The sequence below is a fragment of the Amaranthus tricolor genome, chromosome 4 (genome assembly GCF_026212465.1).
Source record: "Amaranthus tricolor cultivar Red isolate AtriRed21 chromosome 4, ASM2621246v1, whole genome shotgun sequence".
Classification (NCBI taxonomy): Eukaryota; Viridiplantae; Streptophyta; class Magnoliopsida; order Caryophyllales; family Amaranthaceae; genus Amaranthus; species Amaranthus tricolor.
The window spans coordinates 24,843,866-24,901,255 of record NC_080050.1 but is presented as its reverse complement, the minus strand read 5'-3'; the positions used below and the strand labels follow the sequence as shown (position 1 = coordinate 24,901,255).

The following is a 57,390-nucleotide window of genomic DNA, read 5'->3' as shown; positions in this document are numbered from 1 at the left end:
GTGTTCTTGAGTCTAGCTAGGGTTGATGTGTTCATATAGCCAAAATTTTGGTTTTTGGGTGTTTCAATTTGTGTTGCTTTATATTGATTTATCATGGAGATTATGCAATTCTTCATCTTTTGTTGAAAAGATGTATTTGTTGTAATATGTGACTTTAATTTATTAATTAAAATTATAAAATAAAGTTAAATTATAAAATAAAGTTACATAAATTTAGTAAGTTATAAAATATATATGATAAGCTCAAACCTTTGCTTAAATATACACTAAATGCGAACTTTATCTTCGGAAATTACCATATATCGAACATAGTAATAAGAAGGTTTTGTATCCGACTTGATAAAAATTCTAGGCGAGATGTTCTTTCACATTTTCTCCCTACCATGGTGCCTAGAAATGTATGCCGAAAACATGTTTTAAGATACAAAAAATTTCACTAGAATCTTAGCACAAATAAACTAAAACTATGTGAGAAAACTTAGATGGAAGAAGAAAACAAAAATTTACAATTGAGGATTGCAAGTTCTCTATGTAAAGTGTAATAGAGGAGAAGAATTCAGAAATTTCAAGTATTTTCCATGTAGGAAATAACTTTCACATGCCTTCTATATTTATAGAAAAGCAAACATCATTTCATGAAGTAAAATGTCGCTTCATGAAACGCAACATCGACTCACAAACAAATATCATTAATAAATCGATCCATCCCAATATGATCTGATTATATAACCATATCAACCGTAAGTAGTTATTACATAACCAACAAAACAGACAATAACTAGCTTGCAAAAAACCGTGCGAAGCAAAACAGTGAGTGCCCAGTACCAAACTAGTCGAGCCAACTGGCTACAGTCGATCGCTCGACTCCTTTGCAAATTTTGGGATATTTAACATTAATTGATTAATTTTATTAACTAATTTATTTAATTTAATTATTTCCGATAACCATTATACGCTGTAAATGACAACATTATTTAGGTTTTTAATTGATGAAATCGTAGTATAAATTTGATTTTTATGTTTATTGGTTCGAAAATTATGTAGTTGTGTTAAATGATCGTTTTTGTGTTTTTGTGCATAAGTGTGAATTTTGATGTTTGATGCATGCTGTTGCAACGTTTGGATACATGGAATTAATATTTGATAAAAAAAAATACATATGTGAATAAAAAATAAAATGAATATTCTTTGTGATTTTATTTTTTATAAAAAATATAATAAGTGGTATAGAATTATAAAAGATTTAAATATTTCTTTGTTATTTAATAGTTGTTTGTACTATGAAATGTTGGATTATGAAATAATTTTTTGGATTTGGTTAATGACGTTTTTGACTAAAAAATCTTTCCTGGGGGACATTTTGTGCATTGTAAGTTAGGGGTTGAAATACGTTAAGTCATTTCTAGTCTTTATACAATCAAACGTCGTTTAAATGCTTTAAAAATACTTAAGTCATTGAAAGCTATGCAATTTGGTAACCAACGTAATCGGTACCTTTCAAATGCGTTTTTGTTTTAAGTGATCATAATTCATGTGTGGTATGATGTGCGATGAAAATGTTGAACTTGTATGATGTGAAATAGGTTGTGTTGGTATTGTTGTGCATATTTTTATACGTGGGTTTGGATGTTAATGTAACATTTGAGAATTTATATTGAGGATAAAAATTTATTTGGGTTAAAGTTAGAAGAAGATAGAGAATAGACGACTAAGCTTTAGTGACTCTATGATTCAATTCTAATAATAATAATAATAATAATAACAATAATAATAATAATAATAATAAATTAGATTTCAATACTACTATCACTATTCATCATCTTTCACATTTTGTTCCTAAACCCTAACTCAATCACGCTCACACCCTTCCCCTTGTTTCTGAAAAAACTTCAATCAAGAATGGCACCACCTTCTTCCTCAAGATTCTTTTCTTCTTCCGTGTGTCAATTCAATCTCGCCATTTCTGTTGGTCGAGTACAACAACACCATTTTTACCACCTTCGTTCTTCTTTGTGTTCTTTGAATCCAAGGAGGTATAACGCAGCCTTATCAATTGATTTATGAAAAGCTTCGAAGCAATCCTCGGTTCAACGTACAACAATCCCTTTTGATTGGTTTTTGAAGCAGCAGGTATATCTTTCTCTCCTCCTTTCCTGATTTTCAAATTAAACAACTCTCTTCCACTGAATTTTCGCACAATCAACTCTTCCCATCGCTTCTCTATGTTCGAAAAATACATATACCCTAAATACTATTGTTGCTTGCTTGTTTGTTGAATACAATAATACATTTTCTTTTCCTTGTCATTTCATTATTTTACCATGTCTTTCACCAAGAATTATTGCAAATATGAGACTATTTGATTGAATCAAGATTTTTTGTATATACTTGTTAATTAAATTAGATGAGTCTTATGAGGATTGGAATTGGATTAAAGAAATGTTGTGATTAGGGATTTTATTGAAGAATATTTGTAAAGATTAAATGTTGGATAATTAAATATTTTTGGATGAAGTATTAGATTCTTTTGAGACTTATTGATTGTAGGAAGAACAATGACCTTTGTGTTTAATCACATACATTCTAATAGATTAAGGGTCTTGGTGTAACCTTAAATCCTTGTGAATCTTGATATGTAAGTATGGGATGGATGGACATTGAATTTACGAAATTTGGTGGAATATGGTTGTTAATAAGAACGTATTGGATAATTGATATTCTTGAATTGATTGTGAGATTTTAAAGGTTAGAATGCTAGCATAACTCTTGGTTAAGCTGCAGTCTTGGTTAAGCGGTGATGATTAGAGTTACAGAGATGTTAGATTTAGCTGAGTAAGTGAGAAGTGTAGTATTGTATTAGGATTTTGATAAATGTATATTAGACTTGGTTATGCTGGTTAAATTGGACTTATAGAGTGATTTTTATGATTACTTTGTGTTTTAGATAGATGTTTGGTTTGAGAATTAGCTGAGTCAGTTACGTTAAAGAACTGGTGACTCCTTTGCTCAAGTTTTGGAAGTGTAATTTAAGTTTCTAGGGAAATAAATTCTGTGATGACCCTATTTACTCAGTCAACAGTAAGTTGGGTTGTTACAGTTAATGTATTACGATGTCAATTTGTGAGAGGACATTAAAAGGGTCTTAAGGTTGTGAAGTGTTGATATTGTGTTGTGCTTTTAAGATGCATTCATGCTTAGACATTGATTATGCATACACTTTCACTAGTGGAAAAAACCTCGTTTGCTGCGGTTTTTTTGCCATTATTTGCTGCGGTTTTGGCCCCCAGCAATAGTGATAGCAGCAAATGTCCTACTTTAAATGCTGCGGTTCAAAACCGCAGCAAATAAGGGCATTATTTGCTGCGGTCATAGGCTAAAACCGCAGCAAATAATGGGTGCTATTTGCTGCGGTCAGGGGGAAAAACCGCAGCAATTAGTGTGGCATTATTTGCTGCGGTCAGGCCTAAAACCGCAGCAATAAGTCTCTTTTTTTTTTTCTTTTTCCGTTTAATCCTTATAATAATGCAATAATATTACAATGTAATAACAGTGATTAATCCAATGATAATCACAGATAATCAACATTAATCTCTTTGTAATAATAAACTCTCGCTCGTATATATATATAATATAATATGTACGTACATATATATATATATACATTAAATAAACTATAAAAAATAATCAATATATACTAATTACAATTTATCAAGGACAAATATTAGCAAGATACACGGCAATCTTGTCTTTTAATTCGCGCATCTCTTCACTTCTCAAAGCGCGTGTTTCCCTCGGAATGTCGTTTAAAACCTATATTAAAATAAAAGCTATTAATATAGAAACATTTAGATTTTACCAATAATATATTTAATTAAGAACGTAACAAATACTTACGGCATCTATATTTTCGACTCCAAATTCCTTCACGGAATTTATAATATCGTCCATAAACTTCAGCGCGTAGTAGCCGCAGTCAACGGAAGAAGGAGGTTGTTGAAAGCACTAAGAGAAAATAGAAGTTAGTGTCAAAAACGGTTAAAAACGCATAAAATCGCAACTTAACACATAAATTCTAGAATATGACTATGATTTTCAATTCTAACAACTTCTACACAATAATATATACCAAATAGTATTGTGTGCCAAGTTTCGTGCAAAACAAACAAAGTTTGAGCTACTTTACGCGCGGAATTGACAAAAACGCTTAAAAACGGATAAAATCACAACTTAACTTCTAATTTCTAGCATATGACTATTATTATCAATTCTAACCATTTCAACACAATAATATATGCCAAATAGTGTTGTGTGCAAAGTTTCGTGCATAAGAAACCATGTTTGACCTACTTTACGCGTGAAATTCACAAAAACGCTTAAAAACGCATAAAATCGCAACTTAACTTCTAATTTCTAGCATATGACTATTATTATCAAGTATAACCATTTCAACACAATAATATATGCCAAATAGTGTTGTGTGCCAAGTTTCGTGCATAACAAACCATGTTTGACCTACTTTACGCGCGAAATGGACAAAAAACGCTTAAAAACGCATAAAATCGCAACTTAACTTCTAATTTCTAGCATATGACTATTATTATCAAGTCTAACCATTTCAACACAATAATATATGCCAAATAGTGTTGTGTGCCAAGTTTCGTGCATAACAAACCATGTTTGACCTACTTTACGCGCGAAATTGACAGCATCAAACTAGTGACCAGACCACCTTGCACGACACGTGGAGACCAAACCTATGCATCCAGGACCTAGGCTAAAGTGGAAATGGAATCTTGGTACTTGGATCTAGCTATCAAGGTCCTAAAACCATTCTAACAATCCCCGTGGACTCCTAGAAGCTGAGCCGAAGGAGGGTTGGTCGACAGTTTGCTAGATCAGAATTATGTTTAAGTGTTTGTGGTTGTTTCGTGTTCTTTTCATGATCATTTGTAGTTTTTGACAGTGTCATTAATCAAAGCTTACGCACAACATTAATCCTTGCATAACCAAGGCCTTAATCAGCCCCGGTTTCGCATCAAAACCATGTTTGAGTACTTTACGCGCGAAATTGACAAAAACGCTTAAAAACGCATAAAATCGCAACTTAACTTCTAATTTCTAGCATATGACTATTATTATCAATTCTAACCATTTCAACACAATAATATATGCCAAATAGTGTTGTGTGCCAATTTTCGTGCATAACAAACCATGTTTGACCTACTTTACGCGCGAAATGGACAAAAACGCTTAAAAACGCATAAAATTGCAACTTAACTTCTAATTTCTAGCATATGACTATTATTATCAATTCTAACCATTTCAACACAATAATATATGCCAAATAGTGTTGTGTGCCAAGTTTCGTGCATAACAAACCATGTTTGACCTACTTTACGCGCGAAATTGACAAATAAAAACTTCCTTTTGCTTGCAGAATCTGAAGCTTTACCACGCTTTTCCTAATTAATCAATAGAAATCGAATGTCATGTATTAGTTTAATGACTGAATCAAAAGAAGTAAATTCAAATTGGTAAACTATAATATAATATGAAATACTTACAACTTCTATGGGAGTTGTTCTTTTGGCAACAAAGGCCTCCCAATCCCTCTTCGATATGTGACCCCATATTTCGTAGGGCATCTTCGAAGGTGCTTGCTCTCCACCTTCGTTTCCGTTTTGACCTTTTTGGTCGTACGGGCACGGGTCTTCGTAATCCAGCCAGTTACTAGCTTGGATTTGAAATCTCTGAATCTTTCAGCAACAGCTGAAAGAAACACATTCTTCTTGTCCTCATCGCTCTCGATGTGGAAAAGATTCTACAAAAAAATTTATATTTGTTACTGTCAATTAAATTAATTTTAAAATGAAACTAAATGAGTAAAAATAGTAAAGTTGCTTACCACAGTATCATTCCATAGAGAGTCTTTCAAACCCTCTGGAACCTCGTTCCATGCGTGCAATATGGAAATCTTGCGGATACATAGGCCCACTTGTTTTCCATATTGCCTACGCCATTTTCCGCAGGGTTGACCCAATGCATTGTATTCCAAATGCATTGGTTCCGTGACTTTGAGGTTTTTCGTAGGACCTCGCCCTTTTCTTTTCTTACCGGTAGTGGGAGCATCCATTGGTGGGGCGTCTTCAGTCTCAAAATCATTGTCTAGAGGTGGAGCGTCTTCAGCCATACGCTCGAATCTCACAATTTGGTCCTCTTCACTGTCGTAACTACGATGCTCATTATCCGAGGTCTCAATCTCGGGGACAATTTCGTCTCTGAATAGATGCATTATATATCAGTACCTGAAAGAGTATGAATATAAATATATTAGAACATAAGCTAAGTAATATTAAGAATATGACTATGATTTACAATTCTAATACGTACGTTCAACACAATAATATATAACAAATAAGTGTTCTGTGCAAAGTTTCATGCAAAACAAACCAAGTGCCAAAAAAACTTTTAAAAGCTTTAAATTCATACCTTGTGAATCACTTAATTCAAATGTATTCCTTCCGTGTGATCTACACGCATATAACCAACATCTACATCATCTACATCATCTTGATCCACTGATATTGGATTGATAAAGGGAGGGGAGTCTTCAAAAGCTTCATATTCTTCCTCATCCTCAACATCACCTATACCAATAATGCTTCATTTTCCCGGTACAACAATAGACCATTTTTTATCAGACGGGTCTACAATGTAGAATACTTGCTTGGCTTGTGTGGCTAGTATGAATGGCTCCTCACTATCACGCAAACGAGCTAAGTCTACAAGAGTGAATCCACAAGGGTCGTCATTTTTTATGCATCGTCGATTATTATCTACCCACTTACATTTGAAAAGACCAATATTGAAAGTAGAGTAGTCAAGCTCCCATATTTCATGTACCCGCCCGTAGTATACCAATTTAGCATCAACCGGCGCTTGATCCTTCGCACTCGCGTAAAATGTAGATGACGCCAAAATAGAAACCCCACTATTCTGTAGATACGATGACTTCTTGTCTTGACCCTCAGTCCAAAATGTGAAGCCATTGACATCGTAACCCTCATATTTGTTGACATCATCACGAGGACCAAAAGCTAACCACTTAACAATTTCGGATACACCCTTGAGTTCTTCGAATATTACTCGATTATGAAACCAATTAATAAACGTCTTGTTATGCAACTGCATCAATGCCCTATCCCCTTTAGAAGGATGTTTTGCGCGCAATATATCAAAATGCTCACTCAAAAAAGGATGAACTTCCGGAATATGATGCAACACATACAAGTGTGCTTGTAGAAGGCTTTCTCGAGGAGGTGTGACCGATTTGGAGCCAATTGTTCCTTTTCCCTCAAGCCTTCCTTCATGTCTAGAGGTGGGAAGTCCAATAGGCTTTGCCATGGCCAAATACTCGGCTATAAAGTTACTAATCTCATCGCTCACAGTGCCTTGAATCATACTCCCCTCGGGCTGTGCTGGATTCCTCACCTTGTTTTGTAAAACACCCATGTGTCTTTCAAAAGGATAACACCACCTTAAAAAAACTGGACCCAAAAGTTTGATCTCACGAACGAGATGGACAATAAGATGAACCATTATGTCAAAGAAAGAAGGTGGAAAATACATCTCAAACTTGCATAAAGTTACAATCACGTCGAGTTGAAGTGCATCAAGTTTAAAGGGATCAAGAACTTTACTACAAATTGGTAAGAACACTTGCATCATTACATGGCAATCGTGAGATTTCATGCTTCCCAACTTCAGCTCACCATTTAGGCTAACAAATCTCTTCATGTTGGATGAGTACCCAGACGAAACCTTAATGCCATACAAACACTCACAAAATGTCCGCTTCTCTGCTTTGGACAATGTGTAGCAAGCTGGAGGCAAATAAACTTTGTCATTAAGCATCTTCTTCTTATTGTCACCAACTTCATCATCAGCTCTATTTCTTTTCTTACTCACCTTAACATGTGCCCACAACTCCGGACGAAGACCCTTACATTCAAACCAATCTCGCACGGCCCTAACATCTTTTGTCTTACCCGGAATGTTCATGAGAGTCCCGAGTATGGCATCGCATACATTTTTCTCTATATGCATAACGTCAAGACAATGCCTAACCTGTAGATCTCTCCAATATGGAAGCTTCCAAAAGATTGATTCTTTTTTCCATAATCGGCCTTCACCTCCTTGCACTTGCCCCGTTTTACCAAATACAGTCTCAACTCCCTTAACCTGTTCATAAACCTCATAACCGGTCAACGGTCGACGAGCTACACGGTCCTCAACCTCCCCATTGAACAACTTCTTCTTCTTACGATATTGGTGGTCTCGTGGGAGGAACTTTCGATGGTGCATGAATACGTGTTTGCACTTAGGAATCCACGTGGATTCCATGTCATCGATACATATCGGGCATGCTTTCTTCCCTTTGTTCTTATACCCCGATAAGTTGCCATATGCCGGAAAATCATTAACGGTGCATAAAAGCATTGCACGCAAGGTGAACTCCTCATTAGCATATGCATCAAACACTGAAACGCCTTCATCCCACATCTTTCTCAAATCCTCAACGAGAGGTGCAAGATACACATCTATGTCATTGCCAGGTTGTTTAGGACCCGAGATAAGAAGCGAAAGCATTATGTACTTACGCTTCATACACAACCAAGGTGGCAAATTATAGATCACTAAAAGTACCGGCCAAGTACTATGTTGAGAACTAAGATTGCCGAACGGGTTCATTCCATCCGTACACAGTCCGAGCCTTAAATTACGAACCTCATCCCCAAAAGTCTTATGCAACCTATCAATACTCTTCCACTCCGGAGAATCAGATGGATGTGTGAGCAAGTAACCTTTCTTCACCCTATCTGCATGCCACCTCAAATTTAACGCATCTTTCTTTATAGAAAACAAGCGCTTGAATCTAGGTATTATTGGAAGATACCACAATACCTTAGCCGGGGGCCCTTTAGCATCCCGAGCCCCTTTACGCTTGTAGCGCGATAACCCACACCTAGGACACTCTTCTAAGTTCTTGTTTTCATTCCGATACAACACACAATCATTCGGACACGCATGAATCTTCTGGTACTCTAAGCCGAAAGGACACATGAGCTTTTTGGCATAATATGTCGACTTTGGAAGTTCATTTCCCTCAGGAAGCAACTCACCTAACGCTTCTAATAACATTGTGAAACTAGCGTCACTCCAATTGAACTTTGACTTAATGTTGAAAATTGTCAACACTGCTGTTAGTTTGGTGAACTTTGTACATCCAGGGTACAAAGGCTTTTGAGAAGCCTCTGTCAACAAGTCAAAAACACGAGGACGTTTTCCTAACTCATCCTCGACTCCCTCCATCATCTCATCAACACGATCCACATCCTCATCGACATTCTCTTCATCTGTCTCATACCCATCAACATGATCTACTACATCCTCATTGACATCGGCCACATTATTGACGTCCTCAACAACACTTTTCTCTTTGTAAACTCCCTCCTCACCATGCCAAACCCAAACATGATATTGAGGCCTAAACCCACGTCGAAGTATGTGCTCCCTAAGGATATCAACACTATCTACCTTTGATACATTGCCACAACTGACACATGGGCAATAAAAACCAACTCCCCCCGTCCTAACTTGATGTTCAACCGCAATACTACAAAATTCTAATACGCCATCAATAAATTCCGACGATTCAATGCTTCCATACATCCAAGAACGATCGTTTGTCATCCTAATTAGTGTGATTAATTGATTCAAAACAAAATTAATACACAAATTTTAAACATATATACTTATTTATAATAAAAATATTTACTAAATATGCTAATAATTAATTAACAAACCACAAACCACAATATAAATAATAAACAACAAACCACATTCCTAAAAACATATTTACTCTAACTTTTCCAAGTGAAAATCAAGATGGTGAGAAGCTCACTAACTTAACCTTAAACAAATCACAATACATTTCATAGTCTACTTATCATTAACAAAGTTCAAGTTGCACTAATATATCGTTCATTCCCTCGACCCTTTTAATTCTACGATGATCACAAGTGGGTAGTTCTCTAACACAACTATAACCAATTCACAATACATGCCATATATATATATATATATATATATATATATATATATATATATATATATATATATATATATATATATATATATATATATATATATATATATATATACACACACACATATATATATATATATATATATATATATATATTTATATATATATATATATATATATATATATATATATATAGATATATATATATAGATATATATATACAGATCATTTAGCCCATATCATACATATCATACGGACCATGCCTATCTCTAAACGATATTTTCATTTCTTTGTTTTGATCATGATCTACATTAGAACAAAGCAACAAGAACAGAAGGGTTTTGACATTAAATGCGACCAGCAACAAGAACAAAGCAATGTGACCAGCAACAAGAACAAAGCAATGCGACCAGCAACAAGAACAGTAAGCAACAATGAGATATTTCAATGCTTATTGAAATTAAAAAGAGAAATACTACCTTAATTCGTGAGTTTTGAAGATGAACAAGCAAATGCCTTTGGTTTCAAACGCTTTTGAAGAATGCACACACACGCAGATGAACAAGCAAATGCACGAATGAAACAGCAAGCAAACGTTTGTGAAGATTATGTGTTCGAAGATTATGAAGAACAAGTTTGAAGAAACACTCAATCACTCAGTTTTTTCGAGTGTTTTTCAATAATGGTGGGTTTGAAATGATTTTATGTTTTTTAGAAGAAGATGAAGATGAAGAATGAAATGTTGAATGGCGAAAATGGTGCGTTTATTGCTTGAGTCGAGGATTTTCAATGGGTTTGTGAGAAGAGAATGGCGAAATGAAAAGATCAGAATGGCGGGCTTTATTTGCTATACTTGTATTTTGAGAAGTTGAAGAAGCGTGCAGTGTACAATGCGGTTTATTGCTGCGGTCACAAGCCAACCGCAGCAAATAAGGCTTTCTTTTTTAATTTTTGCTGAATTTGAACGGTTGCTTTACGTTATTTGCTGCGGGCCCTAGCCAACCGCAGCAATTAAGGCTTTTTTTTTTTTAATTTTGATGAAATTTAACGGCTATTTAAGGTTATTTGATGCGGGCCCTAGCCAACCGCAGCAATAAATGCTTTTTTTTTTAATTTTGCTATTTGTTAACGGTAGAATGGGGTATTTGCTGCGGTCAATCAACAAAAACCGCAGCAGTTAGTATTTTTTTTTTTTCAAATCTTTTTCCCATTTATTGCTGCGAATATACTAAAACCGCAGCAAATGTTGAGCAGCAAATACGTTTTTTTCCACTAGTGTTTTGAGAGTTACTTATGTATGATGAAATTATTCATGAGAATTGATTATGTTATTTAGGAGGTGGATGAAAAATAATTAAGTATCACATACGGATAAGAACACCCCGAACAATATGTTCATTAATATGTGTTGTTTGAGATACTTACAAGGCTTACAAAAGGATTTGAGATACTTTCTAGGGCTATTTTGTTCCTATGGTTAGAGTACAAATAAAGACCACCACGGAGTTATGCATACTTTATTTATGGCGATCTGAACAAGACAAACAATATTATAGGTCGGATGTTGCCTTGAGATTAGCTCTTCCAAGTGCATTCCTCCAACTGGATTATGCTATGGCGATCTATACGGTCGTAGGGGTCATGTTACGCCACTAACCTTGAGATATTTTGGGGAAAATGATGATTTTATACTCAAGGAATGAATTATTAAGGGTAGAAAAGCTAAACCCTACAACTTTTATATGCTAGGTTGATTATGTTGTTAATTATTATACATTGGATGGTACTCTATAAGTAAAATTACCTAGAATAATCCAACATGTCTTCAATATCTTTATAAAAATCTCAATTTTTAATTAACTATGAATAATTCAGACTTTATAGGATGTTTTCTATGAGTGAACTAGTGTTATCAGTAACCTCAATAGTAGGTTATTTTGCAAAAGAAAAAAAGATAAATTTAAATTAAAAACAAATAAATATTTTTTTTAAAACCCTTAACAGCCTCCCTTTCTAACCACTACCACCACCACTAACAGACAACAACAACCCATTCCCCCATCGTGGCCCCAAACTCAATAGTAACTTCAAGTAGGTTAAGTTTGGTTTTTTAATTTTTTTTTATCTATTTTTAATAAATGATTGGTGCTTATTAAAAAATATTTCTCTAAGTAGTGTTCAAGTAGATGAGACATGGTATTAAGCTACTTTAATTTTGGGTGGACCCTTCAAATCTCAATGTGAACTAAATTAATTGTAGAAAGATATATTTTTGAGGGATTGAAGAATGTTTGAAAATACCTTTAATTGGCGAGAAAAAAGCAAAGATCGCTTCTCTTGATACACCTATTGCTAGCCACAAATACTTGATGCATTTGAGACTTGGAGCAAAGTAAACTAAGGTAGAAAACTTATAGATATAATTTTATTCTTGGACGTTGATTTATTGTTAAAAAAATCACTAAAAATATAGTTTTTGCTCTGACTCATCCACTCAAAATAATCCTTAGTATGGGTTAACTCAAAATTTTTCTTACAATTGGTGTACCCTTCTCATAATGATTAATGACCTAAAGTTTTTATATATCTTCTCAAAATGCTCTCGATTGTTATAGTAGAAAAATAATTTGGAATACTTTAAGAATATCACTTCAATAAAATAGATTGTTTTGAGTAATCACTACTATAAATTATTTAATGCAGATAAATTATAGTTGATACTTTTTACAAATTTTTCTTGTTTATATTGGGACAATAACTTTTTTTAGTCGTCCTAAATAACCCATGCAGTCCTAAATAATTTTTTTTTCCAAATTCCCCCAACCTATTTAATTTACTGATACTTTTTATTATATCTAAAGAAAAAAAAGGTGATGTTTAATTCTTTGTTATATTACATATATATTTTTGTATAATAATTTATTCTATCTAGCACATGTGATACGATGTGTAGACCAATTATTTTGTCAGTTTCATTTTTAGGTTTGAAGCCTCCAAATCAAATAAAGATTAATGAATTAAATTTCTTTCCAATATAAAAAAAATAAATTTTAGTGGGCATTAGAATATTATTGTTTTTCTTTTTTTATTTCTGCTTAAACCTACTATTATTTTGGTTCACATTAAGGTTTGAAGGATCCAAACCAAAATTAACACAACTTATTGACATATCTATCTACATAAACAGTTAAACACTACTTTGGAAAAAAATTTTAAGTGAGCACCAAAGTAGGAATATTTTTCATTTTTAGCTCCACTTAGGCAAAACATTCATTTTTAATAAATGATAGTCAGCTACTTTACATGTTTGGATGTTAGAGACAAACACCCTCTAAGGTTTAGATTTTTCATGGTTGATCAAAAGTTGAGATTATTGCTCGAAAATCAAAAAAAAGTTAAATTGTTCTAAATAATAATTTTTTTGAAACTAATAATCCAACCTTTCACTCTAATCTCAACTTTAAACTATTTTTTATTAATCCAACATTTGCCATAAATTTTCCACAACATATACCATATTATAAATAATAGGCTATAATAAATTATGTTGCCAACAAACTAAGACAAATGCTAAGTTTCTCATAACGAAATTATTCACCGCGGACGACGAGCAGGGCCGACCACTATAACTAAATAACACAATGGCGACGACACTTATGATCGCCATTTAATCGCTAAATTGGCAAAATGTGGCCCTGGCGACGGCCCAAGGGTGGACGCCATTTTGGTGGATGCTAAATGAAAATTGGACGCCTAAACGTCGCCAAAATTACGAAAATGGGGCGACGGCGGCCCATGTGTCGTCGCCATGTGCGTTTTTTGGGTGCTACGGTCTGGCTAAGACCCTGTTTGGTCGCCCAGATTTAAAAAAAAAATCGACTTGTTGTTGCTGGGACTTGAACCTTTGGCTACCAAACCAATATTTGAATAATTGTTGTTGCTAGGGCTTAAACCCTTGACCTCTAGTATCAAGGTGTAACACTCCAACTACTAGGACACTCATAACTTAATGATAATTAATAAGCTGCTTTTATATTGATTACCTAATAACTTATATTTCAATGTTTTTATAACTTATAATTATTATTATTATTATTATTATTATTATTATTATTATTATTATTATTATTATTATTAGAGTAATATTAGTATATAATTAGTCATATTACTATATAGTTAGTAGTATTACTGTATTATTAGTTTTGTTAGGATATTATTAGCCGTAATTGTATAGTATTAATATATTATTAATCGTATTAGTATATTAATACCCGTATTAGTGCATTGTTAGTCGAATTAGTGTATTATTAGTATATCATTAGTTATGTAGTCGTATTAATGTAATATTTATATATTTTAATTGTATTAGTGTATTGTTAGTCGAATTAATGCATTATTAGTATATTATTAGTTGTATAGTCGTATTAGCGTAGCATTTATATATTATTAATCGTATTAGTATATTATTAGTTGTGTAGTTGTATTTAGGGCTGAACACGGTCCGGTCTGGTCCGGTTTGACAGAATAATCAGACTTTGGTCTGGTCTGATTATTCTGTCAAACCGGACCAGACCAAAAATTCCGGTCTGAAAATTTTTCAGACCAGACCGGACCTTGGTCCGGTCTGGTCTGGTCTACGGTTTTTTTTTAATTTTTTTTTTATTTTATTGAGTGAGATTCTTCATTCTTTGAATAAAAAGGATTTATTTCTTCTTCTCTTCTCTCTTTACTATCCTGTTCTTGTTTGTGTTTCGATTAGCAAGGCAAAATTCATCACTGCTCGTGGATAAAAAAATGCAAAGCAAATCATCATACAGATATGCATTGACTCACTAAAGAAAGCAGATTATCAAGCAAGATAATCTATCAGAGCCAGCTAAATTCTATTGTAGTAATTGATAGTAAAGTGAACAAAAAACTTCCCAATTTATTAAGTAAAAGAACAAGGATGAGGTAAATGATAAAATGATAGAGATAAATTTCTTACAAAGCTCGATTCACAAAAATCAAAATTTCTGAATAAAAATGAAGGAAATTGCAAATTGGACAACTTTGAACATTAAAATCCTAAAATCTGAGATGATGATCTAAATTGACATGCTTAATCCAAAAAATTATCATAGTCTACCAAGTGCTTAATCATTAAAAAGCGTGAACCCTTATATACGAAATACTTACCAGAATGAATTCGATTTTCCGGTTTGAAATGTTGAAAATTACGGGTGTGATTTAATAAACAGGCTTTCTCCTCTTCAAGTTATTGCCGAAAACAATATGATTTTTCCAAAATGTAGTCCTAATCGAATTACAGTTTATTGCTGGAGCGAAGAGAAATCCTACTTGACGAAGACGATGAAGATGCGAGAGAAAGAGGAGAGAGATAGAAAAGATGAGCAATAGAACAAAAATGGCTATGCCCGTAGAATATAATTTACGACTCACGATTTTGGAAAAGGAGATGGAGGCAGCCAGCAGCAGGAGTTCACTCACGAGTAGTTGCCCACTTGCCCTAATCCCCTAAAATATGATTTTAATACGGTTTTCCGGTCCGGTTTGGTTTGAAAATTTTAAAACCGGGACCGGACCGTAAACCGTTTAAAAAAAAAAAAACGGACCAGACCATTTAGACCGTAGACCAGACCAAATATTTAAATTACGGTTTGGTCCGGTTTGGTTTACGGTTTAGACCAAACCATGTTCAGTCCTAGTTGTATTAGTGTAGTATTAATATATCGTATTAGTATATTATTAGTTGTATAATCGTATTAGCGTAGCATTAATATATTATTAATCGTATTAGTATATTATTAGTTGTGTAGTCGTATTAGTGTAGTATTAATATATCGTATTAATATATTATTATTTGTATAGTCGTATTAGTGTAGTATTAATATTTTATTAATCGTATTAGTGTAGTATTAATATATTATTAATCGTATTAGTATATTATTATTTGTACAAGTGTAGTACTAGTATATTATTAATTGTATTAGTATATAATTAGTTGCATTAGTGTAATATTAGTAAATTATTAGTTGTGTAGTCATATTAAAGTAATATTTATATATTATTAATCATATTAGTATATAGTTATTTGAATTAATGCATTATTAATATATTATTAGTTTTGTAGTAGTATTAGTGTAGTATTAATATATTATTAATCGTATTAGTGTATTAGTAGTCGAATTAGCATCTTATTAATATATTATTAGTTGTGTAGTCGTATTAAAGTAATACTAATACATTATTAGTCAAATTAGTACATAATTAGTCGTATTAGTGTATTATAGCTATTTAAGCTAAGATTAAAAGAGGTTTTAAAATAGGGCTATAATATTAGTACATTATTAATTGTATTAGTATATAATTAGTCGTATTAGTGTATTACTAGTCGTATTAGTGTATTATTAGTCGTATTAGTGTATTATTAATATATTATTAATTATATTAGTATATTATTAATTGTAGACACTTATGTAGTTTTTTTTAATGCAGCAAAATTTCACAAATGAAGAGGAGAGGGGCAACGGCTTAGCTATGGCACATGGTCGTCACCCACTTAAAAAATAAAAAAAAATATTCAATAGGGGCTACAAGCTGGCTACGGCCCTGTGCCGTAGCTCACTCAAATTTTTTTTTTTAATTTGGGCGAGCTGGCTACTGAAAGTGGTCGTCGCCCCACACTGTTTTCTAAAAAGAGATGTTGAAAAAGGCTGGCGATGAGCTGTCTACGAGACTGTGTCGTCGCCATTTTTCCGAAATCTATGGCGATGACTTTTTCGTCGCCATTGGCGATGAACAGGTGGCCGTCGCTTTTTTAACATTTATTTGTAGTGGACCCTAGGCGAGGGCAAGAAGGGCCTGTGCCCAGGGCCCACAAAAAAATTAGATAGATTTTACCTTCATATGCATCAAACTTGAGACCTTGTGTAATCAATTTGTACATTTAACCACCAAGCCAAAGTGTTATTAATGATAATCATTACCTTGTTTACTAATTATTGAATTATAAATGTACAATTATCAAACAAAAGAGAATAATATCGAGCTATATTATTGGTGTGTAACATTTTTTTGATACACCAAAACTTGGCTGAGACCGTCTCAAATTGAGACCAAGAGTAGGTCGGCCCAATTTGCGCGTGTAATAACATCACATGTTTTCCCTTATTTTTTTCATTTTCTGGGCATTTATCAATTTTGACCTTAGAGGTATCAATTTTGACCTTAAAGGTATTAATTTCAACGTAAAGTAATACTTAAACATATCAATTAAAGTAAAAAAATTTCAAATTGAACTTATAAGTGATCAATTTTGACGTTAAATTGATCAATTTCTACCTAAATATGGTTCTGTTTCACAATTTTAGAACGCAGTTATATAAAATAGTGTTATTCTATCATTCTATGGATGAATTTCAAACAACAAATGAATGGTCAATAAAACTATCAATAATAGTGTTAAAACTATTAACCTATTAAATTTGAACTAAATGCTATACAATATATCTATACAATTTGAATACTTATTTTTAAAACAATAATTGAAAATTAGAAGTTCAAAATTGAGTTACATTATAAAACATCATTGTCAAATTATATGTCATAATTTAACTTCGTTCATCAATATATCTATTCATTTGTTGTTTAAAATTCATCCATAGAATGATAAAATAATACCCATTTTATTAACTTCGTTCTCAAATTGTGAATAGAACCATATTTAGGTAGAAATTGATCAGTTTAACATCAAAATTAATCACAAATAGGTCAAAATTGAAATTTTTTATGTTAATTGATATGTTTAAAGTTTACTTTAAGTTGAAATTGATACCTTTAAGGTCAAAATTGATACCTTTAAGATTAAAATTGTAAAATGCCCAGAAAATAAAAAAAAACGAGAGAAAGCATGTGAGGTTGATACACGCGCGGATTGGACCGGTCCAAATTGACGGTCTCATTATGAGGCTGTCTCGTCCAAGACCAACTGTTTTTGATATTAAAATTTTGTATTCAGTAGTTTATTTTTGGGAAAATTACCGTGAATAATACAACCTTTTGTTAATTTCCCTACAATAATACCAACTATTGATTAACCATGAATAATACCAACTTAAAGATGTATTTTTCTAGAATGTTAAAAATCAAACTATAGGTAATTATAAAATAAAAAAATTGGTATATTATTTAATAAATTAAAGTTGGTATTATTCTAGGAAAATACCTTTCTAAGTTGATATTATTCATGGTTAATCAATAGTTGGTATTATTGTAGGAAAATTAACAAAATGTTATATTATTCACGATAATTTTTCCTTTATGTTTTATAAATTATTTTTCGCTCCGAACTCTTGAAATTTCAGGGGTGTCCTTGACGACAAGAAAAATTTTAATTATTAATGTCAATTTTTTCTATTTGTTAATTAAAAGAACATATTTTTTCAAACTTTCTACTAAGGTCGACACTTCGAAAAAAACGCCAACCATTACCCCATTACAGTCGCGAGATAGAAAACACACGCCCAATTAGGGATGAAAGTTCGGTGTTTGGTTTGGATTATACACAAATCCAAATCAAACCAAATTAAATTGGGTGTTGATTTTTTCAATCCAAATCCAAATTATATTTTTTATAATCCAAATTGAACCAAACCGAATTTTAAATAATCAATCCAAATTACACCGAATTGCACCGAATAAGCCAGTTTAGCCAAATTGATTCCAATTGAAAATTTCCAAAAATAGGTCATTACAATTTGATGAGTTTATTAAAATTTCACTACAACAACTTAAAAGAATTCATTAAACATTAAAAACAACTTAAAAATTCATTACAAATTCCACAAATAGTTCATTACAACATCAAATCAAACATAAACATTAATCTCTAAAGAAGCCTCTAAATCCACCAGCATCAATCTTCAATTTCAATACCATTTTACTCAAGTCATCATCATACTGGAGATCTAACAAATCTAACAAAACCTGTAATCTGTAAATTGTAAATTGTAAATTGGAGTAATCAAATAAAAAACAAATAAAACATCGATTAAATAGTAAATAACAACTGTAATCTGTAAATTGTAATAATCAAATCTAACAAAAAAAAATTACAAAAAAAAATAATAATTAAAAAGACGAGATCCAACAAAAAAACGAATAAGTAAAAAAACATCTATTAAATAATAAAACATAACAAACATAAAAGAAATCTAAATCTAACCACTAAAAAACGAATAAAAAGATATAAAAATTACGAATATTCGAAAAATTATGACTAAAAAACGAATAATCAAATTATAAACATAAAAATAAACGAAAATAATCTATAAAAAAAAGGAGAACAAAAACGAAATAAATAACATCTATCAAATGCAAATCTTACAATAAACATAGAAAAAATATAAAATAAAATAAAATAAAACAGAGAAAATAATGAAGATTAACCTTTGGCCTTCCATTAAGATTTGATAAAAGAGATGACAATAGAGATTTGAATTACTAGATCTGAGGGAAGAAGGAGGTGCCTCAGATTTGGGAGAGAGAGAAGAGCATAGGGATAGGGATGACAATGAGTATTGGACCCGACCCGGATCCGTGGATCCGTATCCGTTTTCACGGATCTGGGTCCTAAAAAATTGGACCCGTCGGATCCGGATTCGTTTAAATTCACGGGTCCGAATTCGGATCTGAGAAAAATATCCAGACCCGGACCCGCGGATCTGGAGGACCTCACCCTCAGCCCCTCACGCACACACCTTCTAATCTGAGTTCCTATTCTCCCTTACGCCATTCCCAAACTCCCAGTACCTCCCCTGCCCCATTCCCAGACTCCCAATCATCACTCGACACTCGACAGCCACACCGCCCACAGCCCACTGGCGCCCTCATTGCCTGCCGTCTGTCGACAGCCACCGGCCACCGCGTACTCCTCCCCTCTCCTCACAGGCGGATTTGAGGGTAATAAACCCTAATTTTGATTTCTCTCTCTGTCTCTCTCGCTCACTCCCAATACTCCCCTAGGTCTAACTTGTCGATGTCACCCTATATAAAATTGAGGAATCATAGCTTGAAGTAAAGAGCTGGAAACTAGAAGTGCTTCTTTGTAATTCTAGTACCCATCTGATATATTTTTCTTTTGATCTGTGGTTTGGAATGTTATATTCTAGGCCTACCTTTTATTTGGCTATTTATTATAGAGAAGCTGTTGGTGGATTTTTTTTTTTTGTTTTTTGTATTCATCTTTTATTTTGTTTCTGTGGTTTTATATCTTGTCCTTTGCTGGTGATTTCCTTTTTTTTGGCTGTTTGTGTCTTGTGCTTCTTGTATAGCTTAGTTTATCTTGACTCTCAAACCCTTGAGATTTTTATGATCTAATCACTCGTGTTAGTGGTTACAAGTCACTATATCTTGAACTTTCTCTTGAGATATTGACATTACATCTTAATGAATATAGGTCTGATATTGCTGAACAGAGTGGGGAAGTTTCAAGGTCAATTGCGGCCAGCTTTTTAAATATTTTTTAACATAATCTTGAAATCTCAACACATTAGTCTATAATATTAACATTAGTCTATAAATATCGCTTTATTGCAATCTCAACACATTCAAAAATACAAAAAAAAAAAAGCAAAAACAAGTCAGACCCATTTTGGACCCGAATCTAGTACTGGATTCGCAGTATTCGGGGATCCGGATCTGAGTCTTGCAAAACTGGACCCGTGGATCCGAGTCCGAATCTGAATCCTATTCCTAAAAACGGATCTGGATCCGGGTCCACCTGGACCCGGTCCAGATGCGACCCATTGCCATCCCTAGTTAGGGATAGAAAGAGATTAAGAGAGTACAGAAGAAAGGAAGTGAAGAAGAGGCACCTCACTTCTAATTTTGTTATAATATGTGTAACACCTTTAGAATAGGTCGAACATTTGAAACACCCTTTATGAAAAACATGAGTAAAAACCTAATCATGGGAGTGTTACCGCCACATTTATTTCTAATAAAATAAATGTAAGTGTTAACGACTAAGATTTAACTTAATAACTTTAAATCCAACAAAGGGTCTTACAACATAAGAAAAAACTGAAACGCAATCTATGTCTATATAAAATTTAAACAACTAAAAAACAATTTTAAACTGAAATACGATTCTAATAAAAGCTATATTTCTAAGTGATCCTCACTCTACGATTCCCACGCAATCAATAACATGCAACATAAGAGTATTCTCAAGGAACCCTAGTGTGCACACCCATTCTACTTGGATCACAACAAATAGAAGGAAGACCAAACATCGTATCAAGTATCAGAAATAATAATACCTGTCGGTAGCTATACTAACCAAACAGAACAACCTGTTCATCACCTTTATACTTGGATCACAACAAATATAAGAGCTTTATTTCCCTCGTGTTACACTTTACGTGATTTAATATATTTTAATAATTAGTCGCGTGCATACAAATATATAATCAAACATACATTATAAATTTTATTTTATAATCATAAATTTTCCCAATAAATATATATCTCAGGAATATCTAACTGAAATCTCATTTTTCAAATCACCATTCTAATATCAATTGGTGGCAATAGGAATTAATATTATAAATATTTCTCCTTTAAATTCAATCGCATTTAAAAGTCATTATTAAAATAACAATATAACTTTCATTAAAATAATAATATTATGAATATTTCTATTTCAAATTAAACCGTATCTAATTTCGTTATTAATATAAATTTTATCAAAATAGTAACTATAAATTCAAGTTTGACAAAAATAATAGTAAAATATAATTTGAGAATATATAAAAACATAACATCATATAAAATAATGTCATATAAAATCATGCATCCTATTTAAACACATTAATTATCACTTAGCACATAATACTAACGGGATAGTCCTAATTAGATGGACATTGAGAATTACCTTGTCACGCGATCCTAGACCACGTACGCTCTTAATAATCTTTGTTTACGAATCTGCTGTCTTTAATATCGAAATCTTGCGTTTTCTTGACTGAATTTTAAGCAAATGGGAGATGGAGGAAGTAGTTTGTAGGAGAAAAAGGAAGTGTGAGTAATAATGTGAATGAATTAAGGGTAATTGGTTTAATTTATAGTAGGTAAGTGAGGTTATTTATAAGATTTAGAGGGAGAAGTGGGAAGTTATTTATTAATGGGGAGTTATATTTTTTTAAAAAAATTTATTCATTTATTATTATTATTATTATTATTATTATTATTATTATTATTATTATTATTATTATTATTATTATTATTATTAGTAGTAGTAGTAGTAGTAGTAGTAGTAGTATTATCATTATTATTATTTAAAAAAAACGGATGTTACAATATGGGCGCCTCAGTTAGGATTTTTGGGAAATTTGAAAAAATTAAGACGTTTTAATGACTTTTTTCAAATAACAAGCTTCGTTCAAACTTTATTCCCAAAATAAGCGTCCTTGGCTTCAAAACTAAGCTTGTTGTATACTCGCTCTTACTTACAGCGAATTAAAACAAATGGTCAAAAAATTAGTCAAGAGTGAAATCGCTGTTACTAACAGCGACTTAAGGGTTGACTGGTCGACTGTTAGTAACAACGACTTTAGGCGTGGGTTATTAGGGCTCTCGAACGAAGTAAATTGAAATAAGGAAGGAGGAAGAAGACTGTTGTATTTAGGCACGCCTAAAGTCGGTGTTACTAACAGCGACTTCATAGTTGACCAGTCAATTGCTGTTAGTAACAACGACTTCACCCTTGACTAATTTTTTGACCATTTGTTTTAATTCGTTGTTAGTAAGAGCGAGTATACACCAAGCCTAACTTTGGAGCCAAGAACGCTTATTTTGAGAATAAAGTTTGAACGAAGCTTTTTTTTTTGAAAAAAGTCATTAAAACGTCTTATTTTTTTCAAATTTTCGGGTTTTTGTCTTTTGGGCTTGGGCCAATTACTAACAAGGCATATAATATTTTGGTCAGTTTGGTTTTTCGGTTTTATAGGGTGCAAAATCAAAATCAAACCGAACACCAAATTACTTTAAAATTTCAATCTAAACCAAATTATATTTAAAATATCTCCAAATCAAATTGAATACTTCGGTTCGATGTTTGATTTTTCAGCAAATTAGTTAGTGTACCCCTACGCCCAATTGAAGCCCATTGTCCACCAACATTTTACCCTTCTCTCTTTCAGTTTTTCAGTATTCGCAATCGCAGCAGCCAATGACTGATCGTCTATCAATGGCCTCATTCACAACTACTACTGCAGCCGCCGCCGCTGCATCAGCCGCCTCTCGTCTTCTCCCTTCATCATCTTCCTCCATTTCTCGTCTTTCTCTCTCCTCTTCTTCTTCTCATTCGCTCAAATGTCTCCGATCTTCTCCTCTCGTCTCTCATCTCTTCCTTCATCAGGTTTTTATTAATTTTCACCAATTTTGCTTCTTTTTTTTTTAATTTTTAATTTTTTATTTTAAATTCTACTTTTAGCTGTGATTTTTTTCATTTATTACGTTTTTGATGTTGTTGCAGAGAGGAAGTTTGAATTATGTGACGAAGACGAGGTTTAGCACTAAATGTTATGCTTCGGATCCTGCTCAGTTGAAGAATGCCAGAGAAGATATTAAAGACCTTCTTAAGACCACTTTTTGTCATCCAATCATGGTGATTATCTCATATACTTGATTTACTGCTACTTTCTATGATTTTGAGCTTAATTGTTTACAAATTGGTTACGTTTTCATCTTTTTTCTATTTCCCTGGCCAATTGTTTACGAATTGTGTAATTCGATTCTTCTAATTAGGTTTGAAATTTGTTTAGTTGGAGTATCAATAGCTAGTTTGTGGTTAATTCTCTGTTTGATGATTAATATCTATGTGTGAGATTTGGATAATTTGATTTGTTATTTTCCATCTGTTGATTTTTTGATTAACTGCAAAGCGTACGTGATTGTGAGCTTTATTTGAAAGTGAACTTTCTATATTCCTAGTACTTTCTTTGATAAAGAGCTTGACATGTTGGTTTTTTGGATGATGTTCCAATTTTACCTGGTTTAGAAAGTATCTTTTGGTGGGATAGTTTATGATTTGTGACGGAAGAAGTTTCAGAGTTGATTAACTGGATTAAGTTTGGTGTCAGGATTGGAGTTTGTTACCGTCAAATGATAAGATTGTTTCATTGAAATATTCATTGCATTACAAAATATAATAGAGAGTATTGTTAAATTTGTCTTCATAATTTTAATGATGTACCAATATGTATATGCTCTATTTGTTGATACATAAACTTTAATCCTTATTTTATTGGGCTTATATCATGCCCCATAAATCTAAAAAAAGGTTAATAAATGTTAATATGGTTGTCAAGTTCCATCAACAACTTCAATATGCTTTGAGAATTTAGGACTGTTAAGGGCTAATTCGTTCAAACAAGGGACATTAAGTCCAAGAGCTAATAAGAACCAATAAATAAATATGACAGGTTGGATTATGTTTAAAATGTATAGCTAAAAAAAGGCATATTAAATGGACTTATGTTATCCTTTTTGGCAATCCTGCAAATTAATATCTTGTTATCTAAATGTTATGAAACTCAATCTTATATGACGCGGACACCTACATTCGTTTTCTGTACACAAATACAGACTTTTTCTACTCTATCAAATGTAAGGAGGCTCTCACTAAATTCCTTCATCACGATAACATATTTTTGTTCATGCACAAACACTGTTTACCAAAAATACATAGGCTGTGTAGTGTAACTTCCAAAGGCTCATTAGTCTAAAACCATAAAAAAGCTTATTTAAGCAATGGTTAGTTTTTACCATAAACATGGATGAGCCAAAAATGTATGATTAAGAAAGGAAAAAAGAATCAAGCGGAAGTAACACGCTTTTCCTCTCCAAGCAAAGACATAGAAAAGAGATGTTGGGATATTGTTGATTGTGCATAAAGCTGTATCATTCTCTTCTTTTAAGTGTTGTTCATATCTTGAAAAGAGAGAGAGAAACTTCTTAAGTATACGTATCAGTTTTGAAGACATGGCTAATTATGAATCTCGACTCATGAGGTTTAATGCCTTCTTTCTAAGAGAATTCTTGGCTTTTCGCTTTGATTTTGAAAGTATGAGTTATACTTTTCTCATTTAGTTCCGCTCTGTACACATCAATCTACACACGAGTTTCTGTTTCCCTCGACCAACCATGTAATATATAAAACAAATGGCTAATGTTTTTCTTGTTTCTCTATGTTATAGAATTAACCATTTGAGTTCTACTAATGGCAAGGGAAGGTTGTTGTCAATCTTATTTCATGATTTTTAATGCACTTTCCTCTTAGTTATTGAACAAATATTTTGGATATAAGGTAGAATTATAAGACTTTTTACCCTTTTGGTGATGAAGGATATTATATGGGTGCTGGATGAGTTAATATGACAACTTGAACAATGAAGTGAGTGTATCTAACTTAGATTTTTGAGTAGATCATTTTGGTGGGGAAAGCCTAATTGAGCTTGACTTTTTATCTAGGAAACATTGAATGTGACAAGACTTTATGCCTTTTTGGTTATGAAGGGAATTATATGGGTGGCTTAGTGTGGTAGCTCAAACAAAGAAGTGAATGGCTTTACTTTAGTACATATCATTTGAGAAGAAAGCCCTGCTGAGCTACTTTCTATCTTAGCAATTTTAAGTGGGCTTGACCAAAGTTTCTTCACTTAATTGATTATTATTGAAACATGTCAAAATTGGTGTCTATTTTCTGTCACCCTGTCCAGAAAACTGTAAAGCTATCTGATCGAAACCAAGTATACATTGAAGTATTGAGTATCTTGATACTCATAGACATGGCTAAGCTCCAAAGGAATTCATGGAAAGATGGAAGAGGCTAATGGAGTAAAATGAAGAAGACGAAACTCTCTTTGTCTTTTGCGAATTGTTCAAGTTCACGAGCAGATGTTCAACTAAGCTGTTTTTCAAATAACAAATGTTTTCCTTTTCTTTAACATAGTATAAACTATCAAGTGTGCCGTTTCCTCACCTTTTTAGCTGCTCTACAATCAAAAATTGTAAACAGTTATAATCTCTTATGCATGGTTCTCTTTCCCTCACATTCTTCTTGGTCAATTAGTGATTTATATTTGATGCTATACATGCTTGTCAACAGAGATTGTGTTGTGTATTATATATATGTGAACAGGAGAAACTGAGCAGTTTATGTGTAGGTTCGATTAGGTTGGCATGATGCTGGTACTTATAATAAGGACATTGAAGAATGGCCACAAAGAGGTGGAGCAAATGGTAGTCTCAGGTTTGAGGTTGAGCTCAAACACGGAGCTAATGCAGGTAACGACGTCCTCTTTAGTGTTGAACTTTTCTCTATTTCCTTTCTTTTCATATGTAGTACAAATAGAAGATCCGATTGATACCCTTTGTACTATTGACCTTCAATGCTATTATGTTGATTCTTTTTATAGAACAAAAAGATCAAAGACAGATGTAATGGTTTCAGGAAAGTCAAGAGTTAAATTCATTCTCCATGCACAATCTCTTATCAAACTCTTAGGATAGTTTTCGTCTTTATTTCACTATTTTCCTTTTAGTTTTCCACAATTTGGTTTCCAGATCCACTCTTAAGTTCATGTAGAAGTATGTGCAAAGAATGTATTTTCTTAAATGGTTTCTATTCCGTAAAAGAAAGGATCCGATTAGCAACAAAAGTGTTCTTGAATGTCTTTTAGTACATTTTCCTTCTTACATAATACTAACTTTGTTGTTTCAAATAATCATTGATATTACAGGTCTTGTAAACGCTTTGAAACTTCTCCAGCCCATAAAAGAGAAGTACTCCGGAGTTACATATGCTGATCTATTCCAATTGGCTAGTGCTACTGCAATTGAGGTCTTCTCTTCTTATCTCCTTTATCTTTGAGTTGAGATAAATGGAAGTATTAGGCTCTTATTCATTAAAATTTTTGTTTCTTTCTAGGAGGCTGGCGGTCCTAAGATACCCATGAAGTATGGAAGGGTTGACGTGACAGGGCCAGAGCAGTGCCCAGAAGAAGGAAGACTTCCTGGTAAGAAACTCTCACTTTATGTTTTTGATGCTCTGACCGTAATATGGATTAAGTTCTAATATTTTTCATAAAGTTCTCAACAAGAGAGAGGCACAACAGTTTGTTGATAATGTAATGCTGATGCATCACCATAACTTCCAATTTTGATTCGATGTGCTTGAACATGAGCTTTATAACGGTGATTCTAAGTTGTAAACTGTGAAATTCAGAAATCTTCAAACTCAGCACTTTCATGAAAGTAAATGTAATCGAAATATCTATCTATTTGGGTTTTCGAGAAGCACATTTTAACGTATTTGGTATGTCATCCTTGTCCAACAATTCAAGTTGAATATTGGATCGCGCTGTTGTACCTATAAATTGAACTTTGAACAGCAGGTCTTGTTGGCTTTCAAATCGGAGTGAAAGAGGGAGTTAGAAGATCGGTACCTTTATATTTGAAAAAAAGGATAGTGTGCTTCCTTTTACCCTATGCCTAGTTGTCAGCTGTCACAAGTTTCTGTGTGTGTGGGGTGGGAGGTGCATATCCCTAATATTTTCTGTACAAGTTGTCTTTAATATTAATAATACAATCCTATTATTGCCTATGGTGGGGATATGCTCTCACAAACAAGAATTGTGAGCTAATAAGCTGTAAACAAGTCATTTGTTGGGGTCCAGAACTTAACTTTTGATCAAATATCGAGAGAGAGGGAGAGGGAGAGGAGGAGGGTAAGGGGGAATTTTTTTTAATCACTATGTATAATATACGGTTACTATTTATAAAATACCTATTTTTATAACATAGTGATGATAACAATTTTAGCTTTTCTTGGTTAACATTGATCTTAGGTTTTTTTTTTTTTTTTTAATTTTTATTTTTAAATGACTTATCATTCTTATTTTAAGCACCCTTTCTATTGAATCTCACCCCTTTATATATAGGAAGAGGATCATGTAAAATGACTTAATGTGGTGAAAACGTAAAACAAGGGTACATATTCAGCTTTTGGGATATATACTTTTGTGGCATTTTTGTAAATGATTCAAAAATGTGGAACTCAAAAAACACGCGTATCTCTTTACATCGATTGTATACCCCATTTAATGTGATATGTACCCCTTTTGTCTTACCAACTTGTCTGTTTTCACTTGATCCTGCCCCTTTGTACATATTCGATAAAAGAAGGTTGTGTTTGTTTGACCTACAATAATTTTTTGAAATTTTAATAAAAAAAAATAGTTGAGAAAAACTTCACCCTTTTAGCTGAATATGTTCAGCCTATAACTGAATATGTAGACCCTGAAACTGATTTTTTGTTTTCACCATTTTAGTTGGAGATAGGGTCAGGGTTAGGGAGGTGACAATGACCTTGGTTGGTGTTGATGGACGGTGACTTTAAGATTATGATTTGTGTATGCATTTTTTTTGAAAGATGCCATGTTCCAGGCTTAAGAAGAGGCTCCTGCTCTTTGGCTTAAATTTTTCTTTGGATGACTTTGTCTTGGGTTTGCATTGCCACAATCAAGCATTTGACGGACAGTGTTGATACAAGTAGTTGAACGAATGCATTTTTTATGCTCATAGTATGTTGATTTTGTCTTTTGAATGCATGTATTGATCTCTGTTTGTTGATATTTTATGTGTGATGCATGCTGTGTTTATATGTTGATTTGCTACTTTACGGACTCTTGGAATTTCTTGTTAGATGCTGGACCTCCTTCACCTGCTCAACATCTACGTGATGTTTTCTACAGAATGGGTTTGAATGATAAGGTGAAGTAGCCTCTGGCATTAATTATCAACTGCTTCCTCTCATGTAGCATCATATTCAACTTGAGCTGCTTGTGTCGATAGGAAATTGTAGCATTATCTGGAGCACATACATTGGGAAGGTCCAGACCTGAACGCAGCGGCTGGGGAAAGCCAGAGACTAAATACACGGTACTTATGTTGAGATTCTTTGCTGAGTAAGCAATTTAATTCATATCCTCTCTCAATGGTCCTCTGAAATCTTAATAGCTTTAGATGGAAATTTATATTCTTCATTATTGGCATGATATATATATTTGGAAATTTTATCTTGCTACTGAAAATCTGGATTTTAAAATGTATTTCCTTTAGCTCTATTATAAGTGTTTCTCATGGAATTAATACCTGACAGTTGGAGCAGGTAGGTTATTATTCCAAACATCTTAGAAATTAGAGAAACATGTATAGTTTGGAAAGTTGAACTTTTTATTTACGGTTGCATGTCCCCTTTCCTCTTTGTGCTATGATAATGAATTACTAGATAGATTTCGTGCCATGCACGATTTTTTTAATTTTATTTTTTGTGTATATTGTATATTAGAATATTTTATGTCATAACAAAATTAATATCATGGTCTGTGATGAATCATGTATAAGAAGATGACCGAACACAACAAAATAAATCACAGAATTACAAGAACATGACCATCATCCACTGATATGTAGAATTGTGGATGTGGTTATTGTTGCCAAATGTTTAATACACGTGCCGGTGCCACATGTGTGATTGATTTTCTTCAGCAAAGCTATGCATTACACTGCAAAGATATACTATAATTCATTAAAGAGGATAATTACTTATTTATAACACGAAGAATCCAAATGTCATTTGTTGTTATCTCTTAACAGCTTTTTGTTTAATCTATGTAAAGGGTAAAATTCCTCAAATTTTAATCTGATTTTTCAGTGCTGAATTTACTTTAAAATGATAGTAGATACTCTCATAGTGAAAAAATGCGACACGGTTGCAGTAACGGACACTATTATGTTAACGAGGATGATGGACCGGTAAATATCGGCCTAAAGAATGAAGTTTCGATTGGAATGCTACAGCTTTACGATGCGGGTAATACCAGTTCGGTAAATTTGAAAATCTTTACGAAACGATGCGACCTTGTTTTTGCACTATGACATACTCTTCCCACATGACAAAACTCATACAGTATCAAACTTTATTAGACGAAAACTGACTAATCTAAATAAATTACAATTCACCAATCAAACTCATCACTTCTTTTGACTTCAAACTTCATTTCTTTTGTATTGATGCGTCTTCAAGCAACTTTAACCCCATCTTATTGAAAAAACACCCCCCAAATTTCAAATAACCTGACTACATACATGAAGAAAAGCCTCCATGCATTGAGAGGATTTAATGATTTCTTCACTCAAACACAGCACTTGATCATCTGTGCTTATGACTTATTGACCACTAATACATTGGTGGTGCTCTCTTTACTAGATAGCGCTTAATGAAAGCTTTGACTTGCTTATGAAGTGGATATATTCTATACAGTTAAATCATTTACGATTTCTAAGTGAAGAACAAAAGCAAAATAATAGTCACGTGAAGGAAACATTTTAAGTTAAGAATCAAGATGTTGTAGATAAACCTTTTCTCAACCCAAGTCTCACCTTTAGAATTTGCACAAGTGATATTGCATTTCCCTAGATCCCCAAGTCCCCAAGTCCCAACAAATCCTGATCATGGCCATTTCTCGACATTTTCTCTTTTCGCTTCAGTGATTTCCCTTTTTGGTCATCATTTTTGTGTTGTGTCTTTAAATATTTTTGATATTTATGCAATTTGTTAAGCTTGATCAAATTTTATGATTCTCATATATCAGAAAGATGGACCTGGAGCTCCAGGTGGACAGTCCTGGACAGTGCAATGGTTGAAGTTTGATAACTCTTATTTTAAGGTCTGTATTGACTGAATTAATTTTGTAATATTCCATAAACATGGAGGTTGCCTGTTCTTGAAGTGATTCATACCTCTGGCCTTTATTCAGGATATCAAAGAAAAGATCGATGAGGATTTGCTTGTTTTGCCAACTGATGCTGTTCTTTTCGAGGATCCATCTTTCAAGGTAAAGAAAGCAATGCATTATCCTCGAAAATAACAACTAGTCATAGATGATCTTCCTTCTTTTATCCTAAACTTTGTCATGATTACAGGTGTATGCTGAGAAATATGCAGTTGATCAAGAGGCATTTTTCAAGGATTATGCTGAAGCCCATGCCAAGCTCAGCAACCTTGGAGCCAAGTTTGACCCTCCTGAGGTAACTTATGAATTTAAATCCCTAATCTACTGTCATATTTGATTCTTCTGTGTAAAAGTTTTCTTCGTTGCGGTGAGTGATGAGCTGTAACTTCTATTGTACTCGGCCGATAAGCTTTTTTACAATCACTTCTATTCCCCTAAATGCTATCATTATTTTCTTTCTTTGTTTTTTTCTTACTCATCTTGGGCTTCTTGATACTGGATCTAAAGTTCTTTCATGATGAACTCTTGGTTAAAACTTTCTATTTTCTTTGTCAACTTCTGTAATCTTGCTATAGAATATGTTTGATCCATTTTTTTTTTTAATTCTTAAAGATCAACAATCTTCTTGCAAAGTAAACTGTTAAAGATACATTGCTTATTTTCCATGTGGTTTGCTTCTCATGGTGATATAAAACTGATGATATCTGCTTTTAACAAAGACCTTCATGTCATTTTCACAGTTTTAGTTAATAATCAATTAGATTTTTTATTATTAAAAGAAACACACTGTATTTACTATTTACGACGGGTTGGACAGGGTATCTCCCTAGATGAAAGCCCTGCTGAAGCAGTTCCAGAGAAGTTTGTAGCCGCTAAGTACTCATCGGGCAAGGTTTGTAACACTATGTTTAGTATTTAATATACAGTATATTCTCATCACATATCCAGATTTATTCATCTTCATTGCTTTTATGGTTGCTGCAGGATTAATTATTAACACAAAAGATCATATTTTTCGTGACTTTTGCCTCTTAATAATACAAGATGAAGCTATATTTGTGTGTAGTCACACCTTAAAAACTTGGAAGTCTTATTGCTGAAGAAGAATAAATTCAAATGAGTGTTGTGTGTTTGCTTATTTGAACTTGCAGAGAGAGCTATCGGATTCTATGAAGCAGAAGATTCGCGCAGAATATGAAGGTTTTGGTGGTACCCCTGATAAGCCTCTTCCAACTAACTATTTTCTCAACATTATCATTGTTATTGGAGTTTTGGCAGTTCTATCATATCTTGCAGGATATGTATGATTTCATGAGGTTTTCCCTACGGCTTCCTTTTAATGTGAATTGCATTCTTATTTCATACTTGATATTTTGATGGCCTCCGATTCGAGTTGTGTGAATTGGAAGAAATCCAAATCATATGCAAGAGTAATTATTCATCTCATTTAGAAATCTTATCTTTAGCACTTGCTTGGATCTCGTAATTCAATGAGTGTGTTTGTATACTATTTTAGGAAGGGAAAAAAAAGGGAAAGATTGATGTATTTTCCAACCTTTATTGGTATCCAATAGAAAATCTAAGTTAAACATAGTGATTTGTAAATCGTCATAAAAAAATAAGAAAAACTATTAAAATATCAAAACAAAAAAAGGAAATGACATGGTATGGCTCTGCCTTGTTACAAGCTCACTTTCTTTAAATAATGTCACAATGACAAGTGTGTACGTCTTCAAAAGAGAAGGTTTGTGCAACTTTCGGGCAAACAGAAATGGAAATAAACTATAAAATAAGCATTTTAAACAAAAAATCTCTAAAATAAGCGTCTTCGTGTCAAAGTCTAAGAGCCTAAGATTATGATTTGTTTGTTGTTACTAACAGCGAACAAAAGAAAAAGGAATTACTTTGTTCGCTTTCAGTAACAGCGAACAAAGAAAGATGATATCATAACGGGTAAAGGGACAAAAAATATAAATAGTTTCTTCGCTGTTGATAATAATGAACAAGCTTGTTTTTAATTTTTTTTGTTCCTTCAAACATTGACATTGTCTTTCTTTGTTCGCTGTTACTCACAGCAAACAAAGTGTTTCTTTTTTCTTTTTCGCTGCTAGTAACAGTGAACTTAACAACGAACAATCTAACCTTAGGCTTAGACACAAAGATGCTAATTTTGAGAGTTTAAATTTTTCCGAAATTATAAAAAAACTTATATTATTGACTCTATATAAAGTTGTTGATTTGGATAGCAATAAGTAATTCTATTTAAATTAGGGACATGAAGGACATTGCACAATGTTTCAACAATCAAACATCTAATTCTTGAATCACCATGACGATCACTTGAAAACTAGCCTCATCACCTATGGTCTCATTTTCACCACCAATCTTTTTATAGGTTGAGAGTCGATCATGTTAGGAGTCATGTCAAAAAATCTTAGAATTCAAAAGCATTTTAACCATATTTGTATTACATTGAGTTTAGATAATAATTTTAGATATAAAAGGAAGGAAGGAGAAAGAGAGGAGAAAGGAAAGTAAAATGAAAAGAGAGAAAGAAAAGAGAAATAAAAGGAAAGTAACTTTTGTTTATTTGATAAAAAATAAAAGAAAGATAAGAGTTTTTCTCCAAATCTTTTTAATTTTTGAGAGATTGAAAACTTAATAAAATTTATTCATTTAATTCATTCAAATTAATTCTCTTTAAATCTCTTTCCTCCTATTTTGTTATTTAAACAAGAGATTTTTTTGTCCATTTTCTTCTATCCAAACACATCCGTAAATATTAAAAAGTAGAGTTCAATTTCATCTTCAACAAAATTAGCTTGGATTGAGCTAGTATCTTTAAACTTGCATATTTCACATTGTTTTTTTTTACTTCTAACAAATTTTTTTAGACTCTTACAACAATTACAAGTCAAACTTCTTGAACATTTGCTTCTACTAGAATTTATTACAAACAAACCATCATTAAACTCATTTAATGACTTATATGCAAATTGGAAGGCAAGTATGACTTTTTGAATTACGTTTTTTATAACATCCTTACTATATAAAGTATTCCAACCACACATAAAGTCTCAAAAATATTAAAATACTACTCTATTCGTTTCTTTTTGTTTGTCTATTTTAAGTTTTTTCACTTTATAAGAGAGAAATTTAAATTTGATTTTTGAAATATATATTCAAGAAAAAAAATATATTCACGTGGAATCTTGTTAGATTGTCTTGATGCAAAGAATTTTAATATATAATTTTTATAATTTTTATTATGCGTAGTATGAATATCGAGACTTAAAATTTGCGTTGAAATACGTAAAAAGTAAAGTATACAAACAAATAAGTATGTAGTATGGAGGGAGTATATCATCAAATGAGGCCTAAATGTTTTTGGAAAGTGAATACTAAGTTTAATGCATTTAGCAAGAACAGGGATACATGCCTACAAAACGACGGATTGGCAAACTTAAAGACAAGAGTCATATTAATTATCATGTCCCATATTTTCGCTACAAGTATAAAAAGAAAAAAAGTAAAAAATGTGATACATGCAAAAATGAAAAAAAATGTGTGAATAAAATAAAAGAAAAGTTGAATGTATAGATAACAATTAAAGAGAAAATGTGAGTCGTGGTAAAAAACAGAAATAGTAAACTTATGAAACGATTCGAAAAAGAAACACACATTCTTAAATAAGATGGTCTCATGGTGAGACCATTTTTTTTAGGCTGGCACAATATACACTTATCATCTTATTGTGATCACTTATAACTTTAAAATAATCACTTATAGTTTTAAAATGATTATTTTTTATAGTTTTAGAGTGATCACTTATAAACTTAAATTGTTCACTTATAATCTTAACATAATCATATTAGAAATTGATTAATCATATAGGCTCATATCATGATGACAGTCTCATACAATACTGGTTAGAAAGGAAATTATACCAACACAAATTCTTGTGAGAGACGGTCTCTTTGAGAGATTATCTCTAGTTGGGTCGATCCATTAAATATTTTTTTAAAATATTGTAAGTATGTATTAAGAATAATGTAAATAGACATTTAAGATATTGAAAGTAGGCATTACGGAGACGATAAGTAGGCATTAAGGATAATATAAGTAGGCATTAAGAATACGAAAAATAGGCATACATTAATCTTTAATGACTGAACTTAAGATACGTCTCTTAAAGAGATGGTCTACAAATGCTAACTGTTATACCAAAACTTGTTGGATATAGGTAGTGGTAGGATTGGGACCTAGGAGGTAGGATTTTGGAGTAGGGCTAAACTCTAAAATGTGAGATTGTGATTTGTGAAAAGGAAATTATATCATGCTTGCCATCGTGGGAACACGTGAGTGACTAAAGAGGCTCTTTTATAATCATTCTACTTGCTTTCATTAATTTGTTGGAATGCTATGTGTGTCCTGGTGTTTCAACATGTCTTTCTTCTTGAGATTCCCTTCCTTATCTTCATCTTCATATTTCAAAATACGATTAAACTGATTCCAAACATTATGCCACTAAAATAATATTGCTCATTATAGTTTCCACGTCGGTCTCTCATTTGTTTTAAAACAAGCAAATAGATATTAAAGTTGTAAATGATGTAATAGCTCTCTTTCTACTCACTTTTGATAATGATATTTTCACATGGAATATGTTATAAGCGGGTGTGAGTATTTCAAAATAGGAAGTATAATAGTCATTCTTATTCTCTTTACTTGTCTGATTTGATTTTGGCACATTTGTCAATGCACGTTTTCAATCTTAAATATCTCTAATTGTGCTTAAGTAAAAATTATAAAAATTTAATATTAATAAAATTTACAATAAGACGAATCAAACAAGATCCCACATGACTTGTTGTAACTTATAGACTAAGAACAAATCAATAATCACATAATAAGAGTGATTTCTGAATAGTGTTGAAAAACCAAATGAGACAAGTAAAGCAAATAGAAGGGAATATAACTCTTAAGAGCTTTTGTGGTTTTTAAAATAATGAAACCTTAGGGTAGCTATTATTACAATAATGATGTATTACAAATACGTATTACAAGATAAATTTACACCATTTGTATTCCTGGTACATGGCTTTGAACTCTTGTTGAATCACCAAGGAGACGATGAAGATATGGTTGCGACAATCAAAGAAGTCGCTCAAAAACTTGATATGAGTAGAAGGCGTTCATGCACTTTCTTATTGTGATATTTCTCCCACAAAGGTGCTTAGGATGATAAAATGAAATTCACAATGAGATACAATCTACACAAAAAAATCCTAGCACAAGGAAATTGCAATAGTAAATACAAGTGTTGTGGTGAATTAATATTGAGAGTTAATTACTCTCTCAATATTATTTCATGAAAGGAAGAACAAGAATGAGAGTATTCTTAAGAGAAAAATAAGAAATGATATGGAGATGGGATGCAATGCCCCTTGGTGTTATGAATGGTATCACATGTGTGACTTGAGTGCACAATTGAAGTGTGTATTCATGTGTGTGACTCTTGAGTTGTGGAATCCAAAAGGGTGTAATTATGTGGGAGAGTATTCATGGGAATTATTGGTGTTAATGAAGATTAATGAAGAAGTAGAAATGACTTGTTTTTGATAGCTCGATCAGAATTCTGTCAGAGGAAACAGAATGGTCGCTCGACCTACCCGCTCGACCGAGCGAGCCTTATTGGTTGGCCGAGCGGTCAGACAGAATGTATCCAGAAAGTATCTGCTGCTCGCTCGACCGAGCGAGCTCTCTGTTCCAGTCGAGCGGTTTCTCTGATGTGCATGGGATGCTGATTTTCGACCTTTCAAGTTCTTGGAGTTATTTCATATTATTCATTACTCTATATTAATACTGTATTCAAGTGAGCTATTGACATTCATGTACCTAATACTATATATAGAGCTCTCATACTCACATCAAACACATCAAACACAACCCTTAAGCCAAACACATAGCCTTTTGTTTTTATCTCTTACTCAATTGTAATTCTTCATTTGTAAGTGTTGTTTATACTTATTTGATATAATATAAACAGAAACTACACACCACGGAGGACGTAGCCATCATTGGGTGAACCTCCTTAAATCTTTGTGTCTCTTTTGCTTAATTTACATTATCAAACATTGTTTTGTTCATTGTTGTTTGTATTGTTCTTAACATCGTAACGATTTTGGCAAACATTTCACTTGGCATGCAACCTCTATTTATAGAACTATGCATCAAGCAATACCTCATTTTGAAACAAAAGTGTTCACCAAGCAAAGCTTATGAATTAAAGTAATGTTTCACCAAGCAAAGCTTATGAATCAAAGTAATGATTCATCAAACAAAACTTATGAATTAAAGTAATGATTCATCATATTCTTTGAGGCATTTAATTGGACTTATAATATATTTATTTTAGTCCCACTACTATATGTAGTATATATAAATCTAGGTCTATATACTATAAATGTTCAACAACTATATCTCAAATATATACAATAATAATAATAATAATAATAATAATAATAATATAAATCTAGGTCTATATACTATGGAGCTCTCGGAACCTCTCTTACAGTGGTAGATTACAATTGGTAAATTCTATTCTTACATCCATCTGTACGTACTGGTCTCAGATTTTTATTCTTCCTAAAACAGTCATCAAAAAAATAAATAGCGTGTGTCAACATTTTCTCTGGCATGGAGTTAGCGATAGTTCTAAACATGGTAATATTGCCTGGGAAAATCTATGTCTTTCTAGAAAAGAGGGGGTCTGAATATTAGGAATATTTGGTTATGGAACAAGGCAGTCATTGGTAAACAAATCTGGTCCATTAGCCAAAAGAAGGATAACTTGTGGGTCAAATAGGTCCATGCGGTGTATATCAAAGACCAACAATGGGAGGTCCACAGGCCTCCCATCACTGCGAGCTGGGTTTGGAAAGGGTTATGTAAACTACGTGAAGAAATCATCTCCATTGTTCACCAACAGCCCAACACGCACTATAGCATCAAGGGTGTCTATAATCAGCTACAACCTACTGGAATCAATGTTCCCTGGAGCAGACCTGTTTGGTGTAGATATTCTGTGCCTAAACATCGATTCATCACTTGGCTAACTGTGAGAAGGAGGCTGCTCACGAGAGACAGACTTCTTAAATTCAATTTGGTGGATGATGCTACTTGTGTCCTTTGTAAAACTGATATTGAAACTCATGATCACCTGTTCTTTAATTGCTCTTGTACTGTTGTGATTCTGAAACAGGTTATGCAATGGCTCGGATGTAATTTTCAGACCCACTCGTTGCAACACCTCTTACAAAAAGGTTGGAACATAAAGGGAGCAAGATTGAAGAAGCTCACGGTGGTGGTGGCTATTGCAGCTACGGTGTATACAATCTGGAAACTCAGGAATAATATAATCTGGAGGCAAAAAGAAACAACAGCCACAACACAGATGGTTGGTCATATTAAATGGATTGTCAAGAATAGAATTCTCCAATTATGTAATGATAACAGTAGACATATAGATTGGCTCAAAGCCTTGTAATATCCTTTGTATCTCCTTTTGAATGATGCTACAAATGATTTAGCATTGCTTTGGAACCCTTCCTAGAAGGTGGCCATAGTTTATGCTCATGATGGATTTGCATCATTGGTTCCATATGCTTGTATATGGTTGTTTTCTTGATGAAATAAAATCTTATTTCTCAAAAAAAAAAAAAAATAAAAAATAAAAAAAATAAAAAAAAAAATAATAATAATAATTAGGCTAGCGGATCTCCTACTGTTTAATTGGCTTCATGGGAAAGATATTTGTGTGGATGTAACTGGAGGCTCGCCCTTTGTTGGCACATGAGTCTCCATATGGGAACCTGGTGTCTCATTAGCCAATAATGTTGCCGAAAGAAAAAGGAATAAATACATTGCTAAGTGCGAGGAAAACAGTTACAAATTCATCCTCTTTTCTTTCTCCACTTTTTGATAGCTATGTGAAGGCGCATTCGACTTGTTATTAAGGATTGCATCGGTTGCTTTGAGCAACTCTAGTAGGGCCAGAACCAACTTCTTATAAAGTTTCTTTCTATGAAATGGAATACGCATAATAATAATAATAATAATAATAATAATAATAATAATAATAATAATAATAATAATAATAATAATAATGATGATGATGAAGAATTGAAGTATAATTTAAATAGTTAACGTTTGCAATAACTTAGAAAGATGGTTGGAGGAAGAAGACAATAGAAAACAAACACCCTATGAGTGAAGTCCTAGCCGTGTGAATTGTGAAATGGTGAAAAAAAAAAGATTTGGTTATTGCATTGGTTTATATAGAAAAGGAGGTGAGAAAATATTTGTAGAATCTTTTATTTTCCTTAAATCATTTTAATAATTAGGCATTAAGAAAACAATTCCTCCCCCATCTCTTCACGATTTAAAGCTAAAAGCCTTTAGATGTTTGTTTATCTCTTCAAGGCAAATCATTTCTTAATAGTTTAAATAACTTTTCAATGGATAGATTTTTTAAATTATAATTTATTTTATCGTTAAATCGTGAGGTATTGTTGTTTTTACCCTCCTAAACTGAGCCACCAACACGCACCAATGAAGATAACAATTTGGTTTAGGTTTAAGCTTAAAATCATTTGGTTTTCATTCTCATTCATCAAAGAGAGGCAAATGCCCCTATTAATACAAAAGATAGAACTTACAATATGGAAACTGAATAATATATATATCTTAGCTTCCTAAACACTTAAAATAATATTCTGGAATAAAAAAACATTAGAATCAAAATATTCTGCCTATTATTTCCTAAATATTCTGCTTATTATTTCCTAGACTTCCCCTTAAGTTTGGTCTCGGAATAACTGAAACCAAACTTGCCCAAAAAACTGTCGTTACTATGCTTTAAGAGTTGCGAACTCCCCCTGAGAACCAATCTAGCATTATCCAAGTAGTATAATCCACCGCATTCAGTATTATGACAAATGATCTTCTGGGTCTGGGCATTTTGTACAACACAACTATGAGCAGTCATGAGAACAGTACAATTTAGTTCTTTGGTGAGTTGACTAATAGATTATAATTTATATGATAAATTCGGGATCAAAAAATCGTTTTTTAATTGAAGAGACGGGGAAATGGCAATCGGGCCTTCACCATCCACATGAACACGATCACCGGTCGCAAGTTTAATTTTAGTATGGGTAGTGGGGTTATGAGATAAAAGATCACGGGGGTCAAAAGTCATAGACTTGGTTGCCCCGCTAAAAAATCCAAGGGTTGGAATAATTTATTTTAAATTGCAGACTTAAGTGAACATTAGGGTTGTTAGATGAAGAAGGCCTTCGGTTTGAATTTTTAACGTGGATCCCTGGGTACCCATATTGAGACACGCGGGTCAGGGCCGGGTCATGGGGGTTTTTAAGGTTTTTTGTGTGGGCTCTCTATAAATAGAGTTATTTTTAGAAAGTTCACACTTCATTCTTCCCCTATTCTCATCTTCTTCTCTCTCTGATATTTTTTGGTGCCGAAAACCACCTCTCACTGTGGGACCATGCCGCCGGCCCGGTTTGTCGGAGCCTTGGTGGCGGTCACCATGTGTACGGTCTCGTTTTTCCTTGTGACATTCACTGTCATTTTGGTGGTCTCGTTTTTCCTTGTGTGCGACATTCACTGTCGCCATTTTTATCATGTTTTATTGGGGTTGTTTTGATTTTTGGATTTTGTTTTCCGACAAGCTTTCCAATTGTGGCCTTTTGGATTTGTTTTCTTTTCTTTTTTTTTTTTAAAAAAATTGGAACAGAGGAAGTAAATAATAATAATAAGAGGTACTACCTCTATTTATACAAGAGATTAGAACTAAATTAAGGAAACGAAATATTACGGAATATTAAAGTTATGGAAACTAAATCACAATAATATAAAATATAAAATATAATATTTTACTAATATTCTACTTTCCTACATTTTCCCTCAAGTTTGGTCTTGGGATCACCGAGACCGAACTTGCCAAAAATATTTTCAACGCTTTTGAGCCAATCGCCTTGGACATAAAGTCTGCTAGTTAATCTTTTGATTTCACAAAGGAAGCATTAATAATCTTTTCGTCAAATTTGTCATAATTAATTTTCAGTTTTGGAGTTTGAATAAAAAGCCACATTTTTAAAGGGTAAGGAAATGAGTAAAGAAATTTATTGGGTCTTATTTTTGGATTTGGGTACGAAAACGGGCTGGATTAGAAAAATGGGGCACGCGGGTCTATGGGTAGAGAAATCGAGTAGGTTTAGGTTTAGGTTTTTATTTTTTTCTCTCATAAAAGGGTGATTATTTTTGGAAACAAATGCACACCTCCCATCCATTTTTCTGATTTCTTGATTTCTCTCTCCTCATAAATCCCTTTTTTTGCTTGACTCATTGTACCCAACTGGGCTGGCCATGCCGCCTGTCTGGTTCACCGGCACCTTGGTGGCGGCCACTCGGTTTGTGACCTCTGATGGTGGTTCTCTTTTCTTTTTGATTTGTGTGTCGGTTTTGGTTATTACCATAACCCCAACCTGTTTAACATGGAATACCTCACCAATCTAAGGAACTGGTGGAGATCATCGTATAAGCCGCCCTTCTCAAGCCTATACTCACTCGCTAGCTGCGCTTTGTGTGGTGTTCAAGGGTGATTAAAAGTGTGACTTAGTCCTTAATCCATGGTTAAAGTAATGTGGTAAAAGGAGATGAAAAAGGCGAAAATAATAGGGTGAAAAAGGCTTGAATTGAACAATCTCAATATTAAGATAGAAGAGAAAGTCGAGTCGGCTTTTCCCCTAGCCAAAGGGAAGCCAACTTGGCTTTATAGGCTAGTAGATTTTCTTGTTCTGTTTTACGAGTTCTTAATTTTCCCTTAAGATAATATGTAAATGTCTAGTCCCTATGCATTATATAAATAGGGTTAAACACATAGATTAGAAGTAATGCTTTCTTAACACCTCTCTCTCTACATATATAATTCTCTCTACTTTCTTCTATTCTCTTCTTCCTCAATTGGAGAACCATTGAAGGAGCAATAAGACATTTAGGCTAGGACAGTGGACGTAGACTAATTAGGAGTGAACCACTTAAATCTTTGTGTTGGCTTTGATTGTGTTCTTGATTTTGAGTTCTTGGGGGTTGCAGAATCCAATTCTGTTTTGAGTGTTTTGTGTGGGACTTGTTTTTGAGACTTTACCTTTTATTCCTTGGGTGTGTGGGCAATTTTATTCACTTTGATATTAATCCCCTCCTTCTCTTCAGAAATTCTCTCTAAAAGGTTTTTTAAAAGTTGATATGAATAGAAGTATTATTAATATAACCTATCAAACACCTGTAAAAATATATTATATTATTTTTATTTTTTATTTTTTTCATTATTTATTATTTAATATGTTTTTTTACCGTATCAAACACTCAAAAAACATATGTTAACTTTTGCTACAAAGAAATTAGCTTTACTTCTATGTTTTTGCTTTAATCCATACATTTTAGTAGACTTAAATTTTCAATTTACTCTTATGTTCCTATAAATCATCCCATTTAATCACATAAGTTATTTGTAATTTCTTTTATCAATGGATGAACACCAAAAGACTAACGATCTGTTTAGTTAGTGATACTAAATAGTGGTAATAGGAATGATTTATAGTGAAAATTTCATCAAAGTTCCATATCATTCTCATGGTAATGAAACTTTGATCACAAAAGAATTTTTTTGTTTACAAATTACCATTACCACCTAATACCACCTCTTCCAATGGTAATGTATTGGAATGAATTTTATGAAGAAAATGAGATGATTAGAGTTGGACAAGCATAATCATCAAAATACCCATGAGATTTTTCAACTAAATTTACACTAATTTTTCATTTTTATTACCACCGTTTATTACTATCTACCAAACGGGTCGTAGGGCTATGATTCAATTTAAGACTTATTGATACAAGTATATATGTCTTTATCTCTTAGACTTAAACAACCCATTCCTTGACCAAAATGTACATTTAACTTTCCATAAACAAAAACAAGTGTTGGAATTTGTTGAAGGTAGATTACCATAAGTTTTTGTATTCTATTATTGACTTCTAAGATTATATTATTGAGTAGGTTCAACCGTTGAAACTATTTTGATTACTAATTTTTGGTTTTGTATTTAGTGTTAAGGCCACCTACCAACAAGATAAGAATGTTCAAAAAGGGACACTAACCAATTAAGTACTCTCTTGACATTAGGAAATTGCAATAGAAATAATAACATAAACATTAAGAAATAATACAAATAGTTAAATTGCGTAAATAAAATTAAAATGAGAGAAACAATATGAGTTAGAAATTAAAAAAGTGATTGGGATATTAATTATCGTAGTTTTACAAGATTTATTTTTATTGTATTTTTTTTAAAAAAAATCATGTAGATAAGATTGAAAATAGTAAGAATTAAAATTTATAAATGTAATGGGACATTACCATCGTTTTTCAAGATTTATTTTAATTGTACTTCCTCCTTTATCTAAAAAACTTTTTAATTTAAATTATTGTGGGTGAGTCATTACAAACGATGTTACACATAAGCTCATAGCAACTTGGATAATGGAAATTGGAAAAGGACATACTAATATCAAAATAATGTAATTAATGGACAAATGACCCTTTTAAGGGAAAGGACATACTTAATTAAGCGTCTAATCCTTGTTTTGAGAAAGTAGATTGATTATATAGAAGACGAAATTACGTTATTTTTGGGTGTAAGTTGTATGAATTTATTTAATTGATTTTATGGAGTATTTGATATTATTTCTGTTTTTTTAGTTTTCTAGTTTTTTAGATATACGAAAACAATTTTTATTTCCGATTTTTATTTTTATCAAAGTAGAATTTATTTTTTTTTCAAAATGGGTTATCATACATAAATATTATATTTTTTCAAATTTTTTAAAATTCGTATTCATATGATTTGAACATTTTAAACTCGAATTCTAATTAACTACATATGATGGGTCAAAAGTAAGGGTGGAAGCTATTTGGATAAAAACCGAATAAGAAATATGGTTTAGACTTCTGACATTTAGTTTGCATTTTAAATACGAATTATTTTGATTTCGATTAGGTTTGCGCCTATAAAAAACCTAAAATCAAAATTCAAAATGAATTAAAATGAGAGTTCACATTTTAAATTGGACTAAACTGCTAAGTACACCTTGTGCAACCTCACGTGGAAATGTAAAGACTTTAATAGGCGATACCAATAAAAATACTTAAGTCCTCTTACAACAAAGACAAGTCCTTATTCAAGAATTGAAGTTTCATCTTGTAATTCTCACTTTTGCTACCATGATTTTAATTTTTTAATCTAATATTTTGGTTATCAAGTTTAGTTTGCAGTTTACATTTGTTTATAGCTAAAAATTTTGTTTGAATTAGACTAAAATTTTTTATGCGATTCAATTTGGTTGGATTAGATTTGTATGTGACTAAATGGGGTTTGAATTTGAATTGAAAAATAAAAAGTCGAATTAAATTTGATTTGATTTGAATTTATGAAAAAATTAAACCATAAACCGAACTTTTACTACTACTCAAATATCAAAAATAAGTCAAAAAGGTTGAAAAAAAGGGTCATAATAACAAAAAAAAAAAAAAACCTTTAAACAAGGGTCAAATATAAATCTAAAAAAGGTTCAAAGCGTGCCATGGACACATTGGTCATGGATTTGAACTTGAGACTTAAGACAAACTTAGGTTGAGGTCGACTCTATTGGTACTTGGACCTATGTATAAGTCGTGTTACATTAGTCATGGGTAGGGTCATATTTTAATAAAAGGTGCGAGTTAAAGGGTTAAATAACGGTTGCATGAGATTTAAAGGATGAGTATGATTTGAATATAGTACAGTCATACTGGTTATTTTTTTGGGACCCTAAATAGACCTTGACCCTTTGGATCTAAAAAAGTAAGTTTTAAAGCCTTTGAATGTAAAATGGCTCATTGGTCGGATTAGGTTGGATCTATATAGAGTTCGAGTTCATAAATTGAGTGAGTTTAAATTACTTGATCAAGTTTATAGTAAAACCATTATAGTAAATGCCATTTTTTTTTAGTTCAAATCTCAATCTTTTCTCATTGAGTATCACAAAATATGACTTTATATTAAGGTTTGGATTATTTGTGGGCAAATTCAACTAGGTACTAGACTCATGTGACGAACCAAATTGCTTATTCGATTTGATTTGAGTTAAGATTTGATTTGTCATTAAATTAGTTACACCCATATTTAGGATCCCAATCCCAAGTGAGCAGTGACCTTTCGCCTTGAGGAACTTGCTTAGCTTTGTCCTATGGCATGAAACATTAATAAATATTCTTCAATGCAATTGCAAATATAATAAGAGTGCATGCTTGTTCCAAATGATTGAGAGTGAATAGCGACAGCGGAAGCAAGAATTGTTGAACAATAATGAAACAATAAGAAATTCAATGCAAACAATAAGAAAATGACACAAGAGATTTAACGTGGTTCACTATCAATGTGATAGCTAAGTCCACCGGAAACGAGATCAAATAATTTCACTATGATCGCAAAGAATTTACAAGATGAATTACAATCACACTCACAAATTATAATGGCTCTCTTGTGATCTCTCTCAATTTGTGAGCCATTATGCCCTAACCCTAAAATGAGAGTTTATATACTAATGCCCAATGAAAGGAAGTTATTACATAATAAACACAAAGTAACCGACCCGAAAAAAGCATGAAGGAAAATGCTCCCATGAAAAGAAACCACCATTTGTGAGCCGTGTACAACTACGTGAGCCGCGACATAAAAACAGAACGCACTCCGTGCCCCGCGAACCCACCTGCAGCTCTTCTATGACTCTTCTCTTGATTCATCTTCTTTGCCATTCAATGGTGCTACTAGTTAGAATCACCATACTCAATACAAATGATTGAGAGTGAATAACAATAAATGAATTAGAAAGTTTAATGTAAGATACCTAATGGTGGACAATGTTGAACTTAGAACAGCGAAAACTTTAGTTTACTATGTCCTTCTTCACCTTTGTGTTACCTATATCTTTCTTTGTATGGTCCCACACCGTTTTCCTTCGTTTTATTAGTAGAGTTATTTATTGTATAATACCCGGCCCCTGAATTTTCAACCCCTTAAACGAACCAAAAATCTTGAAGGATGGGAGAAAATTTGGGTGTTACATAAAAAGAAAAGAAAAAGAATTTAAATAAAGGTTAAAGATTAATTAAAAAGGCGAGTGAGTACAAATTTCGGCAGCATTTCTATTAAAAACTAAGGATGTGACAAGGATATATAGATGGATAACATAACTAAACTAATCTGAGGCCTTTAATGCCTTTCAAAAATATGTCGCGGCGGAATGAATCATCGTCGACTCCTCAATCATCAACCTTAACGAGGATCGTGGTTTCAGTGTTAACGCATCGGTTTGACGGATACTAAAGGAGTATTCTCATTACTATACATCCAAAAACTACGCAGCGGAACTATGGATCATAAAAGGAGTCACATGGCTCCATACGAAAGAATTATACAATTCCAAAAAGAGAAATTTACAAATAATGTAAAAGCTACAAGCATTAGGCAACTTGTACATAATTGCTACGAACGTACTCCACTTTTTCCCCCAATGCAAAGCAAAAGAAGCTCCTATACCTGTCATGCCAAGCTATGATCCTCCTGCTACTCAACATAATGACCATAGTCAGATTTGTCATAGCAGGACCATCATAGAAAGTCATGAAAAAACAACAACAAACACATACACGTCAGTAATTAATGAACTTATAACAATTAAAGTCATTGAACAAAACTATAAATAACGATATAGCATAGCAATAACGAATCTACTCATCTGTCTAAACACCTCTATTTACTCATGATTTCTCTTTCGAACTACTAATCCCTCAAAGTATATTCAAAGGTAGTGGATCTTTTCTCTATTCATGGCATAGTGACACGGCCAAGGGTGTTATCGGCCATCTGGTGCCCATGGCAAAGTATGAGCTTATACCCTCTCCAGCTGACCCTCTCGGGTCCTACCTTTGGGAAAAACTAACACACTGGGGTACTAAACTAGTGAAGAGGCCACAATATTAGGGTTTGCAAGGCCCGCATGGTAACACCTCGGTCAAGGGGCGGTATCGGTCATCTAGCGCCTAATGACAAAAGTATGCTCCATACCCCCCTTATGGTGATCACGTCGGATCTCACCTAGGGGAATACTCAACCGGACATAATCCAGTTGAGTCACGCCAACTAATCAAAATCAAGGCACAATAAGTAGGAAATCACTTCGATACCACACACAACCATGGTGCATTCTCTACTATTTAGAAATCTGTTCTCATAGTCTCCTAATGCTTTCATTCTACTTGCCTATATCACTATTAGAGATGGTCATGGGTCCAGGACCCTGTTGGACCCGCCTCGTTTTTAAGGGTCTGGGTCTTAATTTTTGAGACCCATCGGATCCGGATCCGGGTCTAGATCCAAAAAAATCTGATGGGTCCGGGTCCGGGTCCTAAGGTGAAGACCCGGACCCGGACCCTAAACTTTAAATTTTATATTTTAAATTTCTGAATTCTGATTTTTCTTTGCCTAAATGAAAAACCCTTTTTGCGACTTTCCCCAAAACTCCAGTAGGTAGTAACCCTAATTTTTCTTTCTCCTCTAACATCTCTGCGCCTCCATCGCCAGCCGTCTTCTCCACTTCAGTCGAGACTTCAGGTACTCCATTTTTTTGGTTTTCTTTAATTTTTCTTTAATTTGGTAGTGATTTCAATGTATTTTGTGGTTTTATTGTGTTGATTGTTGAAGAACCGCAATTTTAATGTGCCTTTATTCACAATTCGATGGTAAACATTGGAAGAAACTTGCAGAAAATATCAATATCTTGAAGGAAATAGCTGAAACAGACATTAATTTGAAGAAAAATCACAAAAGATTTCATGTGCAGATTCACACTATCTGTTTCTGTTTTCAATTCTCGTTTTTTAATGTTAAAATACTTAATCTTTGTGGGTACTGGAGTATTGCTGTATTGGTTTTGATTTCTGTTCTGTTTTCAATGAGGAATGAGGAAGTTTTGATTTCTGTTCTGTTTTCAATTCTTATACTGTAGTATTGCTGTATTGGTTTATTCATTTGATTTTTAATGTTATGGAATATAAACTATGTTTCTCATTTAGTCTTTTATATTTGATTTTTAATGTTATGGAATATAAACTATGTTTCTCATTTAGTCTTTTATATTTGATTTTTAATTATGTATTTAGACAAGTTTTTTTACGTTCTAGTAATTATTTTGTATTTGAATTTCATGGACTCGAACAAGTGTTTGTAATATGATAATAAGTTGCTTACAAAAATACAAAAAGACTCGAAAAAGGTTCAATTTTGACAAATCAAAGAGGTTTTGTATAAGACCCATTAAGGACCTATTAAGGACCCTAGACCCTATCAAATTCGTAGGGTCGGGGTCTAGGTCTGAAAATTTTGGACCCTTAGGGTCCAGATCCGGGTCTGGATCCAAAAAAAATAAAAGGGTCCGGGTCTGGCCAGACCCGATCAAGACCCGCCCCATGACCATCCCTAATCACTATTATGACTATTTGCTAGCATAGTTTACTTTTTGGCGCTATATAATTCTAATACGATGCATATAATCATGAAATGTTGATAATACTTTGAAACGATGAATATGATAAATAATTACTGCGTGTACGTACCTGCAAGTGTCACTACACGACCAAAAGTTACAAAAATCACCCAACTAAGGTTCTATTTTCCTCTTATGACTTGGGAACCTATACAAGTTAGGAATAGAACTAATAAGTTCCCTTAACTACTTTGTCATACCAGCTAAAAGCCAAAGTAACCACTATCATCCATTCACGACGAGCTTTCAATTACTTTTAGCACGTACGCATCTCATTCAACACCAAACTTAATCGTCAATTTAACAATAAGTCATAACACAAGTTTTTCCACCGACAAAGAATAAAAGGATTATGTCAACTGTTTCCTTACACCAACTAACTTTAAGTTATAACGATTCACATTATATAAAAAAATAAAACGACGATTCACACTATCTTAAAATTAAAACAACGATTCACACTTAAGTCTCACAAGGTTAAATATAACACTAATATGACATGATGAAAATTCTTAAAGTGGTCGGATCGCGACATCCTTCGCTACATCCTCCAGAGTTAGAGAGACTACAATCGAGCATCACTACAAGCAACTTAACAACCTTCTATAATAAGTTGATATTATTCTCATGACCTTACTAAGATTATGCATTATGACTTCAATAAAAACCTAATAAGATTATGCATTATTATTATTTTTATTATCATTATTATTATTATTATTATTATTATTATTATTATTATTATTATTATTGTTTTTATTTTTTTAAATATTATTTTTATTTTTATTATCATTATTATTATTTTTATTATAATTATTATTATTTTTATTATAATAATAATAATTATTATTATAATAATAATAATAATAATAATAATTATCATTATTATTATTTATTTATTTTTAAATATTATTTTTATTATTGTTATTTTAAATCCAAAAACATTTTTATCATTTAATTAATATTGGAATAACGATAAAATAAAAGAGGGGATACCTTTGATATTTGGATCAAAAAACTTAGTACCAAAGACAAGAAACTGACGCCGTCCACACGTATGACCAGCGCCGAACCAGCACTTAGTCATAGCCTTCAAAATGTTTATTGGTTGCCTGGTTGGGTTGAATTGATATATATAGGCATGTAGCATGCTTTACTAAAAGTTGAGCACAACATAGATTAGAACCTACACCCTAAATTAAAGGATGTGAATTAGTAATTATAACCCTTCTCTGCTACTGCTGCCCAATTCTCTTAAACCCACTATTATTCATTATTACTATTTACTACTATATCGGATTCCACACATTTTGTATGGAACATATTGACTAATTTTAATACTTCCTTCGATCCAATATACTTGCTACATTTCACTTATTGCGCAATTTAATGTATTATTTTAATTATCTATATATAGAACTATGCATATCTAAAAATTATAAAAACTTAATACTATAAAATTACGCGATTAGACGATTCAAACAAGATACCATTTAGCTATACTTTTTCTTACACATTAACCGCAATGTATAAAATAATCTTGAACGATGAATAGAGTATAAAACCGTTATGTAGCGAGTATTTCAGAACAGATGAAGTATTTTTTTCGTCTTACTCATTTTGTATTAATTGTTATATTGACTCGTCCCACTCATTTTAAATCATTTCTACTTTTGGACAATGACTCACAACTTTCTTTTATTTTCATACATTTTAACTTCCTTTTAATTTCATCGATACAATTAATTCTCCCTCTACGTTTATAACCAATATTCAATTTTTTAAAAAAATCATTATTTTTCTCCATGCTTCTAATTGATTAGGAGAAAAAGAGTATTAATTGTTGTTGCCAAGTGGAGATGGCGGCATGTCGCGACTAAAAAAATCGTTAAACTATCGATTCAAATAGATTTTAAATTGATTTTCACCTATTCAATTAAGTCGTACAAAAATAGAATGTCTAAAATCTTACAAAAGCATTCCATGTAATATTTGATAAGTATTGTTCACCATAGTCAAGTGGTTAACACTTAAGCACTTTCGCTTTCACCTTTACAAGAAAATTCCAATTCTCACCACATAAAAAAATAATTAATTTCAAACTTCCGATATCGATAAAAATTCTTTATCCAAGCCCGAATTAGAAAAAAAGTAATGCCTACAAAATCAAGTATGGAATAACTTGGAGACTTTTTTCCTTTACATAATTCTTGGCTGATAAAAACAAACAACTACAAGTCTAATAGAGTAGTTGTTAAAAGCAAGTAGTATATTTCAAAAACTTCCCAGAAACCCACCATTACTCTGCATCTTCTCTGCATAGTGCATAGATCCCAAGTCCCAACTTCCTTCTCTGCCCATTGTCTCCATTTTTTAAATTAATCCTATCAAAACCTACCAATTCTACCCTTTTTTCTTGTTAATTATTTCTCAATTTTTTCCATCTTGATTTCTGGAAAATTCCCTCTTTCTCACATCATAAATCCCTTCTGATTTCTCTTTCTTCCGCCATGGACGGTAATGAGACCTTCATTTCTCTCTCTTCATTAAATCTTCTCTAAATTCTATGTACTATTAAATTCTTCCCACTTTTTTCCCACCTCTTCTGTCTAAGCAAATCAAATCAAATCAATTCAACTTTCTTAATAAACTTAGCAATGCAATATCTCTTAGAAGATGATTCTGATTTTTTTTCAATTGCATTTAGAAATTAGGGTTTTTCGTTGTGAGATTTCAATGGGGTGTGGAACTTCCAAACCCCAAGATCTTCCATTAGTGAATTTCTGTAAGGAAAGAAGAGATTTGATTAAATCTGCTTCTGATCATCGGTTTGCTTTAGCTGCTGCTCATATTGCTTATTTTCGACAGTTGAAAGATGTGGGTGATTCTCTTTGTAGATTTGTTGAAGAAGAGCTTATACTTTCAGCTACAACTTCTTCTTCTTCACCTTCTTCGCCTTCTTTACTTTCTTCCCCTGTTCTTACTCTTCCATCTGATGAACCCAAGTATCAGTCCCAGAAAAAGTTTGATAATATGATGAAGCACAAGAAGAAAAACAGTAAAAAGAAAAAGAAGAACAAAAATGGGTCTTCTAGTACTTCAATTTCTCATAATTTGAGAGAAATGGATGCTGAAACTGTGTCATCATTGTCTTTTTCTGATGATGATGAAATGGGTTCCCATCATCATCATCATTCTTCGCATTCTGGGCATCTTGATATTGATGATGATGAAGACGAAGATGAAAAGAAGGAGGATAATGTCAAGAATTCATCACCAAAACCTGGGATTTCTTACATTCCTGATTCTGAAGTTTCTACATATAGTAATTACCCTTTCCCTTATGAATCTTATGGTCATAATCCTTACAATGATAATAATAATGGTGTTATTCCTCCACATTATTATGCAAATCCTGCTTTAAATTCTTATTATCCTGAAAATGGTTATGATAATTATTATAATTATAACAATAATAAAAATGGGAGTAATGCATATGGTTCAACAACTTCTTATACAACTTACTATATGAAAAAATCTGCCACCAGAATTCCATCCGTTATTTACGAGGAACCTAAACAGAATTCTGTTTATTCTTTCTCTGATTATGGTCAATCAAGTTATACTAGTTACCCAAATTTTGCGTTTAGTGTGAATTCGGATCATAGGGGGAGTAATGGAGGGCAACAACAGCCGCATCGGCGGCCGCCAACACCCCCTTCGCCTAAAGTTTCAGCATGGGATTATTTCAATCCATTTGAGACTTCAACGGGTGGTGGGGGATATAGTGGTTACTATGGTATGAATACATATGGGTATGGGTCGAATACAAGTAGTCCGGATTCAAGGGAGGTGAGAGAAAGGGAAGGGATTCCTGAGTTGGAAGAAGAGACTGAGAGTGAAGTTATTAAGGAACCTTATTATCCTGATAGGAAGAAAGTGAAAGAAGAGTTTAGTTTACCCAAGAGTAAGAATAGAACTGTTCAATTTGAAGATGGAATGGGGAAGAATAAGAAGGGTAATGTGAGTATTGATAGGGATAGTTCGAAAGATGGGAGGTCGAGAGTTCCGCAAAGGGAGGAGCTTCAGCCGGACCCTGTTGTGGAGGTGGAGAAAGAGGTTGAGAGTGTTGAGGTGGTGACCGAAAGGAGTTGTATTAGTAGTAGTCCTGAGACTGATGGTAGCATTTCCACTAGTTTAGAGGATGTTTCTGTTAAGAAGAAAGGGGTGAGCTTTGATATGGATGGTAGTGGAAATGGAGGTGGGGGTGGTGTGTCATCTCGTGATATTGAATCATCTAAGCCTAGTAGCACTACGACATTATCAGCACATGGCACCCGCGATCTTAGAGAGGTTGTAAGAGAAATCAAAGATGAATTTGAAGCTGCTACTGATTATGGTAAAGAGGTTTCGGTGTTGCTTGAGGTGGGGAAAGAGCCGTACAAGTCTCGTTCAACCTTTCTAAAAGGTAAACAACTTGTAAAATTACTCCTTTTCGTTGGCTATAGATACAACTTCGTTTATGAGTTCTTGTGTTTTCATGCATTTTAATGAAAGTTAATGAATTTTAGTGTAAATTTCGTATGAAGGAAGTACTCGAAATATATTTATTGTAGCACACACATAGATTTCTGTTTTCAGGGGCGTTTCTAGACCCAGGCTGTCACGGGCCATGGCCCAGATTATGAAAAATAAAGTAGTATATTAAACTAATGTTCAGTGTTCGAACCCACGACCTTCTATGCACTTTAATAAAGGCATTTCCAGCTAATTGCACCATGCCAATTTATTTTCTTTGATACTTACTGCATTATTCAGTACTTTGCTTAGCTAAATGATGATTGATGGGTCATATAATATTGGCCATGGTAATAAGTTTTTTCTGGATGCGATTGATTTCAATGTAATCATCTGTTATTGAATAAATTGCTAAGTTTTAGAGTAGAAAAGAGCCAGTATAAGAATCTATTTTTCTGCATAAGATAAACTTTCATGCAACGATTATGATTCTATGATTGAATGGTATTTTGTTTCCCTGGTACATGCTTTTTCTAATTTATCCTCCTTTTGTCTCAACATGTTTTACTTAGGTTAGACAATTAACATAACTGATCTCTCTGCTAATTGAGATGCATGATTGATACTTTTCCCTACAGTGATTCTGGCTAGGTTCTGTTCTGCATCACTTTCATCTTCATATTCACCATCATCTCCATCTGAAAGATATGAAAATGGGGAAGAAATTGACTCTCGGAGTCTTGCATCTACTCTAGAAAGGCTATATGTGTGGGAGAAGAAATTATATAAGGAAGTTAAGGTATTTTTCTAATGTCTTGATTAGATATTTCTGTTAGTTTGCAAATTGATCTCTTTTCTCTTCTAGTTTTATATTCAACTAAAGAAACTTTGAATTGGATGGTCTGAATCTCTGAGACTCTGATATAACTTACACAAATGTTTCTAGCATTTATCACAGTAAAAATACCCGTGTCCTTAAATGTACTTTCATGTGCAAATAGTTCAGTTTTTTGAGCTATGAGTTGTTACTTTTGGTTCTAAGTGTGTGAAACAGGTTGAACTCGACCAAGTTTATGTTAGTTTTCATGTTTTGTATTTCTTCTATTTGATGCTTGTGCTTGCTTCACCTTTGCCTACTTTGGTGTTGGGTTATTTTGCCATATTCCGGATGCTGCGTTTACTTGGGAAAAGTTTCTACTCATGGCTATTCTGTTTCAAAATTCTAACAAATACATTCTCATTTTTTCAATTTACATTTTAAAATAGTTTTTCTTGGGAGTGATTTAAAAAATTTAGTTCACTGTTGTTACATTCGTGCTCAATTTGTTTAGGGCGTTGTGCTGGTTTTAGGATGAGGAGAGGCTCAGGGTTATGTATGAGAAGCAGTGCAGGAAACTGAAAACGCTGGACGACATAGGTGCCGAGACTAGCAAGATTGAAGCTACTCAGGCTTCAATAAGGAAATTGCTCACCAAAATTAATGTCAGTGTGAGGGCTGTAGATTCTATATCTAGAAGGATACACAAATTGAGGGATGAAGAATTGCAGCCTCGAATGAAGGAATTGATTTATGGGTATGAAATCAAGTACTTCCCTGTTATATTGTACAAAATCATGCTGTTAGTGACTGATTATGCTTCAGATCTGGTATCTATAGTAATCACCATATGTTATCTCTACTTCTATGAGAGGGCTTGGATGTTTTGGCAATCAATGGCCATATTTTGTTTTTTTATGTTTGTTTGTCCACCTTAGGTGTTTAGTGCCACTCAAACGGGTGTTTGGATGTCGGCTTTTACATTGGCTTTTTGGTTGGCTTTTGGCTTTCGGCTTGTTGGTTGGTCAAACTGCTAAAAAGGTTTGATAAATGGCTAAGCTAGCTGAAAATCTGGTTGTTAAGCCAAAATAAAAAAGCTACTCTAATTAGCTTTTGGCTTGTTGACCCTCTGTTTTTCAATAAATAGTCAACTGTCCACATCCAATATCTACATCTCTATAAACAGCTTGCTGAAAAAGCCAATAAAAATGTCAACATTTTAGCTAGTCAAACAAACCAACTAAAAAAAGCCAACACCTAACTGCCAAACACCCCCAAAAAACATTATTTTGATTATGGTCTCATGTGTATGAGCTTTCTTAGCTTTTCTTGAGACTATGGTGTTATAAAATAGCGAACTCTTGGATCAGCTTGCAAGCGGTCACTTCAGAAATTTGTGTGTTTTTCATTCATTTTTAGAGTGACTATTAGGTTGGTAGCTAAGAATGCATTTTTAGTTGAAAAGAGTTCAAACTTGGGTATTTTTTGATTTACATTGTTGATCAGTTTAAATACCGAATTGTTCTTTATAGTTGCCATTGCTTGTGAGTTGTGGGTCGCATCTGATATTGAAGTAATTATTTTCCTGCAGTTTGAGAAAGATGTGGAAGCTAATGCTTAAATGTCACCAAAAGCAATTCCAAGCTATACTGGAAAGTAAAACACGTGCCCTGAAAGCGAACATCGGATTGCGAAGAGATTCAAGCTTGAGAGCCACTATTCAGCTTGAAGCAGAGCTGTTAAAATGGTGTCACCGTTTCAGTAATTGGGTTGAGATGCAAAGGTTCTATGCTGATAAACTGAACAGATGGCTTGAAAAGTGTATACAATATGAACCCGAAGTGACACCAGATGGTATTGTACCGTTTTCTCCTGCTCGAATCGGAGCTCCACCAATATTCGTAATTTGCCATGACTGGAAACAAGCAATGGAAACAGTATCAGGGTCCGAGGTGCAAACAGCAATGAACGATTTTGCGACAAGCTTGCATCACTTGTGGGAGCGGCAAGACGAAGAGCAACGTAGAAGAGTAAAAGCCGAGAACATGTACAAGGACTTTGAGAAACAAATCCGGGGCATTAGAATGGACAAGCAAAGGAGGGGACACGACCATGATGATGCCTTATCAGACAAAAATAGCCTCTCGCTAGTTGCTTCAGAAAGTGGGATTTCACCCCTCGATGATCTAAAGGTCGATTTGGACTCGATGAGGCAGAGGGTAAGAGATGAGAGAGCTGGCCACAAGGAAGCGATCAAATTAGTCCATGATGCTGTATCTCGCACGATACAAGCGGGTTTGATTCCCATATTCGAGTCGTTGGAGAGTTTTACCTCAGAAGCTTCAAAAGCTTTTCACAATGTAAGATTAGAACATAAGTAGAAATTCATGAGGATTCTTGTACTAATTAGGCAATGTAGAAGGGTTTAGGTTAGGAATAGCAAGACGAGCTTAGATCACGTTAGAATAGCAACCGGGTTTATGGTACGTGTTCTTAAAACATTGTAGTTTACCGTAAGCATGATTTTCGCTAGATGCTACGTACAGACGTATACGTAACGTCTTTTGTACAGAATTTGGTTCATTGATTTCATTGCTTTAGATTAAAGTAGTGATGTCAAATTTTGAAAATGGTCAAAATGTGTAATAATCAGAAAAAGGATTTAGTCTTTCCTTCAAATGCACTTGTTTGGTAATGTTTGTTCTTGACAAACACATGAAATGATATTTATGGTTCATTTGGTTGTGGTTGGGTTTTTGTTAGTTGCTTTTGATCTTTTATTGTGTCGGTAACTAATGAGTAATAAGGGGAACCCAAACAAGAGTCATCACCATTGTTTGGGATGAAAACTACAACGCTCACTTTTTTGATGAGTTGTGTCATGTGTGGGTATATCCAAACCAAAAGTCACTTTTGGTTTTGGAAATCAAACTTTTACCTACTTTTGTCTCATACTCTACATATTCCATTCCATTTCATTCTTCTCATTTAATTATATACTCTATTTTTTCCTCAAACAATTTCTATTTGCCATTTTGGATATTCTATTTGTTGTTCCGATAAAAAAATATTTTTATTTATATTACAAATTTTAGACGAATATATCATTGTTCATCCTCATTTTAGTATTTTAATAATACTTATGGTCTCTATATATCTTCTATTAACTTTATTTTAATATTTCTATATTCATTTTGATTTTCACGTGTTTCCCTCTAACTTTATAAAAACATATTTTATTAGTTGTGTTCCTATATTTTTCCACTAACTTTCTTTTAATATTTTTTAATGTTTATGGTCCCTACTTTTCCTCAATTAAATTTATTATTCAATAAAATAATATATCCAATATCTAA

General features: G+C 33.0%; 2 protein-coding genes and 1 long non-coding RNA gene across 4 annotated transcripts; 2 read left to right on the top strand and 1 right to left on the bottom strand.

The window, feature by feature from the left end:
• Positions 1–18,816: 18,816 nt before the first annotated feature.
• Positions 18,817–20,516, bottom strand: LOC130810462 (uncharacterized). Its single transcript, XR_009041061.1, has 2 exons — positions 19,559–20,516; positions 18,817–19,103 (listed from the first exon to the last, which is right to left on the bottom strand). It is a non-coding gene; the product is annotated as an uncharacterized LOC130810462 (long non-coding RNA).
• A 2,646-nt stretch (positions 20,517–23,162) lies between these two features.
• Positions 23,163–32,418, top strand: LOC130810251 (probable L-ascorbate peroxidase 6, chloroplastic/mitochondrial). 2 transcript variants are annotated; one of them, XM_057676233.1, is made up of 12 exons: positions 23,163–23,531; positions 23,649–23,780; positions 26,341–26,461; positions 26,917–27,017; positions 27,105–27,192; positions 28,881–28,948; positions 29,030–29,116; positions 30,832–30,906; positions 30,997–31,074; positions 31,163–31,267; positions 31,790–31,864; positions 32,124–32,418. In XM_057676233.1, exons 1-12 carry the CDS (start codon positions 23,343–23,345, stop codon positions 32,277–32,279), a joined length of 1,275 nt encoding a protein of 424 aa, XP_057532216.1. In that variant the 5' UTR covers positions 23,163–23,342; the 3' UTR covers positions 32,280–32,418. The 2 variants fall into 2 exon arrangements, with proteins under 2 accessions (XP_057532216.1, XP_057532217.1); XM_057676234.1 differs by having other exon boundaries at positions 31,957–32,418.
• An 18,490-nt stretch (positions 32,419–50,908) lies between these two features.
• LOC130810978 (nitrate regulatory gene2 protein-like) lies at positions 50,909–56,783 on the top strand. Its single transcript, XM_057677097.1, has 4 exons — positions 50,909–53,167; positions 53,856–54,016; positions 54,568–54,791; positions 55,626–56,783. The coding sequence occupies exons 1-4, from the start codon at positions 51,376–51,378 to the stop codon at positions 56,413–56,415; spliced, it is 2,967 nt and encodes a 988-aa protein (XP_057533080.1). The 5' UTR covers positions 50,909–51,375; the 3' UTR covers positions 56,416–56,783.
• Positions 56,784–57,390: the final 607 nt, after the last annotated feature.

Excerpts from the sequence above, each read along its gene's own strand:
- LOC130810251 (XM_057676233.1), top strand. The coding sequence starts at position 23,343 with ATGACTGATCGTCTATCAATGGCCTCATTCACAACTACTACTGCAGCC. Across the intron at positions 31,075-31,162 it reads TCGAGGATCCATCTTTCAAG|GTGTATGCTGAGAAATATGC; the intron begins GTAAAGAAAGCA and ends TCATGATTACAG. Across the intron at positions 31,268-31,789 it reads CCAAGTTTGACCCTCCTGAG|GGTATCTCCCTAGATGAAAG; the intron begins GTAACTTATGAA and ends CGGGTTGGACAG.
- LOC130810978 (XM_057677097.1), top strand. The coding sequence starts at position 51,376 with ATGATTCTGATTTTTTTTCAATTGCATTTAGAAATTAGGGTTTTTCGT. Across the intron at positions 54,017-54,567 it reads AATTATATAAGGAAGTTAAG|GATGAGGAGAGGCTCAGGGT; the intron begins GTATTTTTCTAA and ends TGCTGGTTTTAG. Across the intron at positions 54,792-55,625 it reads ATGAAGGAATTGATTTATGG|TTTGAGAAAGATGTGGAAGC; the intron begins GTATGAAATCAA and ends ATTTTCCTGCAG.